We start from the raw sequence: 62,227 nt of genomic DNA, 5'->3' as shown, positions 1-62,227 counted from the left end.
AACACCCTTAAGTTTTACTTCCACTGTCTTACACTCCCCAACTGCTCTTTCTAATATCCTACTTCTGTCCAAGCTGCCTTTCTGTGAGCCAACTGCTTCCCCTCGGCTGGTTTGGCTCATCACAACCGAGGGTGCTAGTTTTCCTGTGCTACAGGGGAATCAGTTTGTGTTTCATCCTGAACTCTTTGTGACCGGAGACATGTCCTTGCTACATGTCCCACCCCGTTACACTTAAAGCATATGGGCTTTCCATCTGGTGTAAATCTGGGTTGGGGCCTAGCTCGTTGTTTAGGCTCTGGGACTGTCCGACACGTACTGCATGTAGTCAAATCTTTCCACGCCCCAGTCAACTCTGCCAGTGTTTTAGTTAACTCCATGATCTGTTTATCCTTGCGAGCAACAGCTCTCTGAACTTGATCTAACATGGTTTGCTGCTCACTCTCCGTTGTGACCACAGAGCACAGGGTTTCACTGACATCTGACTGAACCTGCCGGCTCTTGGCAACTCTGGTGTAAGACCTAGTCTCCTCCATTTGCCACAGGAGAGCCTCATCCCGAATGTCTAGAATACTGGACTCTGGCTTATCTCTAGCCATCCTGCGGAGCTCCCGCCTAAGAGCTGCATCCCCCAAACCCTCAATGAACTGGTCTCTCAGCACAACTTTCTCATTGGGTACCGCATCACTGGACTGTTTCATAACAGATTTCAAAAGCTGCGACAGTGCATGTGAGTAGTCACGGAGATCTTCTCCATCTGCCTGCTTACGGTTGTAAAAGGCCTGTAAAAGTTTTGTAGCGCTGCGTTTTTCCCCAAAGGCATTTCTCAAATAGGAATAGAGATCACTGGCCTCCACTGACTGACCTCCCATACATAGTCGCACCTCTTCTAATGCAGGGCCACGGAGGAGTGAGAGTATGTAGTCACAGTGCCCTCCTCTGGAATGTTCCCTGGTTCTTAGAACACTCTTAACCTCCTCAATGAACTCCTCTACAGACTTCCCATCTTTCTCATACTCTCCACTAAAAGATTGGACCTGACGTTCCCGTGGAATGTAGACAAAAGAATGTGTGGGTGCACTGCTATGTACCCTATCTGCTCTTGTCTCATCATGCAATCTACTCAGGTCATCACGTAATTTGTTAAGCTCTAGTATTTGTCCCCGAATTTCTTCCATGGGATCTGTACTTCTACCAGCTGCCTCCCCTGAGATTGGGGCTGACTGCCCATTGTCATTGGTTACAATCTCCTCATCACCAGATTCACTAGACATATCGGTAGGTTTTATTACTTATCACCTTTCAGTCCACATGTAGGAAAAACAAGGATACTAAGGAGACAGTCTCTAGTTGATGGCACCGCTGAACCTTCTTTCATGCAGCTGGAGTTAGGAGAGGAACCCTTTCAGGTACTGACGAGTCTGCTCCTCACATGCACACAGCAGGCACCAGCTGGAAGCCCCACCAGGTGTTCCTCAAGGACCTGTGTATCCACACCAGGCTGGCCGTTGGGACTTCAACACCGGACACCACCTGCTAATCTTCACCACTGCCGTATTTTGGTTTTAAAAATTGAGGCCACTCTATTGCCAATTTGCAGTGAAAAAGTATTCTCCAAATACCCCACTCCTGGTACCAAAATTGTGTAGTCTGCTGAACTTAGACCCACACAGAACACAATAACTTTGTCGGGGTTCGTTTATTTCTGTAATATTTACAGTTCTTTCAATTTGACAGAAAGGCCAAAACCAAAATTATTAAAACAAAATGATCCAAACATACGGCAGTGGGCTTAGAACACTGACATAGAAAACAAAACAATATAAATATACCTTCACAATAAACTCCAGTTGATTCTTAAATGTACAGTTTGACTTAGAAACCACTTACATTTCACAGAATACAGACTCCGAAAATAAACGGGCTTCACCAGGGAGCGCACAACTTCACACACTTGTCACTCTGTCTTGCTAACACATGGAAACGCTGGCGTCGGCCGCTACACGTGAAGTCCATCGACATCCATCCAAAGTCAATCTCATCTATAACATATCATCCAGTTAAACGATGAACACAGATATCATTTTAACCTTTTGTACATACATGTTTTTAACCAGTTATGCAATATATACCTATTTATTTCACACGATGTACACAGGACTCTCCACAGTGCAGTTTCCCTGATCGGCCCGAAAAGAAAGAGAGAGCGACCAAGAGGCACCGCGCAACACTTGGCGTGTGACACCGCCACCTAGTGGCTGGAATAACTACTTAAAATGTACGCTCTGCCAGCAAACAAACAAACATATGCACATTTCTTTTATTTTTAGAACACAAAATACATACTGAAACAAACCAGAAATAACTGTGATGGGGTTGTTACAACCAATTCACCACCCGGCTACACAGAAAAAGAGAAGAGAAAAATACATGAATAGAGGGGATTATTTATTATACCACTGACGTATCTCAGCGATTAACCTCGCAATATCCCTTGGTTATTTATTTATTTAAAAGCGTGTGGCTTCTTAGTTTACTGATACCTAGGAGGGCAAGGCCTCTCTTGTGGCTGCTTCTGGTTTCAGCCACAGTCCCAAACTCCTCTTTAGACATAGAGGATTACAAAGGCCACAGTATGATAGATTAAAAATGCTTGACATCACATTCTTACTGTAAAGCCTTTGTTCTGTCCTCACTTCCTCATTAGGAAAGTGCAACCTTTGTTTTCTTTGCCTTTGAGGGAACAAACGACAAGAAAAATGTTGCCAGCTGAAAGACACCAATATCCTCCGTGTAGGGCAAGTCTGGGTCGTCAAGCCTGATGACAATGTGTGTGATTGACTTTATAATAGACACTGGATACACTGTACATTTGCTCATATAGTCTCCCCCTGAGAACCAGGCCTTCTAGGTCACTCTAACTCCTTCCATGTGTTATCTTTGACCAGAGATTTTATGGTAACAAGAGAAAATGTTAGACTTAGTCCTGGCAGACAGCTCCCTGTGGCCACAAAAACTGGGGCACTGCATGTCTCCTTTGAAGGCATTTGCAGTTTGTTCAGAGGACATCTCACTCCATGCTCATTAGCCCAAGGCAGGAGTTGTCTCTGCGTAACAAGGCAGTTCCACAAAGCTGAAGAGCTTGAGGTCCGTGCCAGCAGGATTTGTCTGTGGTAAAAACAGATGAATGAAGTTACTGTGATCTGAATTTAGGATAACCCTGAGTAAAAATGTACACTAGACAAATGTAGACAAATGGCAAATGAGACAAAGCGTAATAGTCCTGATGTGACAATTTAGCCTTGGATGTTCTGACATGCTCTGGCTATCAAATGTCATGAATAATGGCTGATTACTCAATTATAGTCAATAAAGCCTTGCATTTGTACAGGTTCTTGTCTGTCAACACAGTCACAGTCTGATGAACTGTTTGATGAACACCTATTTGGCACATACATTCATGTGAAAAGTCTGGCAATCTTAATACAACTTTGGTTTTCGTCAACATTTCATCTTCTAATCATCTGATGATGTGTGCAATTTTGCAATGAAGGTGTATTCAACCTGGTTTTGGCCTCTGTGTAAATCCTAGTCTTATTCAAGGCATGTTTTATGTAGTTATTTAATGTTGATTCTTGTATTAAAAATAAATGACTTAACTGAAGATAAAAAAAAAAAAAAGAATAATAAATGAAGATGAAAATCACTTTGCTTTAAATCTGCTCACTCCTTAATATGCCTCAATGCATAATTTGAGTAGTCTTGTAGTTCTTTATGGCGGGATTATTTTGTGTATCAATCACGAAACTGTTCAAAATTGCATTTCTCAGAGCTGTCATTGGAACCGTGCAGTTGATGGTACACAACACACATAAAGTAACAGCTTGTGCATGTTAGGCTGAGTGAAGCCTGCCGATGAAGAACAGTATTATCAGAATTCAACACTGAGCATGTTGAGATCCTGTTGCAGAACTGGAGCTTCTACCAAAATTTACAGACATTGCACGTACGCATATACAGGCATGTGGTCCGCACGAACATCCAGACTCCCATGGCCGAAACGCTGGGGACTACTGTAGGGGGCTTTTCAAGGCAATGACTCTAAAAAGACAACACTAGCCAAGAAAATGCTCAGCACAATAACTTAACAGCAATACCAGCTGCTGTTTACGGTTAGGGTTAATACTTTTTCATTTTGTATCTATTTAATGTGTTAATAAAGAATTGGGTGTAAAAAAGGCAGGTTAGAAACACACCAGATGTAACACATGCATTTGCGTATTTTCATCATTAGAAAAGCTGAGCAGTCAAATTACTTAATTTCTTCATACACAGCTCTCACAATATTAAAACAATAATCCAACATGTCTGATCTACTAAGACCATCAATAAAATTCAGAAGTCAAGAGGTTTTTCTAGCATTCTTATCAGTACAGCCTCAAATACAAACATGAAGAATTTCTCAAGTAATTGCGGTTCACAAATTCTGATGAAAAGCTGATTCGTCCTCGGCTGTTCTGACGTGCTCTAGCTATCGGATGTGATTACTCACTTATTGTCATGAAAGCCACCTTGGGTTTGTACAGGTCCTCTACTTGTCTGTGAACACCCGCACAGTTTGTTGTGAACTGTTTGATGACTACACATTTAGCACATAATTTCGTGTGAAAGTGTGGTTTTAGGCAATTAGGACAACTATTGATGCAATGATGATTTTGCAATGAAGGTGTATTCAAAACCTCAAAACCAGTTTTGGCCTCTGCATAAGTCCTAGTTTCCCACAGACCACATTTATTATTTAATTATGAATTAGTATTATTGTTATTGTAATGCTTTTATTTGAAATGGCATATACTACTTCTGGATTTTTATTGTTTACAGCTGATGAAGACCATTAATATCAGATTTCACTAGTGAGCATGTTAAGATCAAATATGACAACACTGTTCTGTTGTGGATAACGCTTCTCTCTTCCAGACTGCTACATCCAGCATTCAGTCCAACAATCCTTATTGTTCCAAAGCACAAAAGGACACATAATGTCCATTAAACGATGGTGAAAAACATGGATATTATATGCACTGGAATTGAAATCTATTTTACACCAGCAGGTTACACAAAGTCATGCATCAAATTATGCCTGAATCCACCTGACTGATCATGCAACATTTTTTTTGTAGGATGAAATCATATAGGCTCTGTCAGATATTAATACGGAGTGGTCTGGTTTGAAAAGAAAAGGCTCATTCAGGTGACGTGAAACACCCTTTTGTTTTTCCAGGCCTTTTTCCTTATAGTCAGTAAATGTGATTACCTTTATAGCATTTTGCCTGTATTGGATAAGTGTGACACTCCTTCATCACAGCTATATGGCCATTCTGTATCCTCTGTTAATCACTATTATATTGCAATACATTTTCAGTCTAAATGCTGTATAACATTGAGTGGCAACATAGTTTGCACAGGCAGTTCAATATACAATATGTACAGTGTACAGTGCAATTAGTTTTTTTCCTTGTTCCACAAGAAGAGTCTCTGTAAACATTTTTGATTAATCACAACTCTCCCACATAACCATAACTCACTTTATTAGTCTATGATCTTCTTTGCAGCTCTGGACACATCTCTCTTAGTCTGCTCTAACTTTAAATGACTTGTTGTAGTGTTTCATCTGTTTTACTGGTCTCCATAAATACAAATGCGGTGTACCCACAGTTGTGGACATCACCAGGCGCGTCCTGGCACGTAACACATATGACAACAGTGCTGCTCACAGAGCTGTGGAGAGGCACATCTGGCCAATGTAAACATGCCAACTAGCTTTACAATCCTATGAGAATTCTGTCAGATGCTCGCCTCAGAGTCACAGTCATGGGTGTAACCTTAAATTGAGAAATAATAACATGAATGATCTGTTATATCAAAGACTGCACACAATGCCGCGGGTCTGCAGGGATTTAGAGAATTAACATCTTCATAAGACAGATGACAACTTTAACAGAAAATATGTGTTTCTGATAAATCTACAAGTGTATCACTTGCTTTTATTTATTGGTCCTTTACATTTTGACGCATTTGTTCAATTCACAGTAAAGGTTCTTTGGCTGAATGATGAAAACAGCAGTAATGCAATAAATGGTGACATTGCACGGGGCCAAAAACCATTTCACACTCTGCCGACCACAGGATTTGGTGCATTGCAATGAAAATAACACTGCTCTCTGTTGAGTAATAACAGTTTAGTGAGGCTGTAGAATAATTGTACAAAATGTCAGAATAACAGGGAGTGGGTGATATAGACTCAATATCTTCATACTTAATGCTTGGTGGATCTTATTTATACCAAGGTTAGTATAATTAGCATGTTTATATATGAGTCAATGAGTCCAACTCCTCTGACTTTAGGGCAAAACTAACATCAGAATTTCTCCATGTATCGGCTGCACTGGTAATACTGATGAGAGATGTGTGATGTAAATGCAAACAGAAGGGCAAAAGTAAGTAATTGGTTGAAAATGGTCAGTATGAGTATCTTGTAAACACTAAAGGACTTGAGCCTCCTCAACAAATAAAGCTTTCATGTAATTCTATGATTTTACAATTGTCCAGTTTGTCATTCAAATATACATCCAGGTTTGGATAGTTCCACCTTTCTGCTCTTACAGAAGGCAATAATGGAGAGAAAAGCCATAGTCTTTGTAACTTCCATCACCATTGATAACTGTCATCAGAGTACTTCTGCAAGTTTCAGTTTTAAAAGGGCACCTTTGTCCATCTCTCTCATTACCTGGGCTCATTGTTCGGGGTTGTCATATCTGAAAATGTCTGATGGCGTACACTGGAGCAGTGTCATTAGGTTAGCACAACGGCTGGATCTATAGGATGAAATTTGGCAGGGTGGAGCTTGAAGGGGAGACGACAATGAGTCGACTCACTGACTCACCACTTGCGAGTCATTGGCTGGTGCTGAGTAGTAGAGAAAAACATTTCCCGACTTTGACAACACTGTCAAAGTCTGCTGAACTTAACATATTTTATGAATAAGTGAAATGAAAAAAGGGCTCTAGGTTTGAGTAATTAAAGTATTGCGGTATTGTTGTGGCTTGAATACAGAGCCCATATTTTCTGTAACATATTGCCTTTTTTTAATTTACACATTAAAATATTCCAGAAAAGAAAGGCAGTGTGCCACTTGGACACAGTACTCCCTATCTGGCTCATACTGTTTTCCGTTCTTCATCGTTTACTTGCTCTCAAGTAACAATTTTTTAAAAGGACTTGATCCAGCAGTTGTTAAAAGCAGCATCTGTGGACTATGATTCTTCAATGACAAACGTGTCTTTCAGTCATACTAAAAGTATTACAGTAATCTATGCTGATTGCAGATTAGATATCCTCTGATCCATGCACACAAAAGAGTTTCCAAATATTGCTCAAACTCTGACAACTTTATTTCCTCAAACTGTTTATCTATGCAGAACAAATTAGCCACGAAATGAATCTTGTCAACACATGCCTGTCAGGTCACACGAACAAACAAAACAAAATTTTCTTAACATGATCGTGCAGCACAGACCATGCAGAATGGCCTCTCCTCACTTCCCAAACAAACACAGTGACTGGACAGCTCAAGCAGAAGGTTCAAAGCAATCACAGAAACAGGGGTACAGCACTGATTGTTAAGTATTTGCCTTGAGCTGAGGCCAAATGTCTCAACAGAGGCCATTACATTCTCTGATTTTGAATGTGAATTTTGAAACATGTTCATACTGAGGAAGATGGCAAGGAAGTGGAGCATTGACGTGCAGCTGCTTAGAGGAGAAGTGGTTTATAAAGAGAATAATGGAGTGCATCACTCATCTGAATAGGCAGTTAATAGTGTAAAAACAACACTGACACAGATTTGGAGTTTGAGAGGGGGGATTAAGAATAAGTGGCTTGGTGAGGATGCATGCAGTCTTAAATCATTGTGCAAACAGAGTAAGATTATAGAAAAACAACACAAAATAAATCTTCAAGGCTTTCTGTGTTGTACTTGTAAGGAAAGCTGAAATAACACTTAGATTCAAGCTAAACTATGTTGAGACATATGTAGGGTGTCCAGTGTTACTGTGGGATCAATAAATCAGTGCTTTGGAGACGTTATGATTCAGTACGTCTTCAGTCCCTCTGATGGTGTACTTTGTCTAAGAGATTAGTTCAGTTCCACATTGTTAACAACCTAATTTGTTTTTCCTCTATTATTTTAGTTGCTCTGTTGAATCTCCTAACCACCATTACATATTTGTCTGTCCATGGGTGTGACTGGTATGTGATGTAGTGACGAAAAAGAGGCTCAAATTGCTGAGTGAGGAGAAAAATTCACAGCAAAATGGTCACAGTTGTCTTTAAGATATATGTTGCTAGCCTCCACATATTCTCAATGTTTGGTAATTCCCAGATAGGATGTCAGTTGACAGAGAACCCTTAATCGTTTGTGTTCATCCACTTATGATTTAGGAGAAGCATTCAGCTAATACTGCATGTGCTCAGCTGAAGAGAGAAATATGTTTTGCCCAGATGAGATAAGTTTGTCAGATGTGGGAACTGAGTGAGTACTACAATGGCTCCTCTGTCCACTCCTGGTCTCTCAGACATGACTCAGGCTGAGCGAGAGAGATGATGTCTCGTAGTAACTGGCTTCCCTGCTCTCTGCTGTGACGATACAACAGCAACAGTAAGGGCACTAATATGTCTTTACTGTATTCATATACAGTATATTGAAAGGCTAGCAACACCTCTTATCTTTTTGTGTCTAGTTGTATATTCCAACTTTTTTCTCTTTCACTTTTTGATGCCTATTTCATCAAATTGCTAAAAGATCTAAATAAACTGTTAACAGATATATGAAGCAACCACATTGATAACTGACATTTAACATCCTGGAGATAACTTGAAGTTTGACAAACATGAAAGACACTCCATATTGTCATTTGTCTCTTATGGAAGCGTTGTTTGACAGTGAAACAAACAATGCCACATGCAGATGCTTATTCACTCTCTTAACCACTCACACTTTTTAAACTTTGCACCCATGATAACTGGTGAAAATAATCACCAGTGGTTTACAGAGAGCTCAGGAAATAGTTTGTGTTCAACCCAAACACTTGCAGGGGGGAGTTCGTTCCCTCAGTTTGAAATGTTTCCCTTTGCTTTTTTGTCTGCTGCAGTCGTGACTCGTGACAATGTTTAGGTTCAGATGTACAAAGTCAGTTCATTAGTCATTTCCAATAATACATATGGCTCTTTTATTTTGAACATCAAAAGAAGAAGCTCTGGTCACACTAGGTACTTACCAATAGGAGGTACCATTGGTAGTAAGTACCTAGAAATACGTAAGACTTTAGAAGAGTGGTCGCAGTTGTGCAACAGGATTACAGATATATTTGTAGTGTCCCTTTCTCTCTCTCACACTCTCTCACACACACACACACACACACACACACACACACACGCCCCTTGTGTTTTGTGACCTAAAGTGTGCATCAAGGCATCGTAACAAGATCCATATGTAGTCACTTCCTCCGTCTACTGCTCTAACATGAGGGGGCAGTATTAACAGGGCTACAGAATCCATTGATTTACTCGCCAGAGGAAGAAGAAAGACACTAAAGACTTACAAGGTTCCTGGCACAATAACTTTCTTTGACACTGGGACGTACATAAAGCCGCAGAAATAAAAGCTTTTTTGCTTCCCATCATAGATCATGTAATTGGTAATTGGCATTTGACATTGGCCGTTGAGTCCAATCCCAAAGATGCAATGTAGTGTACTGTTATGACATTTAAGAAAAAGGACAATTGTAATAACAGGAAGATCCCATGGCCTTTTTAAGATGTTGAATTTACAGTGTTTTGCATATTTTTGAATCAACTTGTTCCTGGCAGTGCATGGCCTAACCACGCATGTTGCAGAATCTGCAGTCAAGCTCCCACAAGTCAGATTATGGCTGGAGGAAGCATTTCATATTTCGGAGAAGCGACCGATTCTTAAGAAATATTTGTAACAAAGGATCACGTAGCATCTTGATGCGTCATAGGTGCTCAGTGGTGAGAACTGAACTAGTCAGGAATTTGCAACGTTTAAAGTTTCAAGGGAAATATGTTGCCCAGGTGTCAGATCTGCTCATAGTATATTTATGAAGTATTGCATGTCCACACATGATGCTGAAATACAGGACCAACATGAGGGAAACATGGATCCATAGAGTTTAGGCACAAGAAAAATGTAATAAAGAAACAGGCAGTTGCTAGGGACACTTCTCCTATAGCCTTGGCTTTGTGTTTTTCAGAGTTGCTGGTAAATAACTGTGAATGGTTCTTGGATGCCATGTTAGTACAAACTGTGGATCTTCCATGTGAGCTGCCAACATCTGCCAGTGAAATGAATGCATTGTTTGTCACTTACAGTACTGATAAATAACTGTGTACAACACCCACAATCCATTTTTTTTTAAAATATTTTCCCATCTGGGTCATTTGGATCCAATTAAAGGCAACATATAAACAGTTCTTGTAATCTGGGAGACTCCGACGCAAACACATGATTTATTGTTAATAATAAAATCACAGCAGCGCATTAAAGTGGAGGGGATGAGCCAATGATACGGACATAACATTCATTATGTTTCAAACCAATAGCAACTTTAAGTTTCCCATGGATGCATACAAAGGGTGATGTGAATTATTGACATATTATAGAGGACTAGGGCTGGGTACCTAACTTCAATTCGTTTAGGCACCAACCAAATTGCCTCCCTAGTATTGAAAAATGCCTTGTCATTCAATACCAAATTTAAATACCTAAGGCGTAAATCTCATCAGTGTCAGTGAACCTAAGCATGCAGCATGCTTGTACCAAGATCTAATAATGCTTGTGATTGGCTGTCTAATGTTACACGTCGTAGAAGCATGCAGGAAATAATCTATGTTATGCACAGTGACAGAGCTCAAGTGTGTGTGTTGTTGTATTTTGAGAGGCTTCACTACCGGGTTGTGACTACAGTGTGCGTCACATAGGTGTAAAGGAGCTGAAAAATAATAATAATAATAATAATAAAAAGATTTGTAACATAATGTGTAATGTTGTAATTTATTTTTGTTAAAAAGGATTTTATAAAATTAGTATCGGAAAAAATATTGTTCAGGAACCGGTATTGGTATTGACCGATTCCCATCCCTATACAGGATTAGATTAGTCCCACATTCTTCAAAACAATTGTATTTGTTTATTACCGTCTGGAAAGTGTTCCGGTCATTCTCTGTGTGTTGCAGACAAAACACTTTTGCACAATCTCCAAATGTGCCATATTTTGTGGTCAATGATGCGTCAATGTGGGAATCTGTCCCTGGGTGTCACATCACAACAATAACAACACCAATATGCTGTGCCAGACGTTGATGGAAAAATGGGATTCCCTAAGCGACACAGCACTTCTTGGAACTTAAATTAAATTAAATTTGCCATTAAAAGTTTTCTACATAGGGAGACATTTCACAAGGGACAACAGCATAACTCATAAACCAATCATTATCAGCTGGGACGTTCACATTAAACAGTTTCTTGTCCGGTCTGCAGACTCTTCATTTCCTGTCTTGTTGCTAGATAAGTATCTATTAAAAGACACTACAATGTCTATATTAATGCATAGGCTGCTTTGATGATAAACTTACTTAAATCCAACTAGTATGAAGGGCAGCAAGAATCTCTACTCCTGACTGCTTAGTTTAGGGCCAACTTTAGGATGGTACTCCGGGTCTGCATCATGGCTTTCAGATCTCTCTCTGCTGTTTGACAGCAGGTTTCCTTGGGTTTGAGGATAAAGACAAGCATTAAAATGGTCACGTGTCTTCAAAACAATAGATTTCCTCGGTTAAAGTGTAAGCCTTCAAACCACCTTTTTAACCTTCAAAAACAGAAATAACGTCAGTAAAGTCTAACTGTTTGTCACTAGTCTGAGCATGAATTGATTTAAACAGCATGTTTAACTTTGTTATCTTGTATACTTTCATTCTTCACAATAATAAACTCACCTATACAGTACCTTACCTTACCTTTCTCTGAACAGAAAATCTGTGCTTTTAATTGGAGTGGAATTTTGTGACTAGAATCGATGAATTACTTAGTAATTAGGATATGTCACATGTTGAATTTGGCTCAGACCAGAACCAGCAGAGGCCGTGCAAGTGTGCCAAGAGCAGGAGCCAAGGTCTCAGTGACCAGCTCTGTCCTGGTCCAGCACTACAGGCGTAATGAGGAACACATGGTCTGCCAACTCAGAGCCAAATCACATCTCAGGTGTGTGTGTGTGCGTGTGTGCGTGTGTGTGTGTGTGTGTGTGTGTGTGTGTGTGTGTGTGTGTGTGTGTGTGTGTGTGTTTCATTCAAGCCTTTTAATCCCCTGCTTTGTTAAGAGAACTTTGTGAACATAAAAATAACCATAAAACATGATATTCAGTACAATGAAGCTTCTTTCTTCCTCCCTGTATTCTGTGTTATACCTCCATCTAGTGGTTATAAGTAAATACATAATTGGTCTGCAGCATAACCTGTTGAATGCCATAACGTATTTATTCATATCTAATACAGGGTGAAGATATAATTTGTTTTGTTTTTTGCATTTATAGCTTTTTCTCATGCTAATAGTACAATCCAAGTCAAGTAAACACTGTACAAACAAAGAGAAGCAATTGTTAAACCACAGTCTGTTTTCTATTCTTATAATTAATTAATATGTATTGTCATTATGATCATTTTAAGATATTAGTATAATGAACATTAACAAACAAAAAACACTGGTGAGCAGATTGCTGGCCTCTATAGATTTTTACAGCATCTACTTTTGTTTTATGGCATAGATTATCTCAACCATGGTCTTATTTGTTATCATTAAATACACCAAAGTATCAGACTTACAATTTGACAATGACAATAAAATACACACCATGAAACACTTTCTCCATCTTTACTCCAACTTTACCAAAGTGCTGATGAGTAGTTACTTCTCTCTAACCACCACCAGAGGGCAGTATGCCACTGTTGCCTAAAGGGAGGGGGCAACCAGGTGAGTGTTTTTCAAGGTCAGTATTACACATCACATTGATGATTTGGGCAGGTAGGGTTTTCTAAATAAGACCAATTCATGTCAAAGTTGTCCTGAAAATACATAATTAGTTTACTTTGATACATTTTACCAATTATGTAACATTACTCTTCTGTTTGAAGTGGTGGATGTAACCAACAAATCCACCAAACTGCTTATTATTTGCTTTCTCAATTCCAATCAGCTACTGTCTGAAACACTAAAGATGCCATAATAATAAGCCTCTCACCGACACACACCTACATACACACACATACGCACTGTCAGAAAATGACAGGGCGAAGGGTTGGTCTGTCTTTATAAGGGGCTGCAGTGGTTGCACCATTTGCTCACATGCTGGCAATTGCACACACACACGGACACACACACACACACACACACACACACACACACACACACGGACACACACGGACACACACGGACACACACACACACACACACACACACACACACACACACACACACACACACACACACACACACACACACACACACACACACACACCATCTCTGAACTCATCCATGAGAAAAGGATCTGAGCTGTGGAGGAGCTGAGTTAGTCGCACAGACACTCTCACACACACACACACACACACACACACACACACACACTGAACGCCTGAGCCCCCATTGGTCAGCGTCTCTCCACCCCACCGCGGGAGTCTCTGAGGGGTCTGCTGCAGTACTCTCTGCTCCAGGGGCCTGGAAACGCTGGAGTGAGCCATTTTTTTTCCCCTTACTTCTATTTTTGGGCTGGATATCGGCGGTCCACAGCCTCCCTCATTTTCCACTGTTTTCCAACGTACTGGTTCCCAGTGTACACTGCTTGCACGGCTTCAGTGCCTTCTCTGCAGATACAAACAGCAGTAAGGCCTGCAGCTCAGACAAGCAATATGATACCACTGAGACAACAAGAATCTGTGCAATAAGCGAGTGAGGAAGGACGCATAAATTGTGACTCTGCTGCAGGGCCCAGGGGCAGCAACCCAGTGCCCAGCCAGCCATATAGACTCAGGCCACAGCTAAAAGAATTTGGAAAGGACCCTTCCTGCAGCCCATCCCCCCTTAACTGTAGATATGACCTAACCAGTCTCCTCCCAAGTAAGCAAGAAATCCACCACCAGTTATGTTGTTTTGAAGTCAAACCCAAAGAGCTTGTTTTACGTTTTCTTCTCCTCTGTTGTAATGAAAGTGATTGAATACGCTTATTATGTGTGGTTAATGACACTGCATCGATCAGCAGACATACATTATACTACACTGTATTTACATTGTGATGGTAGTAGCATATAAGAAACACCCTTGATCAGTATATGAAGTGGACAATACACTCACATCACAAAAGCTATTTACAGCTCCCTCGACTTATTATAGGGATGTTACACCTGAGGGAGAACACTGCTAAATAAAGGCAGGGAATATTAGGTGGGTCTTTATTACAGTTTTTTTTACAACTGCTTACACACAAAATCTTTACATGTCACATGATTTTTGAAAACTCTTACTCAAAGAGCCAAACTAAACACCAAATCTCCAAAACCATAAGCTATTTCACAGCCTTTCACTCAGTTTTCAATTGCAAAAAACACTTCATAACACTACACACAATTCTCTACCTAAGACACAAAAATCTAACAGGAGGTGACTTGCTTTCCTTTCCAAACACAACCAATGAAAATGCCACACTTATTCACCACATCATAGAACCATTTCTCACATGTGCAAACACTAATTGTTAACTGATAACCAACCACTGCTTTAGTATAGGGCTATATATAGGTCAAAGGTCAGATTACCTGTTTTTTTACAATGGATGCCAACAATAGACAGAGAGCAAGGGGAGTAGGAGGGAGAGACAGGGGACGACAACGAGGACAAGTTCAAAGAGGAAGAGTTGGAAGAAGAGGAGGGGGAGGATGAGGAGGAGGAGGGCAAAGAAGCGGAGGAAGGAGAGCCATCTCTGTTGAGATTAGGGTCACACTTATTGATCATGTGATCAACTACGGGTTGACCAATGAGAGAAGATGGACTGAGAGTCCATAATTCAAACCTTCAGAAATGAGAACAGGTATGCAACTATCTAAAGACTATTTCAGCATTATCAATAAAAAAAAAATCAGACTTTATTTTTCACTTTTCATAATGTGCGCGCACACACACACACACACACACACACACACACACATACACGTTTTTATTCTAAAATTGATTATTTTGGTTTACATATGTTTATGGCTTTGTTTTCTTGTATGCTATGTATACACGGTATACAACACTGTGCTACTGTTACAACAGTAATATTTTGCCAAATATTTTCTGTTTCAACATTGGTTTTTACAGTGTACTTTTCAACCCCTCTTGGCAAATTACTTTCATTCTAGAAAGTTCTATGGAACTGTAGATATAAGCCTATGAAAGACAAAGGAGCTTTAGATTTAAAACAACAGTGTGTACATGCTATATCCAAAAATGTACTATTATGAAAAAATGGTTTGCCATTTGATGCTAATGCTTCATTTTGTGTTTTTGAGATGTTTATGGCATATTGAAAGCAGTGTTTCATTTTTTAAGGAGATATGAGGCATTTCACATTTTGTTTTGGGAATTGTGTGTAGAGTTTTGTAAAAAAAGGAGACATAATTCTAAAAACGTGTGTAAGCAGTTGCAAAAAACTGGAATTATTAAACACAGCTCTGACTACAGTTAATATGCAGAACTAAATTGCTATATTGAAATGTGCATAATGGAACGATAAACACAACTACAGTGGGCAAATGTTACAGGGATGTTACTTTAACAGTGTCTGGCAATGTAATGGACTTTTTTGTTGTGAATATTTACACAGCAAATAATAATTAAAACCAGGCCGATACTGGTACAGCATATTGTGGGTCTGCAGGCCCAACAGGCAGTGGATCGATCAAGTTCATCAAGGGAAGCCTGGAGTAAAACACAAGAGTATCTGCCCACATTCATAAAATAGAGGGAGGTCCCTAATTCCACAATAGCCTATAGGGCTTCAGATTCATGTAGGAACCTGTCAGAGGGAAGAAGCATGTTTATGAATGAACAAGCTGCTTCTCTTCCCGAGTTCAGTGTGTAGTCTGTTTAGCAAACGGATGAATCTGTGTGAACCTGTGTGATGTGGAAACATCCATCATTGTATTTTAATGATTGTGTGTGCCTTTTATGCATTTCCTTATTATGGATGCATACATAAAAGCCTTAATAAACTTTAAAACAACTGATATTTGGTTGAAACGAGACCCTTTACATTGTTGAGAGGCTATTAGAAAGTTTCCACATTCCCAACTGTTAGGTTCTGACAGCTGATTGACAGTGGGCCTATATGATTTTGATGTTTGTATTTTACGCAGTGCTTTCTGTATCTCCGCGGCCTCGGAGATGGGTATCCGGCTTATTGATAGTGGTGAATGCCAGCGGGCATTAGAACAGCAAGCGGCCATCTGCCAGCCTAGCGAACTAGCAACCCCACCAGCTGCAGTCGCAAAACGCCCTACAAAGCAGGACATGCATGCAGCTTCTGACGTCTGCGGCCACACTGCGCTACAAAGCCCAGAAAAACCAGGAGCGGAAACAATGAGAATCACGCTTTTATACGCCGCATAGGACCACTACCAGCAAGTTTTTTGAGAAGAGGCTGCCGTTAAGTGCTCATCAGTTCATTTCGGATGACCGGTTTGTGCGATTATTTTTCCATGCTGAAAAAATATACATAAAAAGACTCATGCAGGGGCACTTTAATACCCCGACATGGCGACGGCAAGAAAAGGGAGAGAGCTTTTTACTATTTTGGAAACTAGCGCGGACACAGAAAGTAGCACGGTGTGCGACAGTCAAGACTCTCCGCTTAATCTTTCAGCCGATGTGAAGTGGTTTGAAATTCCTTACAGAAAGCCAGACTCGGACGAGGAAGACGAAGTGCGGGAGGAGGACGGCGAGGGGGAGAATGGATTCACGGGCACGGCAGCAGCCGCGGCGGAGACTGCAGACGCGGCCAGCTTCATCGCAGGAGGAGGCTGCAACATAATTCTAGTCACTGGTAGTAGTAATGGGATCAAGCCCGACGAGGAGGAGTACGCGGAGGACTGTTATTATTCTACCTCCACTAACTGCTCTGATACCACCTCAAACGATTCGGATATTGATTTCTCCGATTTGGAGGAGGAGGAGCGCAGGAGTTTTTTCAGCTTTGAAGATGACTCGGACGAGGACTGCACTTCTCTCGACTTCTGGGGCGAACCTGATCAGGTCATTTCAATCGAACCATTCACCGCTGTCAGCGGCCCTCAGCACTCGCTGGGGGACGATGCTGACACCCGTGACTATTTCCGGATACTCTTCCCAGATTCTCTTTTTGAACACATGGTAGAACAAACAAACAAATACGCCCTCTATCGGCAAAGGAGGAGTGGAAAATCAGACCCCCACTGGCACCCCACTGATGTCAGAGAAATGAAAGCTTATGTAGGTCTGAACATTCTTATGGGCATCAATCAGCTTCCAGACACTGGCATGTACTGGGCCAGTGACATTTTCATAGGCAATGCAGGCTTTAAAAAAACAATGACAGCCAGGCGCTTTGAAAAACTCACCCAGTATCTCCAGCTGTGTGACCGTGAGTCTGAGCCTGTGCGTGGAGAGCGTGGGTATGATGCCCTCTTCAAAATCAGGCCTGTCCTTGATGTGGTGGAGAACACCATGTGGGATGCATACACGCCCAATCGCTGTTTAACCATAGACAAGTGTGCCATTGTCATGAAGGGACGTTTCTCCCCCACCCAGTACATGCCCTCCAAGCCCCTGAGGAAAGGGCTGACAGTGTGGATGCTGTGTGACTCGCGCACTGGCTACTGCCACCGGGCCAAGATGTACGTAGGCAAGCCCAGTGAAGATGAAGCAACGGCCTCCCTGAGCTACAGGGTGGTGACCTCCCTTGTGCGTGGCCTGGAGGGTCAGTACCACCACCTCTTCATGGACAGCTTCTTCACATCAGTGCCCCTCCTCCAGCGGCTGCTGAAGGACGGACTGTACGCCTGCGGGCCCACCCAGCCGGGGCGCAGAGGTTACCCAGAGGTGCTGCGCCCCCGTAATGTCGGAAAGCTGTCACAGGGGGAGTTCTACCAGTGCCAGCGTGGCAATCTGGTTGCTACGGTGACACGGGATGTCAAGGTGGTTAGCTGCCTCTCCACCAACTGTGCTCCAGGGATTGTGGGTATCAGTCCAGGCCGGCAGCTGCATGAGACAGACGGGGAGGGCGAAAGTGACAGCATGAACTGCTCCGGTTTGTCGTACGGTGTACCCCGCCCTCTGCCCTTGCTGTTGTACCAGGAGAACATGAGGGGTGTTGACCTATGTGACCAGCTGAGGGAATGCTACCAGGTTGGCAGGCCATGTAAGAAGTGGTGGCGCTTCTTCCTGTGGTTCTACGTCAATCTGTGCATCGTCAACGCTTACATCATCCTGAGGGAGAGCAGAGGGGGCACGCCACCGGCGGGCTTCAACGGCAAGCAGTTCACCCAGCGCCACTTCCGGGTGCGCCTGGCGCAGCAGCTGATTGGGGACTACCAGGGGGCAAGGGGCATGGAGCGGGCAGCACGCAAGAGACACGCAGATTCACCCATAGAGTACGGACACCGCCTGGAGCGCATGTCAGAGCGCTCTCGTCGCTGCAGGAACTGCACCAACAAGGGACTGCGACATGAAAGTGTGTTCGGCTGCAAGATATGCAATGTCCACCTATGCAGGGGAGGCTGCTTCTCTGAGTTTCATAAATAACATTGAACTGGTTTTTGTTTTTATATCCTTTGTGTAATCAAACAACTTGTGTCAAGGCATTTTTTTAAACAGTAAAACATTTGTAATTCCAAAGGTTACCACTACAAGTGCACAATATAGTCACACACTTTATGTAGAGCTAGTTTTAGGATAGAAGTATTATTGCACGTATAATAGAGAAAACAAACAAAAAAAAAACGTAGATTATATTTGAATTAGTATAGAATTTGGCAACTTGCCTTCTGTAACACTGACAGAATTGCCTTGTGTCACTTTTTTATACGTTTAAAATAATGAGAAGGATTTTATATGAAAAAAAAGAAGAAATCAAACTTTTCTGCACCTACAATAGATCAGAAAATGTTTACTATGGGAAGTTTATCTCTCTCTTTTTCCAAAATAAAAACTTCATTATGATGTACTTAACTGAATCATCCGTTTATTTATGTTGTATTAAAAGCATGGGAAACATCACAATAGTTAATATTAAAGTCAATATTAAAGAAGAAAAATATGTTACTATAATAATAAAACGATGAGCATGAAATGTACACTGGTTTAAAATAGACTCAGCTTTGGTTACTGCTGGTCCTTCACATGAAAATCTGTGTCTCTGGGCCTACAAGGGGACACAGCTTGCAGCAATTAGAGAGTAGAAAAAGCCCCTCAGTACTCTGCAGCCAACGGACCTACTAATGCCATTTCTTTCTCCAACCGCAATGCTTACACAGAGCCATCTGTGGCCCTACTCCACTGGGTCCAAAATGTGGCACTTGTCTCTGACATGATTGGAAAATGGAAGAAAGATGACAGAACCCAGGAACTTCTTTTAGGAGAAGAATATGTATGTCTAATTAGTTAGAGTAAGGGTGAGTGAGGACATTCATTTGAATCATGTAAGTCAGCATGTACACAATTAGGTAAAGGAAGGTGATGGATCAAAGCTATCCCTGCTATCCCAAGAGAGGAGGTCAATTGAATTAAGGCATATTTGTGACTAGTGTAAAACATAATGTGTATTTTCATCAAAGCTTTTCTGTCCACTCTGTTATCAGGCAGGCAAGCTGAAGGCTGCATGTAGGCAAAGATAGGCCGCTTCAGCAGGTCGGAATAGCTGTCTCCTGTGTCCCTTTCTGAGGTATGTCTCCCTCTGTAGCACACTGTCTATCTCTCTCTCTCTCTTCACTCTCTCTTCCTCCTCAGGCTCTGCTGTGCCATCCTACACACACACACACACACACACACACACACACACACCCTCCCTTCCCCTTCACTCGCTCTTGCTTGCTCTCTCAGCCGTTCCCCAGCTGGGAGAGGGTTAGTCAACTGGACGGCCATCCCGCTGATCTGCGGGAGCCCCTTTGGGGAGTTACCATAGCAACCGTGGCCGATGAAGACAGGGAGTCGCCAGCAGGCCCGCATGGTTGTCATGGTACTAGCTCTGGCTACGGAGGAGGGAGGTGCCAGAGGCCACACCTCCCTACCCCTTCTCCAAAAACCAGGCAAGGCTATGGGGTGTGTGTGTGTGTGTGTGTGTGTGTGTGTGTGTGTGTGTGTGTGTGTGTGTGTCTGTGTGTGTGTGGGGAGGGAAGGAGCTAGCTGGCTGACAGTCTGCACACTGTACACGGAGCCAGACTGGTTACCAGGCAGGCTCTGCTACAGCACAGCCAACACCACGACTGCTGCCAAAAATGAGCAGGATGACATGAAGCTGCTGCTCTGGAGACGTCTTCATGCAGGTGTAGGATTAGAGGAATCTGTCACGCTGTGTTCTGCATCATACCAAAGCTCACTGAACGTTTCTATTCTATTTTATTGAAGAACATAAACCACACTGCTGCTTTGCAGATATCTTCATGCAGGTGTAGCAGGCAGAATTAACTCTGCACTGCGTAATGTGCTAGCCTACATAAAACCAATCCGTAAATTTCTATTCAGTCATATTTTTCAACATTTGCTGAGTTATGTCAATGGCTGTCAGTCCTCCTCTACCCACATAGTAATTATACTATCAAAGTTATCACCGCTACCTACAATAGCCCTTAGTGATACATTAAAGGCTGTTTGACATAATTTGAATTACATTTTATCTGTTTCCACTCAAATATTAATACATTTTCTAACAGACGCAACTAACACACGATGACAAGTCAATTGTAGCAGATGTGAGGTGAAATATGAGCTTAATTTTTCAATTCCCACAACAGCAGTGCAGAGGACATGTACACCAGAACAGTGGGATCTGAAGCCTGTGTTTGTTGGTCAGACTTGTGCTTTTGTATCATTGTTGTTGATAGTAGAACATTTAAATCCTCTCCTCTGTTTTGTGGGCGTTAAATAGTGAAGACCTATTTGTGTGCCAGAACCAAACACACACTCTCTCTCTCTCACTCTCTCTCTCTCTCTCTCTCTCTCTGGGTAGGTGAGTGTGCTGTGTCACAATAGCCAGATCTAATGTTTCCAGGATGGATCCCAACCATAAAATGCTCAGCTCTCAACATGTTTCCCCTCCTGGACAGAGAAAGATCTCTGAGTCTCTGTCAAGAACATGGGCCTGGTTTCACTTAAGAACCACTGGTTGGGTAACACATGTAGGCCTACTGTTAGAATCATGAATGTGCCTTTGTTCAATACTTTCCTCTGTTGCAAAATGAGTCCATGGACAGGGATGAGTGTGAGAAACCCCTAACATTTGATTCTCAGATCCTACTGAGTCATCGTTTGTCTCTGTGCTGCGATGTATGAATGTTCATTCTCAACAGCCATGATTGTGAGGAGATGACGAATTACTTCTTAAATGTACATTATTATTATCATCTGTTCAAATTAATTAGTAGGCCTAGGCCTTTTTATACAGAATAATCCTTTATTCACCTTAACAAGTTTATCGATTAAACTCAGCTTTTTATATATCTCTCTCTGCAGTGATGGGAAGTAACTAAGTAGTAAAGTGAGTTGTTAGCAGTTCCACCAAAGAGACCTTTCCCCTCTAAACTTCTCACACAGTTTCATTTAAATAACTGTTTGAGGCTTGAAGATCTAAAATTCTCCAATATTTTACAAAAAAATGCAAAGATTAGACAATATCCCAAAAATGAAAAGAGATTTATGCAGCAAACATATTTGTTTTTTCATTACTACCCCAATAAAATGAAATTAAAATAAAAAAATACCTCAAAACTAGCTTCAGCTCAACCAGCTCGACCAGTAAAATGCTATGCATCAGTATTCATTTAATAATGTAATAGATGATAATATGCCAGATACATGAGTGACTGCCATGCATTATTTCTACATTGTGGTATTGGTACTTTTACTTAACGTAAAGGATCTGAGTAGTTGGATTTATTAAGTACATACTGAACACTCAAAAGAATCAACTGTTACTACTTAGTGACACACATCTCCATCTAGTGGACAAGAGAACATACAGTGAATTCTCAGGCGCTTGAGGTAGTTTAAACTTATTTAAATGTTGCTATATTGAACAGTTATTCTGAGTCCTGCTGCTCCTTGTCATAGCACATGCACACCACTGTCTCTGGAGCTAATGCATTTTTTTTTTTTTTAAGCAGGAAGCTTTCTAAACCAGATGGATCTCTTTGGTTTTTGTTGATGTGGTTTTGGCGAACCCAACAGAATGACCAGAGGAAGTTTGATCTCTGAGTCTCTTGCCAGAGGGACATCAAGAGTGACCTGCAACCAAATAAAACACAGCTTTTAATAATTCATCTTCTTCTCCATTTTTCATTGTGCTATATGATTTTTTCGCTCTGGCTCTCTGTCACTACATCAGTTTTGAGCTGATAGAAAAGTTTGGGCTGTAATATGACACTTTGTCCTACATGCACCCATCATTAGTGTGTAGACAAGCCATGAGGCCTGTCCTCTTTAACCCCTCCTCCTCCCTCTTTCTCTCTCTGTCTCTCCTCCCTCATACAGCCACGGTGTGGTGCTGTTGTCATATTCCTTCTGATCTTGACAACAAGTCGTGTTTTTGCAACCACTCTATAACCAAGCCAGGTGTATTTTTACGTTACATTAAGTGAATCATCGATGACACAATATACACAATACAAATACCTTGAGTCCGTACTCGAGCTTCATCATGCAGCAGTTGAAGAAGGTAGTGTGGAGCTGTGGAGGGATACTCAGAACTTTGGTTATGGTCTGACTGGTCTCAGCGGGAACAGAGTCTCCTGTACCAAAGAGTACATCATTTGTGTGAACGATCCTCTTTGACTGAGCAACAAAGGTCTGCTTTTCACACAGGTAGAACTTGGGTGTTACTATGCGTGCAGAGTCGTTGAGTACCTCTACAGAGACTCCTATCGCATCACCTATTTATATTTAGGAGAAAAACATCATTAATGTTTAAGTTAAGGCTAGCCAGAAAATAAAAATTCTTATTTCTTATTAAATCTGTTTACCTTGCTTTACTCCCATTTTTTCTGAGCTAACATTGATCGTAACCTTTGCAGAGCCATAAAATGAAATCCTGGTTGCATATTGTTGCTCCTACCAAATGGAAACATACGCCAAATAGCTGCATAGATGATTATTACAACATAGTATAATAATAAAGCTACTGGACACACAATAACTAAAATATTGAACTGATTCAAGTAAAATGGCAAATTAATTCCATACAGTACCTTAAGTCCAATGATTATCATTTCTGATTTGGAGGCAAAGGGGAACTTGGTCAGAAAAGGGAACTCCGTCTTGGTTTTGTGGACAAGCCAGATTGACTGAGTCAGCTGTGCTCGCAAACTGTATGTAATTTTGCCCCATTTCCCCTGGTAAGATGAAGGCATATCTCTGTAGGGAAATAGTCCAAATACATAAAGGGGCTTATTATATTTCACCAGCTGGTAAGGAAGTGTTTATTATGGTTATAAATATATATTTTACACGCACGTATTTGGAATCACAAAGGTGAATGGATACACACTTCTCCCAGGGCGGAGGATTTCTGAACCTTATAAAAAAGAATAAAAAGAAACATTGTTGTTAAATACACATTTATCAGTTTGTTAACACACTATAAAATATCTATCAATTCAAAAGCTTTAAGCGCTCTTTCTTTTTTGGTAGAAGAGAGTGACAATACTAACCATCTCCTTTGTTCTTATCCTGAAGAATAATATGTTCAAAATGAAAGTATATCTTCTTGTCACTGTGCATCCCTGTGGCCTGTCCTTCTTGTTGATGCCATGTCACCTTAGATTTTCCTTTGGCTTTGACCAAAAGACACTGCACTTTGGTTTCCTTGCTGGTCACTACTGTCACCCTGCCAGACAGGATATCCCCGGGAGAGAAGGTGCCTCGTTCATTCACCTTGTTGTAATCCACTGAGATATGCTTTACAGTCATGATAAGACTAAATCAAATAACCGTCCCAAAGGTTGTGGAGTGAAAGCACGATGATGATGCTCCTTTTTGTGTAGAATAATCCCTGTAAATCTACTGGAAGCTGGTTTGAATTGATCCACGGTGGTATTGAAGTGGGGCCTTTTGCTAATGAGCAAGAATCAAGCAAGGCTGGTATATACACTGTAGCAGTGGACTTCTCCAGAAGCTATCTGTGGTGTCTCACATGACCATGTGATCATGAGCTGCAGGTGTCACTTTCACACAGGTAACTCTAGCCAGCAGCCTTTCAGGCTAAATTAGGCCAAATAAATTGAGATTGACGTCATGGATGTACTAAGACAAAAGATTCCAGTATGCTATATGTGTGAACATTCATTTATATTCCTCAGTGAATACTATTGAAACCAATGTAAAAACCACAATGTAGCACTACATAATCCATACTTTATCAATAATGTGTCTAACTCAGATAGCTTGATGTAAATTAAAAGAAAAATAGAGAACCTTTACCTGGCAGGAATACAATATTGATGTTTTAGGCAGGAATGACGCATGCTAAATTTGCACATATTAAGGAAATGCACATAAGCATTTAGAGCATATTCCTTTCTTTCTTCTAGTGCTAACAGATTCAGAGGAAATACCCATTCAAGATTTCTGTGGACCATAACTTGTCTACCTACGCAAATGCATCTGAATATAATTAAAAAGTTAAATTTTTTTTGTTGGTTTACTGAATTTTTACTTTTACACTGACATCAATAAAACGATAAGTTGAAACCCAAGTTTGAGTTTAGGCATATTTACTGTTCAAATGCAGATGTATACAGGTACAAATATACAGCCAATTCACTTTTGTAATATTTGATATAACAAATAAACTATAGTATAGCTATTCAAGATACTGAGATAATGTATACCATTTTGAATCCATCTATTGATAACATTTTTGTTTACAGTGTAACAGTAGGCTATGTTTAGTCAACGGTAGTTCTGTTCATCATGGCCCTTGTGATATTGATTTAAGCAGGCTGATAAAAAGTTAGTATTTACATATTCTTGCTTTACCAGACCCTCCTCCAAAGTGGGCTGAAGGAGGGTCTGGTTACTTCACATAGCTTTCGGGGATGGGAGGAAAACGTGCTCTGGTTTATTGGCATTTCTATAAACCAATCAGAATTGTAATGGGCCGTGCTAAACTCCGCACAGAGCCGCTGCAAAATAGTTGTGCCAGAGAAAACTCAGATTGGACAGATAGGCTAGCTAGCTGTCTCAATTTACCCTGCAGAGATCTGAGGAGCAGTTAACCATAGTCCTCATAAATCCATCGAATTTAAAATTCCAACACAAAGAAAGCAGAAGGAAACAGAAAATACATGCATCCGGCGGAATTTCCTGCAGCACCGGAGCAATCCCGGAAGTGGAACGCGAAGGATATAGACTAGTATTTACAAAACACCAAAATTACAACATATGGACATCAATACAGTTCAGTGGAATAAAAAAATAAAATTTGGCATTAACATTAGCAACTGACCAATAATCATATGGTTACTATTATTAGCAATCTCCAAACCAACTTTTGGCACTGAAGTTTTTATTTATTTATTTGTTTGTTTGGATCCTCATTAGCCACTACCAAGGTGGTAACTACTCTACCTGGGGTCAGCCCAAGAAAGCATTACATCATAATGTAAAACAAAAATCAAATGAAGCTACTAATGACTAATGGTGCTCGAGTTGCATTGTGGTTAATCTAAGCACAGTGCAATGCTAAAACGGTGGCGTATTTAAAGTGCACTCGCATATTTGCTAGGGTACATTGCATATGCGTCATACGGAGGTGGGGGATCCACTTCTTGGGGTGCTGCTTGTGCTTGTGATGCCGTGCTCCAGGGTGCTTGGTCTGGGTCCCCAAATGCTTTAAATCCAAAGCCAGCAGCAGCAGGTGGTTTCATAGCAGGAACCTCAAAGGAAGGTAGGATGACTATAGGGAGTTTGATCTCTGGGTTTGAAGCAAACTTGACATCTAGATAGATCTGTGAAAAAACAAAGTTGATGTTATATTGTTGGATTTGTCTTCTTTGTATCACCAGAAATATTCTGCAGTATTAATCTATTCAAGTCAGTGGGGGATTTTTAGGTTTCTTACAGTATTCCTTTGTTTTGTCACTAGAGGCTCCTTATTGTTTACTGTATGGTTTCATTCTCTTGAGTTTGTTGAGTTCATTAGTGTTTATAAGCGTTTCCTGAATTGATTAGGTTTATATGTGCTCTGCCTTTTTTATAAGTTACTTTTAGTATTTGTTTTGTCATTTTACCAACAGTCAGTGAATAAAATGCTCCATTTGTCCTATCAACTTTAGATCATGGCACGGCTTGAATAGGATTTGTTTTTGCAATATCAGTATTTGATTTTTAGGTCCGACTTAAAAATTAAACCTCATTCACAAAGCACAAATAAAACAGATTAAACAACGAAAACAGAGACAAAGAAAAGCCCCACAAGCTTCCTATTAGTAGCTATTCCAACAAAACAGTAGTCAAGCATATGAACAGAAGAATGGCTCAAATACAGGATCTATCATTTGACCATATATATATATATATATATATATATATATATATATATATATATATATATATATATATAGTGAAGTTTACCCTCAGCTTGTACTCCAGCTTGATGATGGAGCAGTTCAAGATGGAGGGAGGTAGCTCCGTGGGGATGGAGATCACCTTGGTCACAGTCTCTTTCCCAGAGGATGCAACAGCCTCACTCATCTCCTTAATGATCTTCTCTTTGTGAAGTCTCCTGCGACCCTGGGCGAAGAAACTCTGCTTCTTATACAGTATGAATTTGGGCTTCGCTGAACGAGTTGATTGGTTGCTGACTTCAACTGTGACTTGGAGAGCCTCGCCTTTAAAATGGAGAAAAGAAAGCTAGTCAATTTCTAAACCTAAACAGTACATTGACGTGGTATGAAGCGACAAAGACCGCATAGAGAGGAGGTCAGGTTGGATTGATGGGTCAACAAACACATCGCTTTCCCCCAGGAGGCCACTGTTTGTGTCAGTGTCCCATGTGAAAGCAAAAGTCAACGTTGACTTATTTTAACTTAACCAGGATCTATTCCTAAACCTAACCAAGTAACTTAACCAAGTAGTTTTGTTGCTTAAACAACTAATTCAAACAGACTTATTTTAAGCCAACCCACAATCTTTTCCTAAACCTTACCAAGTTTTGGTGCCTAAAGATCGCTACTGGCTATTGTCTCTCAGATGAGAGAGTTTATGGAAACTAGCACCCTGGTGCTGATTGGCATGTCCCAGTCATCCTTATTTCCATGGCTGGGGCATGATCAGTTTACCTTGAGAGTGCAACAAAGGCAAAAACTTGTTGTTGGACCTGTTTTGACGCAGCCCCACACCTTACACCCTGTGCATTGTTGTGTAATCTGTTGGCTTCATGTTCGCAGCAAGTCCAATGCACACTGGTTGGTAATCTAGCTGCCTTTAAAGAGAAAGATTTCAGCAGTTGGAGGAAAAACAGTTGTAGTTGCAATGTCATCTTCCTATCATGATTTAAATACAGCTCAATCAATAGTGTTAAGATGCAGCACAGTAAATAATAGCTTGCATTTTGAAGTATGGAACTACTGCAGCGACAAGGGATAAGGTTCTCTTCTGTCAGTGCCGAGTCATTCTCATTACCTGTAGTCCCAGGAGTGGTCTCTAATAGAACCATTTCTACATGACTCTCTGTTGACTGATTAACCAGGTTTCTCACAGGTTTTGGAAGAGTAAAGTGATACCAAACAAAAGTTTGTAACTCATATTACCTTGCTTGTATCCCATCTGCTTGGTGTGAACATCCATTGAAATGTTTCCAGAGCCGAAAACGTTGACAGATTTATCCTTGCAACCATTCTGAGGTTCCTAAAAGAACAGACTCCACCTCAGATTAACATAGTTAGACAATTGTCTCTTCTGCTTAGGCAACATTGGTTGCAGTTTCAAAGATAGGCTAAATGATTACTTACCATAAGACCGGGAGTATCCATGTCTGCTTTGGACACAAATGTGAAGTGGGTGTTAACCTTTTTTGTCAGCTTCATTGATTGATGAAGCTCTGCCTTCAATTTATGAACAATGTTGCCTATGGAGGATTTGAAAGATGATGGGATTTTTCTGTAAGTACAATAATAGAATATTTAAAGAACCTGAAAATAAGTCAAACATCAATTCTAAAATAAAGACTAAGTAAAAAATAGGCACCTGTCAGGAATCTTAAAGGAAAAGGGAAATGCATGTCTTCCTTTACCAATGACTTCAGTGCCTGGAACAGAATTAGGAATCATTTAAAATACAGTTGGTAACTTAAAATGAAAATAACTTTTCAGATTTGCTCAAACTCTCACTATATCCTGACAGTACTACATGAATGAGATAATCAATGGAAAAATCACATTCCTCTGCCTCTTCCTGGTGCTCCTAATGGCGTCAGGAAAACAATCAGACACAGTGTCAATGACTGCTAGCTGCAATCAAACTGTCACACTAGGCAGCGCTGATCAAATATAAATCAAGATTCTGTTACTGCATTGCCTATTTTTCACCTCAAATGTTTTCAGATACATATTTTAGTGTACTGTTTAGCTGTAAAATATGTGCTGAGTTTTGGCTCAACTTGGTTACAAACTACAGCTACGGTTTTGATTGTTTGGCACAGTGGAAACTTGCAAATTCCATTAGAAACACTAGAGAGAGGCAGAACATGACTTTTTCACAGATTTTCAGTCTCATGTGATAATTAATAATAATAATAATAATAATAATAATAATAATAATAATAATAATAATAATAATAATAATAATAATAATAATAATAATAATCAGCATATCGTCATATAGTCATGGCAGTAATTCCCAACCAGGGGTACAGTTGCAAGGGGGTATGTGGAAACATAGAGTAGCTCAACTAGTTTGAACAAAATTTAAATTATGATTTGATTAAAGAATATATTTAAATATTAACAATTATAATTCAACAGTTACACCTGAACACATTTCTAATATACATTGGGAATCGATAAAGGAGTACATGAGTTCCTCTGGGGATACCTCAGACCAAAAAGGTTGGAAACCACTGACACATTTCAGCAAATATGACAAAAGATTACTTCTCTAAGTTACCTACTGAACCTTTTACATCATATTAATAATGGCTCATTATCTAAGTCATTGCATTAGCTAAAGTACAATGTAGGCTATGGCATGATTACATTCATTTAATACTTTACCATCTTGTCTTGCCTCTCTCAAAATATGATGTTTGACATCATAATATTTCTCATTAGACCAGTACACATGATGTTGATTTTGCCCGTAATTTTCAGACCAGCAGACCCGAGCTTTTCCCTTTGCTATAAAAACAAGCGACTGGATTTTAGTTTCCTTAGAAACCTCCACGATAACTCTACCATTAATGGTATCTCCATTTGAGAAGGTGTTTTTGTGGTTGATGGCATCATATTCAATTGAGAAGTTTTTGATGGTCATTTTCCTCAGAGAAATACACAGTTGAAAATCCAAATCTCCTGTAAAACCAGGAGGAAAGTCAAGGCTTGTAAACCCTGAACAGCTGCTCCGCACTGTTTATATCTGTTCTCAAGCATGCGAATGTTGTTGAACCTGTTTATCTCGTGTGTGCCCAAAGGTGGGAGGCACACATGCACAAAGGGGGAGTGGTAGCGTTCAGCCCTGCAAACTCACCACAGTTTACCTATTAAAACATATCTTAAAGTGCTCATATTATGCTCATTTTCAGGTTCATAATTGTATTTAGAGGTTGTACTAGGATAGGTACAATATTTTTGTTTAACTGCACATTGCTGCAGCTCCTCTTTTGTGTGTTGAGCTCTCTGTTTTAGCTACAGAGTGAGGCATCTCACTTCCATCTTTGTTGGGAGTCGCACATGCGCAGTACCTAGGTAAGGACTACTACCCAGTCAGAAGCAGAGTATGAGGGCATGCCACGCTAGCAGCTAGGCGAGCATTATAACCAAGGGGCTAAGCGAGCATCTGAAAAGCATACCTCTTATGGGGAGGTTCATAGGCTAACAAGCCATCACCTTCTGCTAGCATTTCCTTGTCTGGCATTCATTTTGGCGTCACTTTGACAGCGAATAACTTTACATCTGAAGCGTTTGAAGACTCTATTTGTCCATTCTTTATTTCTAAAGAAACATGACAATGTATAAAAGCCTCCATTACCTTGTATCTCACATTATGGCCCCATAGCAGCCGTTTTTATAAAAATAGGCTAACGATTGTGTCATAACCACGTGACTTTCTGTCGCATAGTAGAGGAATTACCGTATAGTACAGGAGAAGCTCGCAGGCAATCGGGGGGGCGTGGAGGCATACAGTCAAAATGACAAAATAATGAATAAGAATACTTACCAAAAGCTGCTCCTGCTCCTACGCTCATGGACAGCTCCTACTCACGCTCTCTGTCTCTGCAAGATTGAATGATTGACATTTCTCTTGGCACAGCTACCAGAAGACTTACAACTTGCAGACAGGTTACTCACGTCACATCTATGTCGTCAATCTCAGTTGGAGGCTGCGCAGTAACGCTCAGCCATCACCGGAAAAGTGCTTCTAATTGACTTCACTGGTCTCCGTGGAAGTCTATGGCGTCGATTTGTCCATTTCTTAACTGTCTATGATTATAATGTGTGTTTCAAAGTGACGCACATTTTTCACGGAAAAAGATATATGACACAATAAAGGAAGGGGAAAAAGCCAAAAAACATTATATGAGCACTTTAAATTGCAAATGGATAAAGTCATAGTCAAAGCAATTTATCACTCTGTTGTCGATAATGAGCATGTCTTAATAACCATCTCATTGGGCAGAGTATAATACCTGTATTTATAACCTGTGTCACATGAACATGACATGCAAACTCTACTGTAAATGTTGCACATGCTGTTTGACATAATGGGATTTTTAGTCCAAATAAAGTTTACAGTTGAGTGAACTAAATATTCTCTAAATATCTTCTCTTGGCCAAAAGCTACAGTCAGAAGAAAGGCACTGTAGGTGTTAGTGTGACACTGCAGAGTATTTGTGTTTGGTTTTTTTGCAAACGTGTTTTGGTTTGCTGTGCTAGTATGTTCTACTACGCTGATGAGGAAATTAGACTGGGAAGAAGGAAGAAACACCCTGTTTTGATACCGCTGTTTAAGCCAACCACTGGGAAAGTGGCAATGGTGGCTAAGAGCCGCGCTGGACACCAGACGAGCATTCCACAACTTGAAGTGTCGCCCACCTGGGAGTTCCGGAGCAGTTGAGAAGGTAAGTGTTTCACTGTAACAATTCAAATATCATGATTGTCAGCGGCGTTTTCAAACCGTCTACTAGTGGTGGGCGGATCGATCCAAATATCGATAATATCGATACAAACGTTGGTATTGATATTGATCAATACCAGTGTAATGAGATTGATACTTTAGTTTTAGTTTCTCTCCAGTATGCACCGATGCGGTTTCATCAAAGAGGCGACCTGGCTGTTTGCGTCTGTGTAAGTGCCGCTGCTTTCAAGTGCCGCTCCTGTCACAGCGCAGAGCAGGCACACTTTGCTCCTCCTCCCCCCTCTTGTGATTTGATGTTGTACCGCCACGTGACTCAGCGGCACCAGGCAAACAAGCAAGCAAGCCGCCAGGCTCGGCAGCAGCCAGCAGAACACACACACAAGCAGGATAGAGATGGAGCAGAAGAATGGCAGAGAGGAAGAGGAGCGCTGTGTGGCTATATTTTCAGGCCAAAAATGAAACAACGGCAAGCTGTATAATTTGTAAAAAGAATGTAAGATACAGTGTTAACACAACAAATTCATACAAGCATATGAAAATTCCGTCCTGGGTTTTAACTTAATAATCCAAAGGAAAAATCACAAAACCACTTAAAGGTCATGAGAATTCATTCAGATTTAGCAGTTTGATGATGCATTTACCTTAATTATTAAAAAGTATTGGTATCGTATCAGTATCGGCGATACTGACCCTGTATTTAGGCTACTTGGTATCGGATTGATACCAAATTTTGCAGTATCGCACACCACTACCGTCTACTGGCAGTATTTTTCCTGTGATAGAGTTGCCGAGGAGGAAGTGGTGAAGCGCTCTGAAGAGGACTGGCAAAGCCGAAGGCCCGCTCTCCACTAACCGAACTGATCAAAGACAAGGCAGAGACAACGAACCTGTGCGGCTGCACACAGAACAATGAACTCTTGGATTCCTGTTCAGTAACCGAGTTGAGCTTCCCCACATTTGCTTTTGTATGGACTTCCGATTTTGGGTCTTTTTTTTAAATTTTTTTTTTAAAGATATGTCCTCTTAAATTTTGTTTTTAAAACTTGTCCTATGAGAAAATAAATTATTTGATCCTACCCTGTGCTTGTCGTCGTTTCTTTGGGTTGCCATGCATTGCTCTCCCTTGTGTAAAACAACCTAGGCCTACCAAGTAAATTGTTTTATTGATTTTAACAGTTCCTAGACTCTAGTAAAACTAGGAGGCGTTGTCGGACATAATTTAAAGTAAATTGGCCGTGCCACTCACCTGGCAGCCTTGTCACATTAGCTTCTAGATTTATTTATCAGTAAATCCCCTGGGAAACCAGTGACTTCCAGGACAGCCTGCATGGCAACCAAGGAAGATTGGTGACTCTGGAAAGACAGATGTACGGTGGCCGACAGGGGCAAACGTTCTGCAACTTATGAAACAATGCAAAATGAAAAGCACGCAAAACACAACGGAAGGTGAGGTTATGTCAGAGAGAGAGGATAATTTGTTTTCCTAATTTTTTAATTAGATTTTTAATAAGTGTTCTACTTTTCAGTAACATATATGGGCTAACTAGTGTTAGCTAGCAAGCTCTTGTAGGAGTCAGTCTATAACACGGTAGCTACGTAAACCTCACACTTTTCTTACCGATTACAAAACTTTTCATTTTGCATCGTTTCTATACACTGTGTGCACAATTATTAGGCAAGTGAGTATTTTGACATTATCGTCATTTTCATGCATATTTTCCAATTCCAAGCTATATAAACTTGAATGCTAATTTGATTTAAGCATTATCAGGTGATGTGTATTTGTGTAATGAGGGATGGTGTGGCCTAAGTGATCAACACCCTATATCAAGGTGTGCATAATTATTAGGCAGCTTCTTTACCTCAGACAAAATGGGCAAACAAATTGATTTAACAGACTCTGAAAAGTCCAAAATTTTAAAATGCCATTCAGAGGGATGCAGCACTCTTGAAGTAGCAAAGATATTGAGGCGTGATCACCGAAAAATCAAACGTTTTGTTGCAAATAGTCAACAGGGTCACAAGAAACGTGTGGAGAAAAAAAAGACGCAGATTAACTGCTAGAGACTTGAGAAGAATTAAACGTGAAGTTACCAGGAACCCATTAACCTCCAGTGCCGCCATTTTCCAGAAATGCAACCTACCTGGAGTGTCCAGAAGTACAAGGTGTTCAGTGCTCAGAGACATGGCCAAGGTAAGAAAGGCTGAAACACAACCACCACTTAACAAGACTCATAAGTTGAAACGTCAAGACTGGGCCAAGAAATATCTGAAGACAGATTTTTCAAAGGTTTTATGGACAGATGAAATGAGAGTGACTCTTGATGGACCAGATGGATGGGCCCATGGCTGGATCACTAATGGGCACAGAGCTCCACTTTGAGTCAGACGCCAGCAAGGTTGAGGTGGGGTACGGTATGGGCTGCTATTATTAAGGATGAGCTAGTTGGACCTTTTCAGGTTGAAGATGGACTTAAAATCAACTCCCAAAACCACTGCCAGTTTTTAGAAGATACTTTCTTCAAGCAGTGGTACAGGAAAAAGTCTATATCCTTCAAGAAGTCCATGATTTTTATGCAGGACAATGCTCCATCACGTGCATCCAAGTACTCCACTGCGTGGTTAGCCAGCAAAGGCCTTAAAGATGACAGAATAATGACATGGCCCCCTTCCTCACCTGACCTAAACCCCATTGAGAACTTATGGGCCCTTCTTAAACATGAGATTTACAGTGAGGGAAGACAATGCACCTCTTTGAACAGCATTTGGGAGGCTGTGGTTGCTGCTGCACAAAAAGCTGATCATCAACAGATCAAGAAACTAACAGATTCCATGGATGGAAGGCTCATGACAGTTATTGGTCACTGAATATTTCTTGAAATATCAGAAGTGTTTATTTGACCATTTTGAGTTGTATTCTTACTCTAAGAAATTAAAATAAACAAGTGAGATGGGAAAATTTTAGTTTTTCCATTTAGTTGCATAATAATTCTGCACACTAATAGTTGCCTAATAATTCTGCTCACATATTCTCCTGAGAAAGCTAAAAGTCACTTTTCCTTGGTTAAATATTCAGATTTGAGGTTTATTAACATTTCTGATTGACAGAGCAATGTATTTGTTACAATACAATAAGTCCTCAGGAATACAACTTGCCTAATAATTTTGCACACAGTGTATTTGCAGTGCATTTATGTATTTGGTTTTGTTATATGTATTTGCATCGTGTTTGGTAAATGCTGCGCATGTGTTGTCAAATTAATGAAGATGGTTTCTTAATTTGCTTGTGTTTTGTCTATTTGCATGTGTTTTTTTTAGTTGCAGTGTGTTTGCCCCTGTCGGCCACTGTACAGATGACCTCCAGGAAAGACGAGGTTAGCAACCTAATTCGTAGCACTTACAAGAAAACTGCGAAACAAAACAATATGCAATACCCCCAGATTCTCACTAGAGTGGGGGCGGATGAGAGACTCAATGGGACTGACAAAACGTTCCATAACAGCTATGGAAAACGCACGAATAATGAGACGCTCACCCAAACCACAATGAAGCCATCTTGGATTTGTGAAATTTGTGTTGCAATTACAACAGCTGGCCACTGTTCGGCAGTGTATGGACTAGTGTCCACTATGGTGGCTGATGTTCTATTCCCATAAGTTATTTATTGCTGTTGGAGTCAAGATCATTTCATACAATATATTAAAGTATATATTGGAAATATTTACCAACACTGCCTTTAAAGTTTTAGTAAGTGATGTTAATCCCATACACTTTTTGTCAAATTCAGCAAATATCTTCGCACGGTCACCTAGCTCTGTATTTTCTGTGTGGGCTGAAAAAAAAGTATGACTGGCAAAGGAGGAAGAGCCTTGTTAACATCGGTGATGCTTTTCAACGCTGCAGAAACCTCTGCGATTTCAAAAGAATGAAAACAGATGAGGGCTCTCGTTATGGACAAGTGAGTAAAAGGAACTGCAGATGAAAAATAGCCTTCTGGCTAACTCTGGCATATTGACAGAAATGTTTATTAATATGCACTGTCCCTGTAATAAATAAATAAATGAATAAAAAATAGCGTTAGCTTCACTGTTTTCAACAGGTCAGCTTAACCTCCTCCGTTTGCCATTGTTTGTGATGGCTTGGCTTTACAGTAGTAGCGACAGTTTGCTAATCCACAAGCTAACGTGAGCTAATATAAACTCTGCCATATTTCATTTGGTCAGCACAGACACAAACAGAAGTGGTCGGTATGGCAGTGCGTGTCCTTGAATCTGGGAGGGGGATATTCTGAATGCAAACAATCTTCGCACGCATCGCTAACTGCACCTTTAAATTTGAATTTTAAAAAGAATGGTCAAAGACGAAGCCAAAATCTCTTTATTTAATGTCCTTAAAATGTGAAAGTATTTTCACACTAGTACTTATTGCCAAAATCCGTCAAAGGAGGGTACATCACACATGCTCCATATGGAGGAGGGGCATCTGAAGGGTGGGGTGCTCCTGCTGGTGGTTGTGGTGGTACAATCCCCCAGGCTGGTGGGTTTGTGCTCCCAAATGGTTCGAATCCAAAGCCAGAAGCAGCCGGTGGTGGTGCCACCCCAGCAGGAACCTGAGACACTGGCAGGATGACTATGGGAAATTTGATCTCTGGATCTGAAGCATATTTGACATCGAGGTAGACCTGTGAAAACATTGTTGATGTTATATTGTTGGATTTTATTTTGTCACCAGAATTCTAGTACAGCATTATATACATTCACAATTATTTACACCCTGGGTGCAGAACCGACTCCTTTAAAAAAACACCATGAACAAGGAGAGAGGGATGGATGCAGATGCTCATCTAGATGAGTAGGCATAACTAAACCCAATAACCCTTCACTTTACATTTTCAATTTTCAAATCAAAGATTAATGGTTTTAAACAAAGTTAACACTGGCTATTAAGAGGTGCTTAATTTTTCTGATGCCATTTGGTCAATAATGTATTACCAAATTTAAGTTGTATTGAAGTGAGATTACCTATCCTCTCAATAGAGTTGAGGTTTTGGTAGTTTTTGTGTGAGTTGTATGCTGTCAAGACTGTAAATCACTTAGAGGCACATTTGTGATTTTGGACTATAGAGGAAAAATTGAATTTAAATGTTTATTGAATTAATAAATATCCCTACAATTGTCAATAAACACGAAATTAGGAGACATTATCTTTTAGTGTACAGTCGCATAAGAACAGGGCACAAACATCTGTTGCCATATAGATGCTTACCCTGAGTCTGTACTCCATTTTGATGATACTGCAGTTGAGGATAGAGGGCTCTAGATCAAGAGGGACTGAGAGGACTCTTGTGACATTTTCTTTATTAAAAGGTGCGATGGGCTCTCCCACCTCTTTAAAGAGGTCCCAAGTACAGACTCTTCTCTTTCCTCGTGCAAAGAAGCTGTGCTTTTTGTACACACAGTACTTAGGCTTGATCTGGCGAGACGAGTTGTTCTGAATGGAGGCCAGAACCTTCAATCCTTCTCCTGCAAAAAACAGACCAGAAATATCAAAACAACCCTTGGTATGAGACTAACAAATGTTAATATCACTTTAAGGGTTCTCACCTTGGAAGAAACCAGTTCTTTCAAGATTCACATCCATGGCTACTGTTCCTGAGTTGAAAAATTTCATTTTCTTGTCCTTAGAATCGTGCTGTGGCATCTGAAAGAAGACCAGATTTATTAAAGCAAAATTTAACAAACACAATAAACACTCAAATGTCCACATTCCAGTGCCTCCCAGCACAACAAAAGCTGTGGAATTCAACAGGTGTACTGCTAAAATAAACATTACATAATATCTCTACAGGGAAACTAAAAACACATTTAAAATTCAGTAAATGGCCTAAAAGTAATAGTGCCATTGACTATGTTGTGTACATTTTAAAGCTTGTTTATACAGTGTGGGAGTGCTGAATACAAATACTCAGTCAAATATATCTCCTTGAGGCAGTTGGGGTTTAAGCACATTGCTCAATACACCGGCAGGTACTAAGGAATGGCTGGATTGCAGTCATTCAACTGCCATCATCGACACGTCTTTGTTGGAATGACAGGAATGATGATGTAACTCAGCAAATACCATTAGCTCAGGGTGACTTCTCAGATCTGCCTTTGTCACAAAGTTGATCTTTGTTGAATCTTTCTGAGGAACTCTCATTGATCTGCTCAGCTTGGCTTCCAGCAAGTACACGATTTTACCAACACTGCCATCGAAGGAGGAGGGCATAACCCTGAAGCACAAGAGCAGAAGAACAGGATAAATGGATTGGACATTTTTTATGCACTGCACATACAGGAAGCAAGCAAAGTAATATAGATGCTAGAGTAGGTCTATAAACTACAACCTTTCACTAAATATTTCATATATCCAAATAAACTACAATTGCAAAGGTGATGTATTTAGTTGTTTTCAGAAGATAATATGCAATGCATAATTTTCTGGAGAGGATAATGGTCTGTCCAGCTCACAATGGAACCATTAAAATAATAAGTACTTACTGGAAAGGGATCTGAAAGGTGAATGGGTAAACATGGCATCCTGGGGAAACAACATTGCTCCCTGAAAACGAATGAATTGTAAAGAAGAACATGTTTAAATATCATTTTTTTCCACAATACTCACTTGTTTTTAAGTTTGAACTAGCCCTTTGAATGCAGGGGCTTTACTAGCAGCTGGTGTAAAATACTTACATGTTTGTCCATTCTGGTTCGTCAGTAGTGTTTGGGTGTCACCTCCTAAAGAAAAATCAGCACACTGAATTAACAGCAATAATGTTACTTAAGTTATTAAACATTTGGTGTAGACCCCAATGAAGTTCAGTTTACAATCACATTTGACAAAAAAATCCTCACAACTAAAAACGCTGGAGGCAGAGAAATTTTTGGCACCTTAAACACAACTAATACACTATTAAAAGGTCCAATATGTATTTACTGTAATAAATCCAAAAATGACCCCAATGCATCATCAGATATTAAGGAAACGTGCTAAGTGCTAACACTAACACTGCTAATGCCAGTATTTTCTCCTTTTGCAACATGACATCATGACTTCGCGTAAACATACACGCCACTTTCCTAAAGCCTAAAGGAATTTCTGTTTGTATTTTGGCCTGTGTGTTGTTACCAACTGCCCAGTTTGACAGCCAGGCCGGGGTGCCAGATATACCTGTAAAAATGTAAACCCAGCACGCCACAGCTGTAACGTTAGTAGCGCCATGAAAGCAAGAAACAAACGAACAAAAAAACGGCTTTCTAATAGTTGCGTGACCAGAGACGTAACAAACCCTGGGTAAATATTGGAGATGTATTTGAAAGATGGAGACAGCTAAGAACCCAAAAGGACGCTGAGTTGGCTAATTTCCTCCTGAACAGGTAGCTAAGCATTAACTTCAGGCTAATTTATCACGGCTACAAGGGACAGGCATTTCATGCAATTTCAACATCTGTGTACTCACATTGAATTATATAGCTAGAGTACCCAAGTTGGTCACTCGCAAAAATAATTGAGACACAGCCAGTAAAGTGATCGTGACTGGTCCTGGCTAATGCCGCCATGCTAACCCTGATAACGTCGCCGGACGACCAGGCAAGCGGGCCAAGGCTGTTTATAACGTGTAGTCTGTTCAACGGCCGTAGCTGACAACGGTGAGTTATTTTAAGTTAAGAGAGGGGGGCTGTAAATCAGGAAGAGAGGACCGTGAGTTTGCAGTGTGTTTAGCGATTGTTGCCATAATTCTAAACCAATAAAGTGCGTTGAGTTGGGTGGAGAGGACGGCAAGGTAGTGTTATTTTTAACGGTTCCTACCGTAATTCCAAGCCGAGGAAGTGTGTGTGCGTCGGGTGGAGAGGACGGCGAGGTTGTTGTGTTTTAGCGGTTGCAAATTCTAAGCCGAAAAGTGTGTCTGTCAGTTGTGTACAGAGCTCCGCGTGAGCACAGGCTTTTATGACTGTCAGTATATCCATAATCTAATGTTAGCTACTCCGCTGTGCTGTGAAGTAATGTCTGGCTATGTGAGACAAGCGTTGTTGTGGATGCTGCGGTCTCAGCCTGGCAGCGATATTTTTTTTCCCACTATGACCACGCCAAGACCCGCCCTTCAATAGCTACCATTGGCCAGGCGTCCATGCTTACACAAGGCAACGTAACCTGATTTGTACAGGTCCTACCCCCCTGACCAATCAGCTATCCTAACCTTAACCATGTAAAAAATTCTCACACCTTCTCATGCATAACAAAGAGTTGGTTGTTGAGTAAACAAGTTTGCACACACCTATAAGATACTGTGTTTATGTGTGTGTGTGTGTGTGTGTGTGTGTGTGTATCCTTGTATGAATGAGTATCTAGAGTTGCATGTACTCCAATGTGCCTAAGCTGCTGCTGAACTGTTTGAGTGTGTGTGCTGGGAGGGGGGAGAGAGAGAGTGAGTGGGTTGATGGCGCCCCTGTTTTTCCTAAACTGCCTGTTTTTAATTACTATGGATACCATGTCATTTATAGTCCTGTGAAATTTATATTTAAAATTGTTAATTGTTTTTTAATTTGCCATACCTGCCCAGGGACTACAGGTGGAAATTAGCAATTGTTGCTATAACCTGGCCCAAGACATATTCTCTTGTTTTAACAAGTTTAATGTTTATTTGTGCACTGTCCCTGTTTCAAATAAATCAATTTCCAATTCCAATTTCCAACCACTCGAGGTGAAATGCCTAACCCCAACCAATCAGGCTGCTTTGCAGGGCGGGTCTTGGTGTGGCCATAGTGGGATTCGTAATTTTGCAGCCTGGCAACCTCCGCGAACTTCAAGTCTGGGGAGGAGGGGGCGGGGGAGACGACTCTCTCCAGTATTTTGAATTTGTACTGCAGTAACTATTTTAAACACTAGCTGTCAGTATTACATATTGCACCTTTGAACAACTAAGGAATTATCAAAATATTTTTTAAATATTTTTCTGTCGATTATTCTACTAATTATTTCAGCTCTAGTCGTTTAGTGACATTAGTTGGTGTCTTACGTGTGTGTGGAGGTTTGTCTTATACAATCTACAACAATAGAACACAGTTAAATGCACAGAAAATGTATTTGTTTTTGTATGTCATTTTGCACACATAGACATCACCATCCATTATTTCTGTGCATGCATCTCATCTTCCTTATTACATATCAGGCTGACTCTTTTATCCAAAGCGAGTCCAAAAGAATGCATTGAACTATGAAGGTACAAACAGCAAGAAGAAGTAGCCTGCATTGGCTTCAAATTAGCAATCTACAAAGAGCCTAAGTGCCTAACCCGTAAGTGCAAAAAGTATTACAATTGGTTTGTTTGCTGTTTTATCATTTAGCCTACTGTTTAGGCATGTAACAATAACCACATAATTGTCTAATTGTCCATTTTTTAAATAATTGCAGCATCTTTGTTTAACCGCAATATAAAGCCACCAAAAGTAGTAGGCTACAAACACGTTTTCTGCTTTGCACTTCTTTTGCAATTCTGCAACATATTTCTTGCAAAACACTACACATTGTTTCTTACATTACAGACACTTTGTTCATTGGATCATCAATCGTCATTGGAATAACACTTCTATTCAAAATGCAAAACACTATTTGAAATTGGCAACACACCCACACACATGATCATCTTGGGTGCCACAATTAGTCTGCAACGAGTTCTCCATCACCATCTTTGTCCCAACTTGACCCCAATTACTCCCCATTTCTCAAGCTCTGATTGAGGAATTATTTTCGGCTTGGCGTTGGAAAGTGTGCGACGGCTAACCACATGCCGGGTAAACCGGGTGCCACCTGAATGAAGTTCAAGCCACAGCAACACAAGAGGGCTGAGCTCTGTTAGGCAGGACAGCAGTATTTGTTCCCCGCTGTCATAAACAAACATTCCGTTGATTCCATGTGCTTTTATTTGGAAACGTCTGCAAGGCAGCCGATCTATGTTGAATTCAACATCTTGTTAAATGTAGCCTATTCACTTACCTGTGAGATCTTTGTCGTGAATTAAGTACTGTTTGATGCTGAAGTACTTGTCCTTGGCGTGGTAAACAACAGTAGTTTTACCGTACCTCTCAGTCCACAACACCTCTGCCTTCCCCTTGAATTTAATCAGTAGGGAGGCGATTTGGCAGTCTTTGGCCACTTCAACCGTGACATGACCCGAAACGACGTCGCCACTAGTAAAAGTGTTTTTCTCATTAACGGGGTTATAGGTAACTTTGAGGCTCTTTACGGTGATCGACATAATGCTTGGCTTGCACGGAAAATTCCCAAGGAAATACTCAAGCGGTCGTCCAAGCTGGAGCAGAAAGAGCACCTCTAACTTCCGCGTCGTGTTGTGTAGTTTACCGAGGAAGGTGGAAACTGGGGCCCGTTTCAGGAAGGATGTTTAACAAACTCAGAGTCGGTTTCTTTTTTTTTTTCTTCTTCTTCTTTTTTCTTTACTATAATATATTCATATGATATCTAAATCATTAAGGCTATACTTGAGTTGGATGTTCGCCTACAGAAGAGGTGATGGTATTAAGACTCGATGACAGTCTTTTATTTTCAGATGGTTTCCGGTGTTGCACCGAAATCTGTGACCCGTCGTGATCTGTGTCCCTCCTGTTAAAAGCGTAGCGCCCCCTTCCGTGGTTAAGGTTAGGGACAGGGGTTTGGTTCAGGTTGAGGTAGGGGGACACCGATCTCGATGGGTCACAGATTTCGGTGTAACACCGGCTGTTTTCATCTCAGTGAGCAATGACAAATTATTAGAAATACCTTCCAGTAAATGCAATCCAAACATACTTTTCTGACGTTGTGTCAACAAAGCTTGGACATTATTCAATTCAATTTCAATTCAAATGTATTTATAGTATCAAATCATAACGAGTTATCTCGAGACACTTTACAGATAGAGTAGGTCTAGACCACACTCTATGGTTTCTTAATGGTAGAATGTATAGGACTGTTTGCTGTAGGTGTATAAACTGATGCTAATATTACCCCTAATAGTCTTTCATTCAAAATGCCAAACTGTAATCTGTTTCACACAGCAACAAAAAAAGGATGGGAAGGTGTACCGTCCCAGCCTTCTTTAATTCCTTCCATCAACTACACAAGTTTACACAGGTATGAACTTTACCACCTTAAATGTCAGAGCTGTCTTGTTCATATGAAATCAGTTGACAGGCAAAGACTTTCTTTGAAATACATTGGGTGGGAAAAAAAAAAAACTCCAGTCCAGTGAAACAACTTACATCATTAACTATGATCACAATCAGCATGTGATGAATGAGTCACATGATGAGACTCATTCATAACATAAATCATTCTTGCCCTTTGCCTGGATAACAGGGACTAAGCAAAAAGAGAGAACGTAGGATAAGCAGGCAGATGCTCCCCATCATCAGGCTCCTGTAAAGTGGACAGGATCACTATGGGGAACTTGATCTCGGGGTCTGAAGCATACTTGACATCCAGATAGACCTGTGGTGGACAAATAGTCAGCACTTATACCAATCATGCATCCCCTGTTGTCATAAGTACCTATAGTTTTGGGAAGAGAGATACACACCCTGAGTCTGTACTCTGATGCCTACATATAAGTTATAGACAGCAATAATCTCATTCTGAATGCAAAATATTAAATTATTAACAGTATTACAAAATCAAAGGTGGTTGCATTAGTTGTAGACACATGATAAATTAAGCCCCTCTATTATTTAAATGCTGTGTCAGAATGCAATGTACTTGAATTGTCTCTGATATTGTTACAGTATGTAACTCTTATTCTGGTACTGTATCTGTCTCAAACTATATCCCGAATTAGAAACCTGCATTTTAGAGGTATTTCAATCATATCATTATTTAAATGAATTAATTATCACTTTAACCTAGTGTATTTAAGTTTTGCTGAACAGCTTTGTAGAACAGTCTACAATTAGGAATACGGAATAGACAAATGTTAAAATGTAGCCTAACAGCGAAGGGTCACACAGTCTGCATACTGACATGGTATGTTTTTTATGCAACCATATCTATTTTAACTTTGCTAACATTAGCCACCATAGGCTAAATAGAGCAAATGTGCTCCACCAGTAATTAGTAATGGGGCAAATGTGCATTTGAATGCTTACTATCAAAATTCTTATACAATGTAGCTTTAAATATACATCTTTGTTATTTTAAAAGGAGCAACCTTGAACCCAGAAGATATTTGGATCATCTCTCTGACGATACTATTACTACATGTGTCATTTATTGTTGTCTTATCTTTAGACAATAAAAATGCTCCATGAGCAAAAGGACTTTGACATGTTCAACTGTGAAGAGTTTATTTCTGAATGTAACCCACTGTTATGATTATCTGTGGAGTGTCTGTGTATATGTATACAGTAATTCAATCATTGCAGATCACACATGGTATGAAATTACCTTGGTGGAAGCCTGTTCGTGCAATGTTTACATCCATGCCTACTGTCCCCGATGTAAAGAGCTTCATTTTTTTATTAGTGATACTGTGCTGTGGAGTCTGACAGACAAAGAAAAATGAGTAACGGATAGTGTTACTTCTCATTACTGCAGCAGCGTCAAAGTCAAACAGCAAACCCATTGGATGCCATTTGTGTGTGTGTGTGTGCGTGTGTGTGTGTGTGTGTGTGTGTGTGTGTGTGTGTGTGTGTGTGTGTGTGTGTGTTAATTAAGTAATTCCTGCTGTCAATCAAAACCATCCAACTGGTAACTGAGAAAGAGCCATGCTGTAATCCAAGTCCAACAAGGTCAAAACATCTCCAAGGACAGAGGGAGCAAGATGGGGGGCAATAAGAAGAGAAAGAAAGGATCAGGAAGTAGAAAGAGAGCGAGAGGGTAAATGAGAGATAGAGGGAGGGGGAGAAAGAGATGGAGATAACTACTAAAAAAAGCCCATTCTGCAGACTTTCCCTAGGGACATTCATCCTCTCCAGAAAAGCCTCCATCGACCCCTGTGTGTGTGTGTGTGTGTGTGTGTGTGTGTGTGTGTGTGTGTGTGTGTGTGTGTGTGTGTGTGTGTGTGTGTGTTTCAGGTGGGTACCATCAGCGATGGATCACTGTTCAGGTTTCCTTTGCAAAGGAGAGTGAACTTCACCTTAGCTTTGGTGTCTACTCTCATTGACCTGCTCAGATTTGCCTCCAGTGTGTTCCATGTGAGCCTTTGAAGGAGGATGGCTGGTCTCTGGCACACCTGACAACACAATATATAAAACAGACTGGATGATGGACAGTAAATACTCTTTCAGTAGCACTATATTTAGATTGCCTCAGGTTGTTACTTACAAAGCAACAAGAGCAAATACATTATGTAGCTACTCATGTCAGGTGGAAATTATGCACACACTTAAATTAGTTTATGTTTAAAGGCATTGATACAAAAATATTGGGCTAATTCTTTTGAGAAAACTCACTCTGCAGGGATCTGGAAGTTGTAAGGGTAGACATGGGAGCCCTGGCCAACAACATTATTACCTAAAAGGCAAGAAAGTTACTTCATGTGGCTTCCAAACATAATACATTTCTAGGACAAAAGTTGGAGATTTTTTTAAGAACAACCTGTTGCTGTTATAATCGGCATTTGCTGTCTGTGTGAATGGGACAAAAACACCCAAATCATCTCATTAAAAATGTATAATGCAAGGTAAATCCATTTTCATTTTGTTTAAATGCAGATATAGCATGTTTAATCTCACCAGTGGAAAATTACCACAAAAGGAAACAATGTAACATAGATTTAAAAAAAATCTCTGTTACACAGCACAGAAAGAATTAGTTGATATTTAAATAAAAAAGACAAAAAGTCAACTTTTCATATCATGTGTTAAATATTTTTAAATTAAATTAATTTAAATGTGTTAACTGAATTAAATAAACAATGAATAAAATAAATCTGTTTTTTCTAAATTGAATGACATCACTTACCCTGGCCCTCCTGAATGATAACTTGCTTGATACTGAAGTACTTCTCTTTGTTACGGTACATTATGATACGTTTCAGCCCATTCAACTTGTGCTTTTCCCTTATTTATTTTTATTTTTTACCTTTATTTATTCAGGGAAGGTTCACTGAGAGGAAGCCTCTCTTTTGCAGGAACACCCTGATCCCATTCACACAGTTACACATTCATACCTGGAAGCTGGCCGGTACAACCACAGTCTAATCTGCTGGCCACTGAGCAGCCACCACTGCTCCACCCTACACTGAGTGAATATTTTGCAGTCTTTTGACAGTTCTAGTGTAATGTATCCTGTAATACAGTCACCACTGGTGAAAATATCCCTGTGGTTTATGGGATTATACCCCACTGAAAAGCTCTTAACCATATCTGACATGTTATACTGTGTGACCAAGCAAAGCTGTAAGCACAAGGCAAGTGTCAGGTGAGACAGTGAGGACAGAGATTGTCTCTGCATGCAGATAGACACTCTGGTTTTGGTAATAATTAAGCCACAATACTTCAATGAACCTTGCTTACTGATTGGAACCGGATTGGTAAATGAAGAATTATGGCTCTAAGAATATAAAAGGTTACTTTGGAGAAAGAAAATATATATAATATATGTAATGGATGTTTCTTGCATGAATGAATGCAGTGGTTAAACAACACCATTTAATGAATTAATTCATTCTTACTGTGTGCAACTGCTGACAGCATATGCTGCTACAGGCTGCTGCTGGCTCTCCTTCTGTGGGTGTGCCTAACACCTGTCAAACACATCATAAGCAGGGATCATGTGAGCTAAACACATTGCTGGAATTAATGACTATGTGGTATTCAGGCAAATTCCATCAGTACACCTTTGGTGTGTCTATAGGTGTAAGGATAAACATTGGCAAAAATCTAATTGTTTATAGAAATGTGTTGCGGAATCCCAAATCATCTTTAAATGTTATTCTGGTGAACAGTTCTTAGAGAGTAAAGTTTTTTTTTATATAGCACTTTTTAAAACCCAGAGTTACATAGTGCTCCATAGTAAAAACTTGATGAAAAATGAATAAATAATTACTACACATTTTATTGCCATATTGTACCAGTGACCTGTGCACTCACACATGATTCATTTTAATACAGTTGAGTGTATTACCTATTATAGTACAACAAATAATTTAGTGTGAAACTCTACATAACTGGTGATATCAGAGTGTCTTGAAAACAACCGTGTAAAGTTGTAAAGTACCAGTCCCAGAGTCACCGTGTTCAACTGATAATGATGTCATATAACTCCTTGATTACCTTTGACAGTGATATCCTTGGGTGCGTGCTATTTGCTGGGGTTGAAATCATCATGTGTCATCAAGGAACAGCTATGTCAAATATCTGTTGCAGTGGTAAGCAGTTCTTAGCATTCATTTGAAAGGTTTGTGTGATTTTCTCAAAAAGAGGTGAAGGGAGCATGATGAGCAAAGCCTCCAAATTTAGCAGCTGAAACCACGCTGTGACCTTGCGCGTTGCTGTCCCCTATAGGAAACCAGATGCACTGCACCATGTTTGCAACCAAGACACAGTTGCAAAAGAGCAAAATCTATGTTTTACTGTAAAAAGCTGATAACAATTGGACATGAAAACGATTAATAAAAAAACATCTTGATGTATTGCACTTCTTTTAAGATGTTTATCCTACTGCAATGGTATGATAACGTTGAAGAATACTTTATACTAAAACTATAAAGACAATATAGTATTATTATTATTATTATTATTATTATTATTATTATTATTATTATTATTATTATTATTATTATGACACACCCAAGACCTGAGGGATCAGGTGGTGACATCAGAGAGGGAGCACCAGAAGAGAAGGCGGAGTCCTTGGTGAAGAATTGGGACACGTTGGGACATGGAGGTGGTAGAGCAGGTGTCTAGTAATCACAAGGTTTCTGGTTTGATCCCTGTGTCCTGGAGCAAGACAAACCGCTCCTAATGAGCAGGATGGCACCTTGGCAGCCTCTGCCATTAGTGTGTGAATGTGTGTGTGAATGTTGGCATGTGTTGTAAAGCTGGAAAAGCATTAAATACATGCCATTTACCATTTATGCTGTTTGCACTGTAGGTTGTTTGTTATCAGAATCACAATCAGCTTTAATGGCCAAGTAAGTGTGAACACATACAAGAAATTTTACTCTGGCTTTTTGTTGCTTTTAAAGCACATACACAGAAATAGACATATGGCTAAAAGCAAGGAAAATAAAGCTGAACAAGGTAAACATAAATATCTGACAACTATGTAAAGATATAAGTTTATATATAAAAAGTGTATATGCATACACATACATACGTACACACATGTTCATCATCATTATCATCATCATCATCATCATCATCATCATCATCATCATCATCATAGAGAACATTACCCTTACTGTAGCCACACTTCTAATTTAGTCAGATTATAGAGTAAAATAAGTTGTTACTTAGAAAACAGTATGCATATGACAACAATTAATATGTTAAAAGATATGATGGAAGTTGAGATGAAAAAACAAAAAAACACACACCTACTTACAATAATATATTCCAAATCTTCACATTAAATGTTTTTCAGACTACCTGAGACAATCCCCTGAAGATTTGACTGGGGCACAGTAATATATTTTCAATTTTAACAAGAACAGGTGAATTTTATCTAAATGTTGACAGTAGATATTGAAAATGGAATGTTTTTAATAAACTCTCAGCCATGGCGCAAGTAAAAATATTCAAACTGTAACATCTTTTCCCCCAATAATACACTAAAACAGAATACATTGACATTAATCCATAGATTAAAAAAACCCTGCATACTCTGAACACTGAATGAAGGCAGTATAATGCTGTATGACAGAAACATAACAGAATGATAATTTTCAGTTTACTTATTTGACACTATTACGATTACAATAATCTCTCCCAGCAACAAGTCAGACTGAGAAATGACAGTATGTTGTCAAACAGAAAAGCATTCCACCATCATGTTATATTAGATACATACTGAAACTCACAAATAAGGTGGCTGGTGAGCGTAAACAGGGGTGTCACACAGGATGATGGGAAACAGTACTGTGAGGTCGGGGGAAGCTCTTACGCTGAGGCTCACCTATACTGCCCTACAAAGCAAAAAGGCAGTAACTACGCAGAGTGCAAAACTGAGAAAAATGACTTTAAAGTTATCCTGTCATCCAGCTAAGTAGTTGTAGGTAGATTATTGGACATGTGGCTGTTTTTGTTACTTTATATTAGCTTATTCTTTGTACATATCAATCCTCATATTTAATTTGATATTTTACCCCTATTTTGCAGTACTGTATTCTTGCTTTGTATTACTTACCAAAAACGTGGCGCCATACCAAGGAAAAAGGCAGTAACTACAGATTCTCCAAAAACTATTTTGCCACAACTTGGGCTCTGGGTGTGTTAGATACACTGTATTTGAAATAATTGGAACCATTTGTTTTCCTGAACATGGATATACCAAAACCAAAACTAATTTGACCATTTTAGGTCAATATTTTCCACCCGGAAGCTGTTCTGGTGCTGAAACGGCTGCTTAAAGTCTCACATTGCTAAGCTGTTATCAAGTTATCCTGTCATCCAGCTAAGTAGTTGTAGGTAGATTATTGGACATGTGGCTGTTTTTGTTACTTTATATTAGCTTATTGTTTGTACATATCAATCCTCATATTTAATTTGATATTTTACCCCTATTTTGCAGTTACTGTATTCTTGCTTTGTTTCACTAGGGCTTTTTGCAGTTACTGTACAAACGACTACCATTTTTCTCCAAAACAGCACACATTTGAGATAAGATGTTTTGTCACATAATAAAGGATGCCTTGAATGTCATGAAAATGATAATAACTCATTTTTGACCAAAAATGCAGTTACTGCCTTTTTGTTTTGTAGGGCAGTATAGTAGACACAAGAAAACAAGATAAACAGACCAATCTAAAACAAATATAAGAACTATCATCAGCTTTAGATGTATTTAAAGTAGCAAAAACAAATGAATGATTTCTTCCAGCATCTTATAGCTCTGCCCTCCTCAGACCACCAGACAGTCTGTCGTTGGTACCAACCTCAATAAGTAAATGACCTCCATGATGCTGCAGTTATAGATGGTGAGCGATGCAAACAAAGGAAGGGTGAGCATGATCCCAGTGTGCACGTCAGAGGTGTTAGCTCTGATGGGCTATCCAGTCACTGACTGCATGTTATTTAAAAACCCTCTTGGATCAGCTTGAAAATGCATCGTCACAAAGCTGGAAACGGCTGTTTTACTGACACCATGAAAAGTTGACTTTTTAGAGATAAGTGGTTCTCACTGGACAGCGACACTACAAACATATGATGATCTTATAGAATTTCATGCATTGCTGTAGATTAAACTACCCAACCATATATAAAGGAGTTAAAATGATCACAAGTTTGAATATCTACAGCAGTGAAGTGCAACATACACATTAATGCAGAAGTAATATTAATCCAAAAACATAATAATACTAAAACAGGGACCATTTTACTGCAGAATGAGTACCTTTACTTTTGATATTTTAAGTAAATGTTGCTGATAATACTTACCTACTTTTACTAAATTAAAGTAGAATGTAAGACAGTGTAGTATTGACACTTTAGTAAGGGATCTATATAGCCATTTCTTCCATCAGTTGTATGCTTACATATTTCTGAATTAATGCGTTACACACTACACACCAAATCTCCAAAACCATAAGCCTTTCACTCGTTTCAATTGCATAAAACACTTTTTTCAAAACACTACACACAATTCTCTACCTAAGACACAAAAATCTAACAGGAAGTGACTTGCTTTCCTTTTCCAAACACAACCAATCAAAATACTACTCTTATTTACCAGGACACACACACACACTCCTTACATGTGCAAACACATTATGCTTATCTGATCACTAACCAACCACTGCTTTAGTATAGGCCTATACAGAGGTCAAAGGTCAGATTACCTGTTTTGAACAATGGATGCCAACAATAGACAGAGAGCAAGGGGAGTAGGAGGGAGAGACAGGGGACGACAACGAGGAGGAGGAGGAGGAGGAGGGGAAAGAGGAGGAGGAGGAAGAGAAAGGAGAGCCATCTCTGATGAGATCAGGGCCACACTTATTCATCAAATGATCAACCACGGGTTGACCAATGAGAGAAGCCCATCTTGAATAGCTTTACAGTGGTGTCCATACTTCAAACCTTCAGAAATGAGAACAGGCATGCAACTATCTAATGACTATTTTAGCATTATAAATCAATCAGACTTTGTTTTGCACAAAGTGCATATGATACCCCCCTCCCCGACACACAAGCATGCACAAACACACACACACACACACACACACACACACACACACACACACACACACACACACACACACACACACATTCTTTATTCTAAAAATGATACCTTTGGTTTACATAAGTTTGTACTTTTGTTTTCTTGTTTCATGCTACTGTATACAACACTGTGCTACTCTTACAAATGTAATGTTTTGCCCAATAAATATTTTCTGTTTTACTGTAACATTGCATTGTTGTTTGCAGTGCACTTTTCAACCACTCTCAGCAGATTACTTTCACTCTAGAACATTGTTAATATAGATGTAAGCCTATGAGAGACAAAAGAGCTTTAGATTTACAGTGTGCACATGGTATATCCAAAAATGCAGTGTTTGTTTCATTTTGAAGGACATATGAGGCATTTTGCATTTTGTGTGTGCAGTTTTGGGAATTGTGTGTAGAGTTTTGAAAAAAGGAGACATAGTTCTAAAAACGTGTGTAAGCAGTTGGAAAAAACTGTAATGCGGTTTACAAAGTTCATCCCTGTCACAAAGTCCTTGGCCACATGCCAGGGTCTGTTGATGCCCACTGTCAAAGTGTACACTATGTCCATGAATTACACGGAAGGTGGAGGGAAAGTCTCTGCATTGATACAAAATAATAATAATAAATAATAATAATAAGATACTGAGGCAATCACACACACCCCTGTAGGAGCTGACATGTAAATGGATACACGTGTGCCAGGCTGAAATGTTGCTGTCGCACCAGAAGCTGCAAGGGAAAAGACAAACTGAGTGACTTTACTGAACAATGACTGATTGTTTGCAAATTTTGCATTGTTGTCCATCCAAAGCACCTCAGTGAGCGCATACCACGGTTTTCTTGCACGATGGAGCTTTTGAAGTTAAAGAAGTCTAGTTTTGCCGAGTGCAAAAACAATATATTGAGATCTTCTTACCACTGTATGAGACTATACCACCTGTAGTCTGTCATGTTTCTGCACATTTCGCTATCATTTCTGTTACATCCCAAATTAGTATCTATTAAAAAAATCATATTAAATTGTCTGCTATCATACACTTTATACAAGCAATTCACTGTTCAGTTTAATATCAGATTTACATTTAATATTTACGCATTTAGGCCTACTAGAATATATACATGTTTTATGGTAATTTGATGACACACTGGTAAATTTGGTATTTTCTACATATAGGTAACAACTTGACAGAGACTGAAGACCGTAAACATTTCAACTGCACCGTATAATATGTGGGATATGCTCTACAGGGTATTCATCTGATGACATCAATGAACATGCTTTGTTTTTATCCATCTATTCTTCGTCTGTGCAAAAAAAAATTAAAATAAAGAATAATCCTGATGTGCTGGTCCGAGGGTAGTGCCTAGTGTGTTTCTAAATTTCTGAATCATTTTAACACTAACATATTTTTCTTTAAAAACTCTGTGGTAGATTTGGTATAGGCTATCACAAAACATATGTTGTTCTGAATGGGATTTTTTTTTTACCCGGTAGACATTTCTAAATCATGATCTGTTGATGATCATTATGAGAAGATTGTAGAACATTTTGTTTTATCATCAAATTTGTTCAAGACTTTGGCAGCACATTTTCATATTTCAAAAGTAATGCAGTTTTACACACATGGCTTCATGTTCCTAAATGATCATAATCAAAATTTAGGTCTTGGAAATGAAAGTTAAGATTCTGGTGTAAACAGTGAACTCCCAAAGCATCTCATGCTGCCAGGAGGCTTACTGAAACAAACACTTGAATATTTTGCTCAAAAGATATTTCTGTCAGGTCCATTAAAGTCAAGAACAACACAGACAATAAAAATGCTTTAGGAAATTTTATTGAATAAATTACGAATTAAATTTGGCGGTATGGCTCTGTTCAGAGGAGTCCCCTGACCTTTCATGAGCACCATGAAAAAGCAGAGCGTCAGGGGACAGCAGCAGCATTAGGGGACGCTCACACAGTTTAAGACTGGGAAAGCTAAACTATTCCCCCATATGAACAGAGCAGCAACGATGACATAGAAGCAAATGCCACGTTACACACGACAAGGTGGAGCAGGGGAGGAGGTGGATAGCATAGATGCGAGCAGCAAGCAGTTAGGAGCAAACTAAAGCAGCTTAAGTAGGGCGCCCTGTTTGAGTGTAGCCATTTAGCAGCGAGGGAGTTGACCAGCTGATGCGCTGATGCAGATCAGCTGTTGCAGCTCAGCTGATGCGACCGTGTTATTGGCCAATAGCGGTTATAGCAGCGTCTTGACTACTTGGCCTGCCAGAACTGACGCTCAATTTCTGCTGTAAAAGCCACAGGATTCTGTGTATCTAGTGTTGCTATATCAACACTAAACAGGCTTCATTCAAATTGCTGTCTACTGTGCCCTACGATCAGTCAGGACAATGGATTTTCATCTGCTTTTAATGGAGAAAAAAAAAATGTAATTGTGTTATTGTGGTTTAAGAATGGAGTGTTGGGTTTGTTTACCCCAATTACAAAAAACATATGGTCTTATCTCTTGTTCAAACATTTTTATAATTCAACAGCAATATCTCTTTCCAAAATAATGTCCCTGTTACTGTTAATAACCCACATTACATCCTGTCTACCATTTCCATAGGGACATTTTTTTTTGTAGAAAGAAGTTCCAAAACTGTGTCCAGTGAGGTTTGAGGATTGGGGACATTGTTTCAGAATTTTACTCACAGCATTTTTTCCAATGCTTTCAGTACCACAGCCAAATATACATTTACATGTCATTGGCATGTCAGAGATGAAAACATGTGAAAATAAAATAAAAGCTATATGGCAAGGCATACCTTGGTAACACTAGGAGGTAAGTGAGAAAATATGATTGTTAAAATTTGGGTGAGCTGACCCAGTACTCATTTAACCACTAGATGGCACTCAATACCTTATTCTGATGCCCACTATGCATTATACAGTATAAACCATGACTATACAGAACTTTCTAACAACATAACTTGTCATTACAAACCCAAATGTCATGTATCTTCAAGATGCAGATCAATTATTTTACAAATTTTACTCTTGGAACAAGCTTCACGATGGCATTTTAAACATAATTTTAAACATAATTTTTGTAATGCTTTAATAACAAGTGGTTTAACGGCACTTTGATAGGTTTACAGTGCACAATGCAGCCATAAAATGTTGCTAAATACCCATTAAAACTGACAGCACAAGGCATATAAAAACTCCTGGCACAAGTTAACTTGACCACATATCTTTTCATCCCTGCTGTCTCGCTCTATTTGAGAGGGGAATAGACCTGCCAGCAGTTTCCTCTAAAGTATGAGATTTTCTTTGGAGTGTAGTGATGCACAACATATTGTAAAAATGACTTGTCAGAGATTATATTTGGGCTGTTACAGATGTATAGAAGCAATGCATTGCTTACTAGGCTATACTAGACCCACCAAAGGGTGGCACGGCTCTACTGTATGTTGAAACTCACAGACACAGGATAGGATTTTGTAAACACTAAACCACACAGACAATAGATACACAGCGCTATCAGTAGTAACTTTACTTTGAAAGAATTCAGCTTAAGAACTTTAGGAAGTTATTTTGGAACTATTTCCATTTCACCAAACCCCTGGTACAAAGTTTGTAAAACCATCCATTGTTTTATGGTTCATTTTCTGTTTGCTAAGTGGAAGTTTGTGTGGGAATCTATTAAGTTAAATGTTTGTCACGACAGTTTGTGATATTTAGGTCAGAATCTTATGTAGCACTGTAACTACATTTTAAAACAGAAACAGCTCAAAGCTGAAGTCGCTTCAATCAACAAACTTTAATCATCATCATCTGTTATTTAATCTAACTGTCCATTAGCTACACAAAGACTTAACATTCAGGCTTTTAAACAGTGGAAGGAATTTATTGGCGCAATGGTACAGGGAGACCCAGATAGCGACATTTACAAGAAATTAACATCCCAGCTGTTTTGCTTAGATGTTGCTAAGTATTACTCGTAACACTCCTGGAAAGTTAAGCCTATTGATATATATTTATATACATTATTTACTCAGGAAGTCACATTGAGATCGAAATCTTATTTACAAGTGAGACCTGAGTACAGAGAAAAATGAAATTACATAAAAATTAATACTAATGATATGACAGAAATAGAATAGTAAAAAAAATATATATATATATATATATATATATATATATATATACATTTATATAGACAACAGCATGACAAATTATAAATAAATGCTTTCTGAAATATCCTTGGCATGCGTATGACAAGAAATAAACGTACACATATTATGTAATCACACCTAAAGTCTATAGAACCTCTAACTACAGTTTTTAATTCCCTATCGATGACTGTAATGATACTGTTGCTGCACATTTTACCTATATATGGTAAAGATGTGACATCACAACTGCACAGAAATCCTAACGGTTCGTTTAAAGGCACAGTTTCTGAATATGGGTTGTGTGCATTTCTCTCTGAATTAAGAGTTTTTATACTTTCACAGTATTAATACAGCACCTTGGCCTGCATTATAATACAAAAAAAACCATGCATATCTTTCTTTCTACAAAATGGGACCTTTAAAACAAGTTTAAGGTTAAATAGAGCATACAGTGAGAGTTGTAGATTATGGCTGACTGGATAGAGCTTGGTGAATGCATAAAACAAAAATAAAAATGACATGCATTGATGGACATGCCAATGTTATTAATATACATGGTGAATAATACTGTAACTAGGGTGGAACCCCGTGGAACGCCCCTAGTCACTGGAAAAAACTCACATTTAATATGACCCGCTTTTGTACGTCTGATAGTTGCTAAACTACCTCAGTGTTTAAGTCCATGCCAATATCTGGTGGTCTTCATAGGACTGTGAGGCGATCAACAGTGTCAAAAGCCTATGTTTGACAGGTCGACAAAAAAGAGCTGCACAATGCATCTTATTGTCTACACATAACTTATTTTACATTTACTTTACTTGCATTCATTAATAAGGGCAGAGTAATTATAAGAAACAATTGACAACTTGAAATAATACATTGTGTGATGATATTTTGTGTTGCCTTTATGCCTCCATAGCTGATTTTATGTCAAATAACAAATCTTTGACTTTGACAAAACCCTGAGTTGTTATGTTATAGTGTGACATGATGAAGTCCTGAAGTTGTGAATCTTTTTTTTTTTTTTTGTGCTGTGAGAACATTGGCTCCTGAGAGGTAATGGGTAGCATGGTTTTTGTGAAAGGCGGCTGGTTGTTTTAAATGTGGAAGTCTGATGTAGATGAGGGTTTGGCACATTTTTCTATCAAGTAAGAGTCTTAGCAACATGATCTTTTGGTGCGGATCTACATGCTGGACATTAATGTGTGTGAGTAACTTTGGCCGACTGCACTCACACACACGACCATTTATAATAGGCTTTGGCTTTAGCTGTCTCTGATAAGGGCACCTATCAGGTTTAGTTGAGCTCACAGTGACTTGACTTTGCCTGCCAACTCGGTAAACCAACCACACACAGTATGACGGCTGCATACACAGACACACACACACACACACACACACACACACACACACACACACACATCTATCTCTTCCATCTATCTCTTTATCTCATAGATATCACATCACGTTGTTAATTGGATCATCCAGACAGCAGCGGGGGTATTTTGATCTAGCCGTGTCCAGTACTGGTGGGGTTTAACTTTATTTTTCTGTGTCTTGGTTAATTTCGTCTTCATGTTGTTTGTCTTTATCACAAATTACCAAATGGATTTGGAAACAATATTTCCATTGACTTTCTGAATCTCTTTAACAGTCCTCATCAGCTCCCATAAAGAGGCAGCTGGTGTGTGCAACATGTTTCCCCCATCGTCAATGTTTCTGTACCTGTCAAATCTTCATATGAGCTCAATTCCTGTCATTTCTTTCACCCCTTAATTAATCTTTGCATAACAATTCGTATTTTCACTATGTCACCCAGGTATAACCCTATTGTTTGTTGTACAGGAACAGAGTAGACATTTCGCCTTATCAGATCTAAATCGAAAGTGAAGTAAAAGAACCCAGAGGATAAGACGCGTTATTGATCTGTAGTTTCTACACACCGCCTCTCTCCTCTAGTTAATCCACAGGGTCAGCTCTAATGACATTGAGGAGCTCCTCTGGCAGTCGGCACTGCTGCCATTTGCAATTTAGATAGAGAGAAAGGAGAAGAGGAGGAGAAGGTGTATGGAGTTGAAAATGAGTGGGGAAAGTGAAGGAAGAGGGAGACGGGAGAGGAACAGGAGGGCTGAAAAGAGTGACAGGAAAGGAGGTAAAAGAGATTATGGATAAAAAGAACAGGCGGAAGAGAGACAGCAAGAGGATGGGTGCACTGCAGTAAAATGGTTTTGGAAAGGAAAAATATATATAAAATAGAGTAGGTGGATTTGAATGACAGAAAATGAGAGACTCTGCTGATTGGGTAATGCTGTGTCTCACACAGTAAATACTCACAATAAATACATTTGAGAGCTTTCGCTTACTACATAAATGAATAGTTTGACATTTTGGGAATTAACCTTATTTGCTTTATTGCCAAGGGATTGATGAGAATATTGATACTTCTCTCTGGCTCGTTTACTGTAATAGCTATGAAGCTACCAGCTTAGCTTAGCATAATGAATGGAAACAGGGGGAAACCGCTAGCATGGCTCTGTCCGAAAGAAAATGACTGCTGGCTACCTGCACCTCTTAAGCGAACAATTAACACATCATGTATAATTACATGATGTGTTTCATACAAAAACACTGTTTATGGGGCTTATGTGTCGGACTATTTCTTGGCTGGGAGCATTGACTTCCCAGGAGTCTCCTCTGGTTGCCTAGCAACCTCATGGTGACAAGAGGACAGGATATAGCCTCAAAAAATAATAGCGACTTGCCTATTTTTTCAGATTTTTCATGAAACAAAAACGATAAATAGTGCTCATTAGTAAGGTAGTAGAGGTGCTGGGAGGTGTTTTTTGTTACAGTAGAAAAGATCACATCAACTTCATAGTCAACATCATGTTCTAATTGTCATTCATCTGGCATCTCAATAAATCTTCCTCGATCTCAAAGTCCGGATATATGGAAGCGTATTACATTCAACATAGAAAAAAAATGTAGACACCTTATCTCGTAATTACGAGATCCTGATCTCGTAATTTTGAGAAAAGATCTCATAATTACGAGATTAGGATCTCGTAATTTTGAGGAAAGATCTCGTATTTATGAGAAATGATCTCGTATTTATGAGAAAAGATCTCGTAATTATGAGATGAATGCATTTTCACAACAACAGAAAACAGCTCTCTTGTGTGAAGCTTTCAGGCTAGCTTATGCCATGGAAGCAAATAGGCCTACGTCATGTGTTGTTTGTGTCTTAAAGATGAGACATGGTTTTTAATCCACAATGAGCTTGTGCTCAAACTTTAATGTGCGAACCAACATCATCACCAAAACCTAGCTTGTAGAGAACTCTTCTTCGTCTCCCTTAATACCAACATACACCATGGTCATATACCTAGACACACTCTGCTGGTCACACTAGGTATTACAGTTGATTAATTACAACACACGTCTCACCTGTTTAGTTTAATCCGTTTTTATTTAGGTTTGGGTTTGAGACATTGGGAGATGCTAATGTATTTAAGTACTATAGATGGGATTGTTATCAGTTTGTCGACTTTGCACAGGCACCTCAGAACTTTGCGGTTGTTCCGGCGGAAAGCCCATTCTGATCTGTTGGACTGTGACATTGTAGTGTTTCTGCAGGATCAGTTGAACAGATATGTCCATTAACTAATACCATCTATAAAGTTACATAAGAAGTATCACGCTAACTTAACCCAGCTGAATTTAATGTTACCTCTCGGTGGTACAGTTGATCACTGAGCCATGGCCTACTGACAACTAGCTAGATATGGCGCCTTCCAGGTGTTTAAAATGATCTCATAATTACGGGATCTTTTCTCAAAATTCTGAGTTATTTTCTCGTAATTACGAGATCTTTTCTCAAAATTACGAGATCAGGATCTCAGAATGAAGCATCTTTTGATACCCAAAGTAAAATACTATACTATCTTGTGTTTAAATATCCAAGTCTTCCAATAAGGAGTATGTTAAGAGGAAAGGGTTAACTATGTCAGATTTGTGCAGTTATGTGCTTTTTTTTCTCCTCGCACCCACTAAAAGAATTCCTGCAGCCAAACAGGAAGCCACAGAGGGAACAGTTGGCTACCCTAATCTTGTGCAGATCCTCTGATAGCTTTCTTCCCCACAAACAATGCCAGTCAGGGCTGTAGAGGGGTGTTGAAAGACCCGACAACCAGGCAGAGCCAAGATCTTTGTCACCCTCTGATCAACACTCAGACATGTTCATGTACTACCAGGAAAAGATTTTAGTTGCTGTAAAACCATCATGCCTCCCAATGTTTCACATCCTCCATTGTTTCTTTTCTTTCTCTGCTTCTTTCCTTTTTATGTAAAGTATGTAAAACGGTTCTCTTTCAGGAGAGCACAGCATTTATAATCTTTCTGTGTATCATCTGTTGAGTGTGAGAAAGAAAGAGTGTCTCTATTATTCTAAATCCATGTCTGTCTGTATGTTAATTCAGTAACAGTCTGTCCATCCATTAACTGCTATATATAAGTAAAACAATAGGAGATGACCTTTTTTGCCTTAAAAATGTTACCACATGATGAAGTCACAGTGAAAGAATCCTTTTTTAAAAGAGCATTATAGTTAACTCACCCTGCGGCCAGACTTTAAAAGCTAATACTGCCACCATGATGTCATTACCACAGGGCCAATACAGCTAATGAGTCAGGAACAGTATGCAATCTCGAAATATAGTCTACAAATCAGTCTCTGTCTATCAGTCAGTCTGTCTCTCTCCCTGTGGTTAACACACAAACACCCCGACACACTAACACAAAGTGGAACCGCCAACCCACATGTTACATTCATGTCTAAGTTCATGTTCAAAGTAGTGCTCCATCTCAGAGTATAAAAGTTACCTCAGTCAAACAAAAGAGGTGCTTTGTTCCATCATCAGGCTAAATCCTCCCTCAGCAATTACCGTTCACCTTCCAAAGACCTCAACCAGGAACAGAGCCACACTCTCTCTTTTAAAGCAGGCAGTGGAGCATGAAGACACAGGCGCTCACTCTTCTCTTTCAATTGGCTCTACTGTAAGCTTTGAACAAAATGTTATGATTTGGCACTTCTGTTGGTGTCTGCAGCGGGTATTTTGTCCATGGAGAGCATGCAGTATGTCGCTGTTGGATTAGGATTTTTGTGAAATATAATTGATACTTTGAGACAAATCTGTATTTGACTATGAGTGTTTAGCATTTAAAATAGAACAGTTAATGAATGGTATGACATGACAGCAGAGAGAGAGAGAAAGATGTTGATTCACAGACATACTGGTATGATTTCAGGCATTGTGTAACTCTTAACTGTTACTTTAAATTTTACACTCTTTCTCCGGATATTATTATTGCCCACTTAAGCCTATATGTAAAATGGACATTTCAAATAAATGTAATGTACTGTGATGTAATGTATGAAATAAAGAATTTATTTTCCTGATGCTGATCTCACAGAAGAAGACCTCATTTATTTTGAGTAGCCTATATTTTTTATCTTTTTTTGCATTAACATAACAATAATTTCCCTTGGCAGCAAAGCTCCCTACTCTGCACTTGCTCCTGATTGGCTACATGAATCTGTGTGCTTTGAGATTTGAGATGCCCACATACAATACGACTAAATGCCAATGTCACCATGCTAACATGCTAACTGTGACACTGCTAACTGCTAACTGGTAATATTTACCACGCTCACCTGTTAGCATGCTACATTTGCTAGCATTAAACACAAAGTAGCTACAACTGAGCTTTTCAGGTATTTGGTCATTAACAAACGTAATGGACAAATAGACATTTTAAAATGATGGATGGTGGTGCTAGATGGAAAGTTATGGGGTCACCAAAGTGATTACAAGTCATCCTGAGGGGAACATTAATGTGTGTATGAAATGCAATTACAATCCATCCAACATTTCACTCAAAACCACAAAAGTCAACCTCATGGTTGCAATACAGGTGAAGTCATGAGGATTCTGTACCAGATTTCATGGCAATCCATCTCATAGTTGTTAAAACATGTCAAAATACAAAATACCTACAGATGTAAGATGTGTCTGTGCAACTGTCCACCCATGCCAGTCAATGTGAAATGTTAGAAAAGGTATACAATAAAGAATTATTCATTAACTCCCTGGACTGCACTGATTGTGTGTGTCTTCCTACAAACACAAAAATGCAAGTGCAAAAAACTTGCACCCAATGCTTTAAAGTCCCAACTTGAAGCATTGCTACTGGAGAATTAGAGAGTTGTCTGTCAAAGCTGGGTCAGATATTTGCCTTGAGCTGTCCATCTGTTTCAAAACAAATCTTCCAGCCTATGACAGCGATCCTTGAAATCAAATCCAGTTGATCTCCCCTCTTAACTCCACTTTATGACCCAGTGAAGAAAGAGACGCCATCCCTTTAAACCGATGTAGTCCTCCTGACTCTTACTCAACTTGTTCTCATTTCCTGTTTAAGGGGAATGCAGCTTGATCGCATTATGAGGCACTAAAACACCATAAAAGACAGGTTGTAATAAAAACTGAAAATGCCCTTTTTCCAGGAAACTGCCTGTGATATATATTTTGTCACATGATGTATGTTTGGGACCGCTCTCCCCTCCTGTCTCTCAACACACAGCCACTGTTGCTGCAGTTGTTTACATCAGGGTCAACGGGAGGCTTCCAGGCGCAAAGGGTCTGACAGTCTATCAGTGGAAGAGGGTAGTTAATATGGGCACCCAACCTCTGTCCTGACCTTGATGCAGGACCATTCATCATCTAGGCTTAGAAAAGGGATGAGGTTGAGAGGTGTATCCAGATAGAGGACACTTTAACCCAGGTTAGAGCCTCTACGTCCTAGCCGGTATACAGCTTCAGAGTGGGAATCAATTAGTGCTGCTATTGTTATTATAAAATAACATTAAAAATGTCAACACATTGATGTAAAATGCATCAGCCCAATATATATGTTATTT

At 39.6% G+C, this 62,227-nt stretch overlaps 4 protein-coding genes across 7 annotated transcripts; 1 reads left to right on the top strand and 3 right to left on the bottom strand.

The window, feature by feature from the left end:
• The first annotated feature begins 16,912 nt into the window (after window positions 1-16,912).
• On the top strand, window positions 16,913-18,937 carry LOC116056848 (piggyBac transposable element-derived protein 4-like). Its single transcript, XM_031309222.1, has one exon. It carries the CDS (start codon window positions 16,913-16,915, stop codon window positions 18,935-18,937), a length of 2,025 nt encoding a protein of 674 aa, XP_031165082.1.
• A 3,332-nt stretch (window positions 18,938-22,269) lies between these two features.
• Window positions 22,270-25,547, bottom strand: LOC116056538 (arrestin domain-containing protein 3-like). The gene is made up of 6 exons (XM_031308660.2): window positions 24,055-25,547; window positions 23,858-23,918; window positions 23,593-23,758; window positions 23,368-23,455; window positions 23,021-23,277; window positions 22,270-22,633 (listed from the first exon to the last, which is right to left on the bottom strand). Exons 1-6 carry the CDS (start codon window positions 24,311-24,313, stop codon window positions 22,505-22,507), a joined length of 960 nt encoding a protein of 319 aa, XP_031164520.2. The 5' UTR covers window positions 24,314-25,547; the 3' UTR covers window positions 22,270-22,504.
• A 362-nt stretch (window positions 25,548-25,909) lies between these two features.
• LOC116056888 (arrestin domain-containing protein 3-like) lies at window positions 25,910-30,022 on the bottom strand. The gene is made up of 6 exons (XM_031309302.2): window positions 29,617-30,022; window positions 28,592-28,652; window positions 28,357-28,504; window positions 28,156-28,252; window positions 26,978-27,234; window positions 25,910-26,352 (listed from the first exon to the last, which is right to left on the bottom strand). Exons 1-6 carry the CDS (start codon window positions 29,873-29,875, stop codon window positions 26,104-26,106), a joined length of 1,071 nt encoding a protein of 356 aa, XP_031165162.1. The 5' UTR covers window positions 29,876-30,022; the 3' UTR covers window positions 25,910-26,103.
• Window positions 30,023-36,063: 6,041 nt separating this feature from the next.
• Window positions 36,064-42,126, bottom strand: zgc:110626 (uncharacterized protein LOC550588 homolog). 4 transcript variants are annotated; one of them, XM_035994081.1, is made up of 7 exons: window positions 41,729-42,126; window positions 38,428-38,472; window positions 38,236-38,296; window positions 37,817-37,967; window positions 37,300-37,396; window positions 36,962-37,215; window positions 36,064-36,377 (listed from the first exon to the last, which is right to left on the bottom strand). In XM_035994081.1, exons 1-7 carry the CDS (start codon window positions 41,988-41,990, stop codon window positions 36,111-36,113), a joined length of 1,137 nt encoding a protein of 378 aa, XP_035849974.1. In that variant the 5' UTR covers window positions 41,991-42,126; the 3' UTR covers window positions 36,064-36,110. The 4 variants fall into 4 exon arrangements, with proteins under 4 accessions (XP_035849974.1, XP_031165156.1, XP_035849969.1 ...); XM_031309296.2 differs by having other exon boundaries at window positions 36,962-37,218; window positions 41,729-42,121; XM_035994076.1 differs by having other exon boundaries at window positions 36,962-37,218; window positions 38,428-38,469; window positions 41,729-42,121.
• Window positions 42,127-62,227: the final 20,101 nt, after the last annotated feature.

The sequence above is a fragment of the Sander lucioperca genome, chromosome 2 (genome assembly GCF_008315115.2).
Source record: "Sander lucioperca isolate FBNREF2018 chromosome 2, SLUC_FBN_1.2, whole genome shotgun sequence".
Classification (NCBI taxonomy): domain Eukaryota; kingdom Metazoa; phylum Chordata; class Actinopteri; order Perciformes; family Percidae; genus Sander; species Sander lucioperca.
This window is presented reverse-complemented; position numbering and strand designations above follow the sequence as displayed.

Excerpts from the sequence above, each read along its gene's own strand:
- LOC116056848 (XM_031309222.1), top strand. The coding sequence starts at position 16,913 with ATGGCGACGGCAAGAAAAGGGAGAGAGCTTTTTACTATTTTGGAAACT.
- LOC116056538 (XM_031308660.2), bottom strand. The coding sequence starts at position 24,313 with ATGACTGTAAAGCATATCTCAGTGGATTACAACAAGGTGAATGAACGA. Across the intron at positions 23,759-23,857 it reads ACCTTTGTGATTCCAAATAC|AGATATGCCTTCATCTTACC; the intron begins GTGCGTGTAAAA and ends ATTTCCCTACAG. Across the intron at positions 23,456-23,592 it reads TGATAATCATTGGACTTAAG|GAGCAACAATATGCAACCAG; the intron begins GTACTGTATGGA and ends TCCATTTGGTAG.
- LOC116056888 (XM_031309302.2), bottom strand. The coding sequence starts at position 29,875 with ATGACCATCAAAAACTTCTCAATTGAATATGATGCCATCAACCACAAA. Across the intron at positions 28,653-29,616 it reads GAGAGAGGCAAGACAAGATG|GCACTGAAGTCATTGGTAAA; the intron begins GTAAAGTATTAA and ends ATTCTGTTCCAG. Across the intron at positions 28,505-28,591 it reads TCCTTTAAGATTCCTGACAG|AAAAATCCCATCATCTTTCA; the intron begins GTGCCTATTTTT and ends TTGTACTTACAG.
- zgc:110626 (XM_031309296.2), bottom strand. The coding sequence starts at position 41,990 with ATGTCGATCACCGTAAAGAGCCTCAAAGTTACCTATAACCCCGTTAAT. Across the intron at positions 38,473-41,728 it reads TCACGACAAAGATCTCACAG|GAGGTGACACCCAAACACTA; the intron begins GTAAGTGAATAG and ends ATTTTTCTTTAG. Across the intron at positions 37,968-38,235 it reads ACCTTTCAGATCCCTTTCCA|GGTTATGCCCTCCTCCTTCG; the intron begins GTAAGTACTTAT and ends CTTGTGCTTCAG.